Source organism: Pristis pectinata, chromosome 33 (genome assembly GCF_009764475.1).
Source record: "Pristis pectinata isolate sPriPec2 chromosome 33, sPriPec2.1.pri, whole genome shotgun sequence".
NCBI lineage: Eukaryota > Metazoa > Chordata > Chondrichthyes > Rhinopristiformes > Pristidae > Pristis > Pristis pectinata.
The window spans coordinates 9,461,588-9,520,391 of record NC_067437.1 but is presented as its reverse complement, the minus strand read 5'-3'; the positions used below and the strand labels follow the sequence as shown (position 1 = coordinate 9,520,391).

The 58,804-nt window shown below is 46.5% G+C and overlaps 1 protein-coding gene across 1 annotated transcript; it reads left to right on the top strand.

The window, feature by feature from the left end:
• The first annotated feature begins 14,195 nt into the window (after positions 1-14,195).
• LOC127585502 (synembryn-A-like) lies at positions 14,196-53,177 on the top strand. The gene is given in 13 exon segments (XM_052043004.1): positions 14,196-14,411; positions 19,528-19,575; positions 29,737-30,444; positions 33,477-33,571; positions 37,559-37,709; positions 39,795-39,890; positions 42,253-42,397; positions 44,604-44,630; positions 44,633-44,730; positions 44,732-44,748; positions 49,337-49,456; positions 51,342-51,379; positions 51,382-53,177. Coding segments are annotated over 13 exon segments (1,761 nt in total). The 5' UTR covers positions 14,196-14,327; the 3' UTR covers positions 51,516-53,177.
• The last annotated feature ends 5,627 nt before the right edge of the window (positions 53,178-58,804 follow it).

Sequence of the window (58,804 nt, the reverse complement as noted above, 5' to 3'; positions counted from 1 at the left end):
CAGTTTTACAAGTGAGGGCGTGAGCTGAAGCTGGTGGGTGGAAGAGATGCTCTGATGCTGTCCAAAGAGGTTCTCACTCTGTGCAAACTGTTGGCCATTTTTACCCATGTTAAAAACATGACCATACTACCTGCTCAGAAGGTAAAAGGTACTTTCTATAAATAGAAAGTTGCTGAAAATCAAAAAAAAACTGCAGATCTGAAATAAAAACAAAACTCAGCACAGCAGGTAGCATCAAATGGGTTTTTAGGGCAATCTGTGTGTCTCAATGTTACAATGACCAATTCTAGTCTTTTAATCTCAGGCTTGTTTATTTAATCAAACTTAATTTCCAGAGTTACCCTGGTGGGATTGAACCCACTGTCACCAGATCAGTGATGGAGTCATAGAGTCATACAGCACAGAAACAAACCCTTTGGCCCATCGCATCCATGCTGACCATTAAGTACCTTATCCGTACTAATCTCATTGACCAGCACTTGGTCCATAGCTTTCTATGTCTTGGCAATTCCTGTGCTTGTCTAGCTACTTAAATGTTGTTTTTCTGCTCTACCATCACCTCAGGCAGTGCATTCCGGATTCCAACCACCCTCTGGGTGAAGAGGTTCTCAATATCCAGTCAGTACATGGTAGTGTAGGGGCAGGCAGGCAAGCATTAGTGTAGTGGTTAGCGTAACTATTACAGCACCAGCAACCTGGGTTCAATTCCACCCGCTGTCAGTAAGGAGTTTGTACGTTCTCCCTGTGACTGCGTGGGTTTCCTCCGGGTGCTCCAGTTTCCTCCCACATTCCAAAGGCGTACGAGTTAGGAAGTTGTGGGCATGCTACGTTGGTGCCAGAAGTGTGGCGACACTCGCGAGCTGCCCCCAGAACACTCTACGCAAAAGATGCATTTCATTGTGTGTTTCGATGTACACATGACTAATAAAGAAATCTTATCATCATCATCATCATCATCATCAATGCAATTATACCTACAATGGCTTCAGAGTATCCCAAAGAATTGGCAACCTGTGGATTAAACCTTTTCAGTGAAGTTTTTGTTTGATTTCAATTCTAGTTTGAGTTCCACCCCTGGGAAGGTGAAGAGACATCTCAATGACCAGGAGGACATGACACACCATGGCTTCACTATCACACTGCAGGACCTGGAAGAAATCCTCTCAGCCTTCCAGTCTCCTGAAGGAGGGTGAGTGAATAATCATCGGAGGGAAGCATTTCCTTCCTTCCAATTTTAGGAACACATCCAGTCTAGAATGATATTGAGTCTCATCCCTCTCCTTGCTTCACCCTCCCTACTTTCTCCAGCCTTTCAAAGCACTGAGATCTCTGCATTCCTTCAATGCCGACCTTGTGCACATCCGGGATTTTACCCATTCCTCTGTTGACAGCCCTGCCTTTAGCTGATGAGGCCTCAGGGTTAGGAATTGTATCCCCTCCCTTTGCTCCTTTAAGTCAGTCCTTATCAGCTACCTTTATGATCAAGCATCTGGTAATCTGGCCAAGTATCACTTTATGAAGTTGGTATCAATTATGGGGAAGTTCCACATTATAGGCGCTATATAACTGCAGGTAATTAGTTTACTATTGTCTCGTGTATCAAGATACAGTGAAAAACTTTGTTTTATGTACCATCCATTCATAGATCACCTCAAAACATAAGTATATCGAAGCAGTACAAGGGAAAAGCAATAACAGAGTGCAGAATATAGTGCTAGAGTTACAGAGAAAGTGCAGTGCAGGTAGACAATAAGGTGCAAGAGCCATGATGTGGTAGATTGTGAGGCCAAGAGTCCATCTTTATTTTATAAGACGTCTGTTCAAGAGATATAACAGCAGGATAGAAGGTGTTCTTGAGCTTGGTGGTACATGCTTTTGTATCTTCTGCTCGATGGGAGAGGAGAGAAGAGAGAATGTCTGGGGCGGGAGGGGTCTTTGATTATGTTGGCTGCTTTCCCGAGGCAGTGAGAAATGTAGACAAAGAGTCCATGGAGGGGAGGCTGGTTTCCATGATGTGCTGAGCTGTGTCCACAACTCTCTGCAGTTTCTTGCCGTCACAGGCAGAGCAGTTGCCATACCAAGCCGCGATGCATCCAGGTAGGATGCTTTCTGTGGTGCGTCTTGCCCGAGTCTGAGCAAACTATTCCCTTGGGATTATCACAGCATGTCAAATCCTTATGCAATGCCCCCCGGCCACCAATGGAAGATGTGGCAGAGCTATAGGAGGCAGGAACCCTGGCCAGTCTTTCCCCTACCCCAAACAGGGTATTAAAGTTAATGACGCAACTCTCACAAGGATGACAAACTGAACTGTCTGCCACAGTATCATGTTACACTTTAAGGGAGAGGGAGGAGGAAGTTTTAACTCTGTAGCCCAGTGGGAAACAAACAGGATTTTGTCAGCTTCTACCAGTTCACTCCCCATGTGGACTTCCAATGAGACCATAAACTGAAGCCTTGATTTCTCCTGATGTTGAGGACCCTATGGAGATCGTAGCGTTAGTGTAGAAAACTTTGACCTGGCATTCTGGCTAATCCTTATCCCAAAACCACTGAAACAGATTATCAGGCATTATAACCTTGTTGTTTGTGGGATCTTGCTGTGTGCAAACTAACGCCACATTTCCTGTATGACAACAGTTCGAAGTCAAATGTGAAACACTTTGGAATGTCCTGGCAGTCACAATATAAATGCAAGTCTTTCTTTATATTCCTTCTCATTTTCAGTGAAGTGGCTGAACTCTTCATGAGGAGACATGATGTACCCACAGAACCAAAGGAAGTACTGACCCTCCCCAGCAGAGTCCATCCCTGCATGAGATGGTTCTACATCTACTACCTGGCAAAGAGGTAAATAGAAATCTTCTTTGAGGAAAGGCTTATGTGGATGACTTTTAACAGTCAAAATGGAAGCACTCTCTTGCTGACTACCCTGTCCATTCTCTTTCAGAATTCTTAAGGGAATGGGGTGTCCTAAGTAGAAGATAGTATAGTGAGATGCATTGAAGATGCCTGGAGGAAGGAAACTGTGGTTCAGAGAAAGAAGATAAAAAATTTCAAACAAGCATCAAACACACTGTCAGTAAAATCCAAGGAAGATTAGATTGAGTTGGAGAGAAAGGTTGGAGATTGCAGGTGACATCTGGTGTGTGTCAAATGGAGTATAAGTCAGGAAGTTCAAGAGCCGACACAAACACTAGCAGAGGTCTGGATGGCTTGCCCCTAGCGGATATTCTCCCGGTAGCCAGCCACTTCAATTCTACATCCCACTCCCATACTGACATGTCTATCCACGGCCTCCTCTACTGCCATGTTGAGGCCAGATGCAGGCTATAGGAACAATACCTCATATTCCGCCTTGGTAGTTTCCAACCTGATGGCTTCAACATCGATTTCTCTAACTTCTGGTGACCCCTCCCCTCTTCTCCCCCCCTTTTTTTTCTCCTTCCCTGATTCCTGTGGCCCCCTCACCTCCTTCTCTTTCCCCTTCGCCCACCCTCATAACCTGCCCATCTATTCCCCACCTCCTTCCATTGTCCACTGCCATCTCCCACCAGATTCCTTCTTCTTCAGCCCTTTGCCTCTTCTACCTGCCACCTCTCAGCTTCTTTATCTTTGCCCCCCCCCCCCACCAACCTACCTTCCTCCTCTCACCTGGACTCACCTATCACCTGCCAGCCTGTGCTCCTCCCCCTCCCCCCACCTTCTTAATCTGGCTTCTGCCTTCTTCCTTTCCAAGCCTGATGAAGGATCTTGGCCCGAAACGTCGACTGTTTATTTCCCTCCATGGATGCTGCCTGACCTGCTGAGTTCCTCCAGCACTTTGTGTGTGTTGCTCCAGATTCCAGCATCCACAGAATTTCGTGTCCCCCTAGCTGATATTGACCCCCTAATGAAAGATCATGGACCTGAAACATTAACTCCTCTCTCCCCACAGATGCTGCCTGACATGCTGAGCATCACCAGTTATATCTGCTTTATTTCAGATTTCAAGCATCTGCAGTACTTTGCTAGTTGACAGATATTTTGTTGGATAATTAGTGGTCAAGGAGAGGACATTAAGACACACCTCAGCCATGATTGAAGTATATTGTGGGGCAGGCTAGAGGTCCTGAATGACCTATTCCTTTTCCTTTGTTCCTGCTAACCTGAGGCATTCTTATCCTGTGTTGCAGTATTTCCTCCAACAATTCCTACTTGCCAGCGGCAGCGCTAATGGATCACTCCTGTGGGATAATCCGTCAGATAGTTGAAGACCTCCAATTAGAAGCCTTCCAGACACTGCAATAATCAGGTCTGTGTAGCATCTCACTTTTGAAAGATCTGCTGTCCTTTTGGAAATTGAAAGAGCAGAAAAAAACCAGCTGACAGAGATGGCTAGACACCAGCTAGACATTAGAGTCATTGAGCAATAGAGCACAGATACAGGCCCTTCAGCCCAACCAGTCCATGCAGACCATGGTGCCCACCAATCTAGTCCCAATTTCCTGCATTCGGCCCATATCCCTTGAAGTCCCATCCCTGCACGTATCTATCCAAGTGCTTCTTAAATGATACTATTGTACCTGCCTCACCCACTTACTCTGGCAGCTCTGTTCCATATACTCACCACCCTCTGCGTGAAAAAGTTGCCCCCTCAGATCCCTTTTAAACCTTTCCCCTTCCCCTCTTCACCCTAACCTATGCCGCCTAGTTTTGGAGTCCTCTACCCTGGGGAAAAGTCTGTTCCCATCCACCTTATCTATGCCCCTCTATATCAACCTCTATAAGATCACCTATGCTCCATTGTTCCGATCTGGGTGGCAAAGTTAGCTAGACACTGGCTTAGATATGTTTTCCAACCTGGATGGCACTGTTGGTTCATGCAGGCAAGGTCCTACAGATTGGGATCAGTCAACACTCTTTCCCAGGGCACCAGTGCTCAATACAAGAGGGCATGGCTTTAAAGTAATGGGTGGGAAGTTCAAGGGAGATATCAAAGGAAGGTTTTTTACCCAGAGAGTGGTTGGGGCATGGAATGCACTGCCTGGGGCGATGGTGGAGGCAGGTACATTGGTCAAATTCAAGAGATTACTAGATAAACATATGGAGGAATTTAAAATAGAGGGATATGTGGGAGGAAGGGGTGAGATAATCTTAGGCGAGGTTTAAAGGTCGGCACAACATTGTGGGCCGAAGGGCCTGTATTGTGCTGTGCTGTTCTATGTTCTATGATTCTATGAACGCTCAGTAAGTAACACCCTCTCTTCGCAGTCAGTACAGAATGGGTTTGAGCCCTGCTCCAGGGATTCAAGACTGGATTCCAGATTAATTGTTCCAATGCGGTACTGAGAGAGTGCTAGACTATGTGAGAAGCTATTTGGATGAGGTATTAACCCAAGGGCCACTGGTGAATGTTTAACATGCCACAGCCACTGTTGCGGAACAGTTAGATCTCCCTACCCTGTGTCCAAGCACGAGATAACAGAACAATAAAAGGAAGCCTCAACTTGCTTCAGGGAGGGTAATTTACCCAAGAACCCTCCTAAAAGTGCCTGTTGAAAAGCTCACTTGGGGTTGTATCTGTAATTCTCCAGGAGAGATGAGAATGTGGACTCTGCTGGATAACCTCAGCATGCTGGGGGAAGTGCAGATCATTGGGGTTTAATCGTTCAGCTATGAAATCAGGAAGCACTCCTTCACGTGAAGGGCATGGAAATCAATACCTTTCCCACAAAGCCTGTGGACATTGGGGGGTTAATTTCAAGGGTCAATGGGTAAGGGTATCAATCGAATAATGTTGTGTTGGGATTGAATGGGGAGAATGAATAGTTTTCCTGATACCCTCCTTATGGATTTTGATCATCTCTGGATTTTTCCAAAGACACAGAAGAGCCTGTGGGATAAAGGCCAACCAGACGTAACTCGGTGACAGACACCTTCTTGCCCAGGTTATATCCCTTGTGTTTCCCCGTCTCTTCTATAACACATGAAAGCACTTCAATGCAAGGCGGGCCTCGTGTTAAATGCGGAAATGGAATAACGTGGACTGGATTGGGATGGCACCTGGTTATCCTCTGAGTGTGCCTTGAGGGAGGAAAACCTTTCAATGAATGCTTGGAATTCTTTATCCTACTTATACCAAAGAGATGATTCAAACTATCGCTTCAAAGCACATCATCCTTCTGCCCTTCCATTTTATTTAAGGGGCAGGATCAGCTTGTATTACTTGTGCACACCCATCACTCCCAACCTCTCCCAATGAGACTGGACATGTTCTTCTAAAGCCCTCCACCACTGATCACCACAGGGTCAATGGTAAAGTGGTCTCACCATACTTGTTTTCTGCAAATACTGCAGGGTGACTCAATCACTGGCTACTGCACTGTAAGGTGCAGGATAGGATTGTGCTCCTTCATTATGCCTTCGGTGTCTTATACCCTTCCAACATTCACTGTCTCAGCCTACAGAGGGAATGAAGGGTACTGGGGGTATCTCCAAGTGCTGGCATTTGTCCATTGTGACCCTTCCTCTCCCGTCCACCCCTCATGTCTCAGTATCTCAATGGATAGAGTGAACCTGAGAGGGAGAGACTGGGAGGGTGGATCGTGCCTTCTTGTAATGGAAGTGTTGAAGGGCAGTGCCGTTAGTTCAAGGACCCTCCCAGGTCCTTCATTTACAGAGGTGTAGAACTGTTTCCAATGGCAGCAGGTCAGCGACCAGAGGGCACGGATTGTAGGTGCTTGATAAAGGAACCAGAAGGGAGATGGGGAGACACAGGAGAATGCAGATGCCGGGATCTGGAACGACACAAATGAGACGAGGGCAATGAGGAGATGTTTTCATGCAGTGATCTGGAACTAACTGTTTGAAAGGGCAGTGGAAGTAGATTCAAGAGGAAATTTCAACAGGGAATTGGATAAATAATTCCAGTGAGTAGAGGGCTTGTTCAAAGAGCTGACATGGGCTCTTTCTTTTCTTCTGGTAGAATTTTATGTGGCATGTTAAGAGTGCTCCAGGGGTGAGGGAATGGTACAGGTGTGTTGCAAGCAGAGTTTTGGTCACTGGTACTGGTACGCATACAGACCCATGCCTTCGCATATGTTCACCTCTGGAGTATTCCTCCATTCAATAGCTGTTGCTGGAAACACCAAGAACTCCAAACATGTGGAAGTTTTTCCATTCTAATAGGAACCTAGGGGTTTATCCGATGAATGTGAGCTGGAGGGCTGGCGTGGAAAGAGGTGGGCAGGAGACATTGCATCCGATGGACATTGAATTGCTCATTCTCCATACGACCACCTCCACACACCCCCCCACCTCACTCCCCCACCTTTGTTACTCTGTCTTATTCCAAACACTGTTTGAGTGCAGTGAATTTGAAAACCATTCTTTATAATTGGATGTAAAATTTTACCATACTCAATTACAGAAACAATCTTGCCGACTCCACATTAATTCCACAATGGGTAGGTCAACAAACAGTTGCCAACATTGCATTATAATAAGGGACAAGATTTGGGTGGAGTCTGTTGGGGCGTGACCACAACAACAGAAGATCATGGCAGTAGGTCAGGCTCAATAGACCATCCTGGCCCCTGTAACCATGGAGACTGTATGACGTTATGTTCAATCAGTGAAGGAGGAAAAAGAAAATTTAATACAGGATCTGCCAGTTATCCTGAAATCTGACCACTTAAATTGCAACATCTGTGGCCACTCAGAAAAAATACATAAAGCTAAGTGATTTTTTTTATAAGCAAACTAGTCACATTTTAATCTCATAGAGGAAACATTTTCCTTTGCCTTAAGTCAGGAAAGACATTTCCTCAACCAGCCACGGTTTTTTGTATCATCAGCTTCATCTGACAGTCTGTCGATTTCACGTACATGTGCCTGTTTCTAACAAGGGAAGGGATGGTAGCTCAAAGAATCATACAATGGATTATGACAATGACTGCTCTTTAAAGCATGCCTTTGAAGTTGCAGTCAATGGCAGTGAGTGTTGGCCTGGACCCAGACGAGACTCTGGTGCCAAGGTCTTGGATGGTCCCTGGTCCCTAGGCAGACATTTGGTAGCAGCCTCCACGGTGCTCCTCCAGGTTATTAGGACAAATTGGTAATGACATCACCGGTCACTCACTTCGGGAGTTGTGATAATGGCCCCTGTTGGTTTTGTAGGAAAATTGGGATTCCATATTGAGATCACAAGGCTCGACAACTTTCCTTTTAGATGTAGAAAGTCCCGTTAAATGCCTAACTCTTGGCAACCCAGATCTACAATCATGGACTGTTCTTTAAGATTTTGTTCTCTTTCTTAAGCTGTCCCTTGGGATCAAAGATGGCTTGTTCCCACTTCAGTTCCAAGGGATCAGAGGTGACTGATGAGGCCAATGTGGGAGCTGTAGGCTCTTGAGTTGCCTGACGGAATGGGAGGGTGGGTGGTTTCTGAGGTAACGCACTCCTTCTGCCATTTACACTGGGCTTCTCCACACTCCCGACTCATAGACTTGAGGTTCTCAACCCCATCCTGAAACCCAGGAGTCAGTGGGGAAGCTGCAATTTTTCAAGAAGGTTTTGAGGACACCCTTGAACCTGTTCCTCTGTCCACCTTGCAGTCTCCTCCCACATCTGAGTTTGGAATAGAGTGTCTGCTTCAGGACTTTGGTGTTGGGTGAGCGAATGACGTGGTCTACCCAATAGAGCTGACTGAGTGTAATGTTGGCCTGGAAGAGGACTGACATTGGTTTGCTTATCCTTCCAGTGGGTATGGTAGATTGTGTGGAGACAATGTTGGTAGTACCTCTCCAATGCCTTGAGTTGTCTGATGTAGGTAGTCGAAGTCTCAGAGGCATATCGAGGGACAGGGATCATTATATTCAGTAGACCAAGAGTTTTTTGCCTTGATTTTCAAACACATTTTTCCTCAGTTGGCCAAAGGCACTGAAGGTGATGGTAAATTTCATCATTGGTATCTGTTCTGGGTGAGTGGTGGTCATATGGGAAGTGATCCACATTTTCCAGGGTTTCACCATTGTTGGAAGGTGGTGTTGTACAACAGGAGCAGGTTGGTAGAGAACCTTTGTCTTGCAGACTTTGAGTGTAAGGCCTATCAACTCGTATGAATGAACGTACAGCAGCGCAAACCAGTTCCTTTAGATGGTGACCCTTCAGATACCACGGTGGTGCCCATGATACTGCCACCTGGTGGCAGCTGTGATCATATCTTTTACTAACATGTCCAGTCTCATACTATAGACAACATTATTTATTTATTTATTGTGTATGGTTTTCTGTACCACAGGAAGTTGTGCGAATGTAATGAGATTTTGACAACAGCTGAATAAAACTAATGTAAAACCAAGCAACGTTTCATTTTGTAGAAGGTTTGTACAGAAATGTACAGGGAGAGTGCATACAGAAGTTTGCAGAAAACTGTGTATGGGAGTCTGTGTGTGTGTGTGTGTGTGTGTGTGTGTGTGTGTGTGTGTGTGTGTGTGTGTGTGTGTGTGTGTGTGAGAGAGAGAGAGAGAGAGAGAGTGTGGGTGTGTGGGAGAATATGCAAGTGAAGGAGTGTGTGTCTGTATGGCAGTGTGTTAACTGTGGCAATATGTTATTATCTGCAAGGAGGTGGTATTGGTTTGAATAGCTCCCTGGCCAGCAGAGACGTAATGGGCCAAATGGTCTCGTTCTGTGCCATGAGTTCTGCTGTCTAGAAATTGGATCATTTTTTGGCTCACTTTTTGTTGCACTAACGTTAGATCAGGTCCTAGAGATTAAATCAGCTCCCTTGAAATCTCAAAATCGTTCAAGGACACATGTTTAGACCCAGGAAGAACCACAAGGTGGGATCTGCAGAGTCCTCAAACGGGCCAGGGGCAGCTGGTGACAAGTCTGCATAGCATGTAGAGAAGGGCAACGAAGGCACAGTCCACCTGGCAGCTTGACAGATGCATCACACTTCCTTGTGGGAGGGGGAGGCTCCGGAGGAGAGAAGAGAGCTGGCAGATTTTGTGGGGGGGTGGGGGAGGGTCCTGGTTTGTGAAGTACACGCCGGAGGGATGTCTCATGTGTTGGGGTTGGGGCAAGAGGAGGGGGCGTCAGTGGTGTGGAGAATCAGTAGAAGACCCTGGCACGAGGTGGAAGGATGTCTCCTCCAGGTGAAAGATATTTCATGAGTCGTAGAGATAAACAGACGGAAACAGGCCCTTCAGCCCACAGAGTCTGTGCCGACCATCAACCACCCACCTTATACTAATCTTACATTGATCCTACTTTTCATTCTCCCCATTTTCTCAGCAACTCCCCCCAGATTCTACCACTAGGGGCAATTTACAGCAGCCAATTAACCTACCAACCTGCACATCTTTTTGTGGGAAGAAATCAGAGTGCCCAGAGGAAACCCACATGGTCACAGGAAGAACATGCAAACTCTGCACAGACAGCACCAGGGATCAGGATTGAACCCAGGTCTCTGGGGCTGTGAGGCAGCAGCTCTGCTAGCTTCACTACTGTGCCAGTCGAATGTTTTCATAAGGTCTGTCACAGTGGACTGCATGTCCTTCACTGTGCAGAGATAAGTCACACAGATGTGGCAGTTGCTGGCATTGATGTAAACACATGGCTCATCAAGAGAAGTCAGTTCAATGTGCTCAAATAAAACTTTGTCCACAGATGGACATTGTGTGATGCTTCTCCCTAGAAGTTACAGAGAATCATATGATCCTGAAATAGTTAGACTTGCACCATAGCTGCATGTTATTATGGCACTGACTATATGTGACTTTGAAAGTGAAGTTGATCACTATTTATTCATTCTGCTCTTTTCATGTCTGTCTCTGAGAGAGAGATGCTCAGAGAAGCAAAGGAATATCAGGGAGTTACCTGCTGAGATGAGACATCTGCTCTTCACGCTTTCCTTTATGTTGGGTATTGATAACATTGAGAATAAGTGGTATTCCGTGAAAAGTGAATGCTTGTGCAGAAGAATGTGACCTTACGATAATCTGATCCAGTTGTGTGCTGTGGAACAGAGTGTTTTTACCCCATCAGTTGTGCCCCTATTTTGAAACTTGAAATGGTCAATGAATTAAATAGTTTCAAACAAACCTCAGCTGGAATCCAAGGGGTGATTTCTCATTGTCGAACGATTGTGGATTTCATGAGCTTGAAGCATTAGCCTCCAGATGCAACTCCTGACCATTGAATACCAATGTGTTCTGTGTATTCCCCTCAGCTATGGCAACAGGGCTGATCTGCTACTATCAATGGTAAGTAGCAGTCCAAAGGAGTAAAGATTTTAAACAAGGTTTGAACAGACAGAGTTAATCCAAGGAAATCGTATGTTGTGTGGTGGTCAAAGTTAATTGTAATGAGGGCATTTATAATGGGGATTTAGTAGGCTCCTTATGAAAGCTAGAGCATAAACCAAAACGCTGGAGGAACTCAGCGGGTCAGGCAGCATCCGTGGAGGGAAATGGACAGCCGACGTTTCAGGTCGAGACCCTTCACCTGGACCGAAGGAGTTACAGCGGAGACAGCCAGTATAAAGAGGTGAGGGGGAGGGGTGAGGCAAGAGCTGGCGAGCGATAGGTGGATCCAGGTGAGGAGGCGGAGTCAGATGGGGGATGGACAGAGGTCTAGTGACAGAAGATGATAGGTGGAGGCAACAAAGGGCTGCAGATGATGGAATCCGATAGGGTGGAGCACGGAACCAAATAAGGGAGGTGGGGAGGGCAGGTGGGAGCAGTGGGGGGAGCGGACCCAGTGGGAGGGGTGTGTGGGTGACGGGCAGATGGAGTAGGTTGGGGGAGAGGAAAGAAACAGGGTGATAGGAGGTTGGGTTGGTGGGGGAGTGGGATGTGTGTAGAAAGAACTGGGTATATCAGGAAAAGGGGGAGCAGGTTACCTGAAATTCCAGAATTCAATGTTGTTGCCGTTGGGTTGCAGACTACTCAGGTAGAGCATGAGGTGCTGTTCCTCTAGTTTGCATTTAGCCTCACCCGGGCAGTGGAGGAGGCCGAGGTTCGACAGGTCAGTGTGGGAACGGGGAGGGGAATTAAAGTGGCTAGCAACGGGAGATCCAGATGGTCATGGCAGGCAGAGAAATCTGTCGGAATATGGGGGTGGGGGTGTTTCTTGTAGCCTCCTGTTCTGCTGGGAGACGAGTACGCTTCTGGGATCGCCCCCTGGTAGTCCTCCTCGTCCTCCTGCTCCTCTCACTTCTGCTGTCTGGTTGTGCCTCAGGTCGTGGGTCTACATCCTCTTTTGCTCTGTCACTGGCTACTGGCAGCAGTTTGCCTGCTTGTTGAGTGCCCAACACACCACGATGATGCCTCCAGACCTGCTGGCAAATACTGCGGAGTGTCCCCTAACCGATGCACGTGATGGAACCTCGGTTTCAGAAGACCAGAGGCATTTCCTATCACGGTCCTGTTCCCTATGAGTTCCTTGATGTGTGGCCATCAGCTGCTGTGGCTGGAGTCCGAACTAGTGTGGAAAACCAAGCAAATAAACAATGTCCCTCGTTCCCCAAGAACCATCTCTCCAGGGAGCTGAAAATATCTGACTGTGCAGATTTCCTGAGGGCGAAGGTGTGACATATACTTCCTGGAAATACAGATTCACCATGGGGAAGTTCTTCCCGTGATCTACAGCAACCTGTATATAGAGGGAATGGGAATCTCTCCTATTGATGAGAGGGTCCAGGTTATAAATAGGAGTGCATTAAGGTTAGGGAGCACCCTGGGAAACCCACTTGGTCACAGGGAGAACGTGCAAACTCCACACAGACAGTACCAGAGGTGAGGGTTTAACCTGGGTCGATAGAGCTGTGAGGCAGCTGCTCTACGAGGTTCAAATCCCAGTGTGTGAGATTCCGCCTTGTCCTCGTGGTCGCTGATGGTGCCACTACTGAGGGACCCATGGAGTGGGAATCTCAGCAACTAAACGCTGCAGAAAACTTGCACTGTTAGTTTAAGTGCAACCTGTGGACTCTAAAAGCTGCCGGAGCTGCCGCAGTCAGTTCTGAAGCTGCCCACCTGTGACTTGCTATATCAGCAGGGTGCATACACATGTGTGTAATGGTGGATGGGTGCCTGTGTGTATAGGTTTACCATAGAAACATTTAGCACAGAGGATGCCATTGGGCTCATTGATGGCACAGAAGGAGGAATTCAAATGAGCAATGCCTTCCCCATTGTCCGATTCCTCCTCATTGCCCAGCAAGTTATTTTGTCTAATTCCTATAGACAATAGAGTGCCTATCTGATTCCCTTTTGAAAGTGCTGTTGGCTATGCTTCTTCCAAGCCCACAGGAGTTAAAATTGAGCCTGTGCAAGAATAAACATTCATACATGTGTGTTGGTTTGTGTTTGTGTGTGTCTGTGAGGGTCTGTGAGGGTCTGTGTATGTGTGTTTACATATATGCATGGGTCCAACTGTGCATGTGCATTTGCACATACAGTATGTTGTTTACATGCATGTATCAGTCCAACTGTGCATGTGTGTTTGCACATGTGTTGTTTACATGCATGTATCAGTCCAACTGTACATGTGTGCTTGCACATGTGTATCTAAACATATATACACATGTATAGAGATTAATAATCTAGAGAATTGAATTCAAATCCTACATGGTAGCTGTGGAATTTGTTCAGTTTAAAAATAACCTAGAATTTAAAAGAAATAAACAGGTATTAGTGACCTTGAACTTAGTGGATTGTCATAAAAACCCACCCAGGAAACCCGCCGATCTCAAGCAGCCTGGCTTATTTGCAACAACATGCTGATTTAGCTGCGGTCCAAGATGTCCCAGTGAGCCAGTCAGCAGCTTCAGAACCATTACATCAACACACAGCAGCTCAAGGAGGCTCACTACCATCTTCTTAGGGGCAGTCAGGGATGGATAATAAATTCTGGCCTTGCCAGTGAAGTCTACATCCGGAAAAATGTTGTGTTCATGTGCATGGACAAGAAATGTTAAACTGCAATTATATATAAGACAATAAATCTGAAAATCCTACTTATCTAAAAGACAAGCTTCCACACCAGGCACAGAATGCAGCTCTTTTTTGGAAAAAAAATCCTAGATAATTTTCCACAGCATGGGCATTGAAGGGGTTAAGTAATGCAGTGTCACACAGCAGATGTGTGTGTGTATGTGTGTGAGAGAGAGAGAGAGAAAGAGGCTGTTGTCATGGATGAGATGGTTTCCCTCCTCCCATTGCTCTGATGTCAGAGTAAAGTCACAGTGAGGTGGGGGGTGGATTTTGCAAGAGAAGGATTGAGCAGTCTGACAGTAGGGCACAAGCTCTCGTGTCTGGGCTACAGCCCTGGGGGAGACAACCATGGAACTCGAAGCATTAGTGGACATCCTACAAAGTGGAGAGCAGGACACGGTACAGAACGCCCTGTTAGACTTCAACAAAGAGGTGAGGCACCCGACTCAGAGACGGAGAAAGAATTACATTTGAAAACTGTTTCCTGTCGCTTTAATTCTTTGCTTTGCTTCGCTCATCCCTGTCGAGCTGCACCCAGGTTAGAAGCAGAACGTTAGGTTGAACCAGACTGATTTTCACCCCCCCACCACCCCGGCAATTTTGCAGAGGCAAGCACACAGGCACAGAATAAAACCCACACACAGCGGATGTTTGCAGCAGACGGGACACAATACAACAGCCATCCTGTTTTCAAATGTCAATGAATCATCAAATTGTGATGTAATGTTCCTGAGGAGGGTGACTGCTGAGAGAGATGCAATGCATCTGGCTATTTTTGGACCACTGGTGTTAATGTGGCATAAAATTCAGATAATAGTGGAAGATTCAACTTCCTCCTTTTTCTGTGAAAACCTGTGGTATTTTATAAAATGTCGGTTTTAATCTCTTACAAGCACACCACCACCAAAATATTCATCAGTGACTGCACACTGCATTTTAATATTGTAAAGTCTGATGCTAGCCCAGGGTACTAATTATGACAGATATGACGGAGTCAGAAGATTTTGGGTTTGTCCACTTCCAGAGACTTGATAATCAAAACCTGATGCTCCAGTGCAGTGCTGCGAGGGTGCTGCACTGTGTTTTGGATGAGAGCGGCACAGTAGCGCAGCTAGTAGGGCTGTTGCCTCACAAGTGACCCAGGTTCAATCCTGACCTCTGGCTCTGCCTGTGTAGCATTTGCATGTTCTCCCTGTGACTGTGTGGGTTTCCCCCCATATCCCAAAGACATGTGGGTTGGTGGGATAATTGGCCGCTGTAAATTGCCCTTTGTGTGTTGGCGAGTGGTAGAATCTGAGGGGCGTTAATGGGAATGTGGAGAGAATAAATTTGGGTTAGCGTAGGATTAGTATAAATGGGTACTTGATGGTCAGTGCGGACTTGGTGAGATGAAGGGCCAGACTCTAGTTAAAGGGCAGAATCAGGATTGCAGAAGAAAGGCATGCATTTCTGTAGCACTTTTCACACCACTCTCTGAATGTCCCACAGTACTGTACTCTGCAGCCAATGAAGTATTATTTTAGTACATAGAACGTTACAGCACAGTACAGGCCCTTCAGCCCACAATGTTGTGCCGACATTTTATCCTGCTCTAATATCTATCTCACCCTTCCCTCTCACATAACCCAGAGTTTTGAAGTTCCCTGCTATAAATGCAGGGCTCAATTTCTGCACACCAGGATCCCACAAGTAGCAAGTGAAAATGACCAGATGATCTAAGTTGAAATAAAAGATTATAATGCACTATTTTCAAAAAGAACATGTTCTCTGGCCAATATTTACCCTTCAGTCAACATTATAGCAAGAGATCAAAACAAAGAGTTTTGTAAATACTCAGCAAGTCAGGCAGGATCTGTAGGAAGCAAAACGGGTTCAATGTTTCAGGTCGAATCTTAACTCTGTTTCTCTCTCCACAGATGCTGCCTGACCTGCTGAATGTTTTCAGCATTTTCTGTTTTTATTTCAGATTTCCAGCTTCTGCAGCTTTTTTTCATTTTCTGTTACAAAAAGAGATCACCTGGTCATTTTCACATTGTTACTCGTGGGAGCTTGCTGTGCACAGATTGGTTCCCACAGTGAACACAGTTCAAAACAAAATATACTTCAGTCTCCAGAGTACAGTACTGTGGGACATTGAGAAAGTGATGTGAAATGCATGTCTTTCTTCTGCAATCCTTAAAAGCTTGCTACAAACAGGTGTGTGTTCAGTTGTTTTAAATAATGAAGGAACCTTGCTCATTTCATTAGCCCAGGATGTGTTCACTGAGAGCATTAGGCTTGCTTTTATTGCTGGGAATTGTAATCTATTTATTATTAAGTGGGAGGTGCAAGTGTACCCAGTGGGTTATTGAATGTGATGTCTACCCACAAGATCTACCACCATGAAGTAGTTGATCTAGACAACACAGAAAGCGGCTCTTTGGCCCACTATGTCTATTCTGACCATCTGTACTGATCCAATACCAGTACTTAATCCGTAGCCTTCTGTCACCACATAGCAGCCTACGCAGTGCTAGCCAAAGGATTTGGAGCCTGAACGCACACAGCTCACCGCCCCCCAAATCCCCACACCCCGGTCTAGACAGGGTCGCAAGGCCATTGTTGAAGCTTGTGTCTGGTAAGTGACTCACAAGCTGGTGCCTGTGAATCTGTATAGATTAGGTGCAGTGGGATGTGGGGGTGTAATTCGTCTGTGCCCAACAGCAATACACACGTGTATCGACGGCTGGTCCTGTTCACTTACTGAGTACATTATTCCAATAATGTTTGAGGATGAATATAACCATTAGACAATGTCCTCACTATATAGGTTTGGGTTACGCAAAGGGTTAGGGTTAATACTTGTGTTTACTCATCCATGGGAACGTAGTCAACTCTGGCACTGACACCATTTATAGATTCATAGCACAGAAACAGGCCTTTCAGCCCAACTTGTTCATCTCAACCAAGGTGCCTTCCTGAGCTAGTCCCATCTGCCTGCATTTGGTCCATATCCCTCTACCCTATCTATGAAGCTGCCTAAATGTCTTAAACGTTGTAATTGTACCTGCCTCCACCATTTCCTGTGGCAGCTCGTTTCATCCTCTGTGTGAAAAACTTGTCTCTCGGGCCCCCTTTACATCCTTCCCCTCTCACCTTAAACCTGTGCCCTCTAGTTTTAGACTCCCCTACCCTGGGGAAAAGACAGTGACCATCCACCTTATCTGTGCCCCTCATAATTTTATAAACCTCTATAACGTCACTCCTTAGCACCCTTCGCTCCAAAGAAAACAGTCCCAACCTATCCAGTCATAACTCAAGCTCTTAGTCTTAACAACATCCTTGTGAATCTTTTCTGCATCCTTTCCATGTCAATGATATCCTCACTAATTCATGGCATGTCTATGGTACCACATCTGCGCACAATACTCCAGGGGCAGTCTCACCAGTGTCTAGTATGGTTGTAACATGACATCTTGTACTTAATGCTCCGTCCGACCAAGGCAAGCAGGCCATATGCCTTCTTCACCACCTTGTCTACCTGTGTCAACAGATGGAGCACGCAAAGACAGAAAGCCAGCCACTTAGTTAAATATCAAGGGAAGCTTTTAATGGAAATGACCTTGGGAGCTGTTAAGTCAATTAAGTACTCCTAGACCTGGGGAAACAGACCGCTAAATTCCTGATAGAGTGAGTATATGGTAATTGTTGTTTCAGTAGGAGTTATAGTGGGGAATTTACTAGTTGTTACAGCAGGAAGGGGAAGGGTGTTACAAGGAGATGTGTGTATGGGGGTGTTGGACTGAGGGTATTTAAGTGGGAGGTGTTTAAGTAATTGTGTGGGAGGTATAGTAGGAATGTTACAGGGAGTGCTTAAGTGGGGTCTTACATTGGGAATATTGAAGTGGAGAGTATTTAAGTGGAGGTGTTATATTTGGAATTGTTCCAGGCTGTGTTTAAGTTGGGGTATGACACTGGGGTATACTTCATTGGAGGGCACAGTGGGTGTGTAACAGTTGGGGACAGTGGCTGTGGTATTTAGGCACCCAAACTTCCGTTACATTTGCTTTTATGTTCCAGTATTGCAAAGACTGCATTACTGATTTGCTGCACGGTTCCATTTGTTGCACTGCTCAGCATTGTTGGATGAATGTTGCAGGCTGCATAGGAGAAGATGCACAGCTCCTGGTGAAGCTCCAGTGCAGACTTTTGCAGCTGCGTTTTCCTTATACTGAGGAACATAGAGCAGCAGTGAAAATGCAACAGCTCAGCAATGGTCCCTCCTAACGTCTGATTCTCATCTTCATCAAATCCTGCTATTACTTCTGGCAATAAATGCCGATGTTTCATGGTTGTTTCCAACAAGCGGACAGTGAAAGTTGGGGGTCTCACAGTGCTAGAGATGGGTGCACACAATTCCACAATGCTCTCCTCCTAAAGATAGTGATGTATTAATCATTGACTCACATTTCTCTGGTAACCTTTGTAACCTCAGCCACATAAGCGGCCTTTCCAACCCAAAGAACTACTTTTTGTGCAGGAAACTTGGCGGACAGCTTGCACCCAGCAAGATCCCAGAAACAGAAAGAGGTCACAACCAAATAATCTGAATTTTAATGTTAAACATACACTCAATTGTCAAATACCTCAAGATTACCAAACAAAACTTGACACTGAGCCACATTAGGAGCAAAAGTTTGCTTAAAAGAGGGAACAGGCAAAGAGTCTTATGGAAGGAATGCCAGAACTCAGGGCTGAAGCAGCTGAAGGCACGGCCAGCAATGAAAGAGCAATTTAATTCAGGGATAGTTAACAGGTCAGAATTAGTTGAGCAGAGAGATCTCAAGAAGTTATAGGACTAGAGGAAGTTGCAGAGAAAGGGATGGGGTGTAGGAGCTAGAGGAGGCTGTAGAGATAGGGAGGGGTGTAGAGGCTGGAGGAGGTTAGATAGGGATGACTTGTGGGTGCTGGAGGTGGTTACACAGTGAGTGGTGAGGAGGCCGGAGGAGGTTACAGAGGCAGGGACAGGGAGGGGTGTAGGAGATGGAGGAGGCTACAGATACAGGGAGGGGTGTAGGAAGATGGAGGATATTACAGGGATAGGGAGGGGTGTAGAAAATGGGTTACAGAGATTGAGCAGGTTTGTAAGGGCCAGAGAAGGTTGCAGAGATAGGGACGGGTGCAGGGGCTGGAGGAGGTAACAGGGACAGAGAGGTTTGTAGGTGCAGGAGGAGGCTGCAGACATAGAGAGGGATGCAGGGGCTGGAGGAGGTTACAGAGAAAGGGAGGTTCAAGGCCATGGAGAGGTTCAGAAACAAGGATGGGAGTGTCAAAATTTGAGACATGGATGGAATATGTCTATCTTCCCCGAGTCTTGTAAGTATATGGTATTAGGGAAATATGCTGTTTCCTCTGCTCCCAAAATGGAGAGTGTAAAAAGAAAAAACACAAATGTCAAATTTAATCAATTAGTTTTTAAACATTTTCATTTGACAACTAAAGCTTTGCCAAGTTCCTGGGATCTTACCCCCTGAAGCAAATAACATTGTTTCTCTGTTTTATCCCACAGTATGCTCAATGCTTCTTCTTCAATGCAGAGGCACGGGAGAGACGGAAGGTGAGTGAGGTCACTGGATAACACAGTATCGTTGTAAAATCAGTAACGTGACTCAGGCAGGTTTTGGGTCTGATCCAGCAGTGGGGTCCTCCAACAGTGTGGCACTCCCTCAATGCTGCTCTAGAGTGTCAGTCTGATGTTATGTTGCTGAGAACCTCATTATGTGTAAAGCAGAGGAACTGGCCACTCAACCCACCAGCTCATTCTAGTGTCTATGTTCCACACGGACCTCCTCTCACTCCTCTATACCATCACCCTTATATGTTTATCCAGCTCCCTCTCAAATCCATCCCTGCTGCTCACCTCAGCCACTCCCAAGGTTCACATTCTCCCCACTCTCTGGCTTCTGCCTAATTGCCTGATAGACACCGGCTTCATGTTAGGGCAGACCTTAAAGATCTAGAGCTGGTCTTCAAATGGGCATAAACATGACAGCAGCAACACGACGATCCTTAATAATTTCGTACAGATAAATTGGGCATGGAGAGAGAGAAGCACAAGACTTAGAAGACTTCAAGAAGAGATCATACAAAGCAGAAGTAACGAACGATCTGCTGGAGGAATTCAGCAGGTCGACAGTATCTGTAGGGGGGAAAGGAATTGGCGACGTTACTTGCTTCAGCAAAAAAGATCCCAGGAACTAGGCAAAGCTTTATTTGTCAAATTAAAATGTTTAAGAACTAATTGATTAAATTAGGCAATTCTTTTTTTTTTACTTTTCACACTCTCTATTTTAAGATTAGAAGAAACAGAATATTTCGCTTATGTTATATACCTGCAAGGCTTAGGAAAGATAGACATATTGCTTCCATGTCTCAAATTTTGACATTCCCATCCTTGTTTCTGAACCCTCCATGGCCTCAAACCTCCCTATCTCTCTAACCCCATCTAGTCCCCGGACTCCTCCCTATCTCTGAAACCTCTCACAGCACATACAAATCCTCCCTCTCTCTGTAACCCCACAAATGCTGCTCAACCTTTTGAGTTCCTCTAGCAGATTGTTTGTTGCTCCAGATTCCGGCATCTGCAGTCTCGTGTGTCTCCCTTATACAAGGGCTGTACTCCCTGAAGTTTAAAAGGATGAGTGGTGATTTGGTTCACGGTATTAAGTTTCATGGTATTAAGGGGAACCAAAAATGTAGATGGAGAGAATCTATTTTGACTGCTGGGGAGTCTAGGAATTGGGGGCAGAATCTAAAATTTGCACTGGGCCTCTCTGTAGTTAAGAAACACACTCCTACACACAGATGGGAAGAATTTGGAACTCTCTTCCAGAAATAGAAATCGATGCCAGGTCAGTTGTTAATTTTAAATCTGTAATTTTTCTTAACCAAAGGTGTTAAGAGGTAGAAGTAAAAACAGAAAATGTTGGAAACACTTAGCAGAAAGAGAAGCAGTTCAACATTTTAGGTCAAAGATGGAGAAGGGTTTTCAACCTGAAACGTTGACCCTATTTTTCCCTCTCCACAGATGCTACCCGACCTGTTGAATGTTTCCAGCATTTTCTGTTTTAATTTCAAATTCCTAGGAGTTTTTATTTTGATTTTCATTTTGTGTTGGGGGGGGGGGGGTTGTGTTGATGGAGGAAGGTGACAGGTCAGCCATGTTCTTATTGAAAACAATGCAGCAGGAGGGGCTAATGTTCCTCACACTCCTATATTCATAGAGTTGTACGGCACATAAACTGGCCCTTCAGCCCAACTTGTCCGTACTACCTGTGATGTCTGCCTACACTAATCCCATTTGCCCACATTAGGCCCACATCCCTCTACTTTCCTATTCAAGTACCTGTCCAACCTATCATAACTGTACCCGCCTCTACCACTTCCACTGGCAGCTCGTTCCATACGACCACCACCCTCTGTGTGATAAACTTGCCCTCCAGATATCCTTTAAATTTCTCCCTTCTCACCTTAAACCTGTGCCCTCTGGTTTAGACCCCCAAACTCTAGGGAAAAGACACTGTTTGTGCCCCTCACCGTTTTATAAACCTCTTTAAGGTCATCCCACAGCCTCCTGGTTACAAGGAAAATAAACCCAGCCTACCCAATCACAAGGAGAGATTACTTATAAACCTTCCCTTCCTGGCAAGAACCTGGTGAATCTCTTCTGCACTCTTTCTACTGCAGCTCTACAAAACTCTGGTTAGACCACACTTAGAGTACTGTGTCCAGTTCTGGTTGCCTCATTATAGGAAGGATGTGGAAGTGTTGGAAAGGGTGCAGAGGGGATTTACCAGGATGCTGCCTGGTTTGGAGAGTATGCATTATGAGGAGAGACTAAGGGAGCTAGGACTTTACTCTTTGGAGAGAAGGAGGATGAGAGGAGACATGATAGAGGTGTACAAAATATTAAGAGGAATAGATAGAGTAGACAGCCAGCGTCTCTTTCCCAGAGCACCAATGCTCAATACAAGAGGGCATGGCTTTAAAGTAATGGGTGGGAAGTTCAAGGGAGATATCAGGGCAAGGTTTTTTACCCAGAGAGTGGTTGGTACATGGAATGCGCTGCCTGGGGTAGTGGTGGAGGCGGGTACATTGGTCAAGTTCAAGAGATTGTTAGATAAGCATATGGAGGAATATGTGGGGGGGATGGGGTTAGATAGTCTTAGGAGAGGTTGTAAAGGTCGGCACAACATTATGGGCTGAAGGGCCTGTTTTGTGTTGTACTGTTCTATGATTCTAATGCTACCACATCCTTCCTGCAGAACGGAGATCAGAACTGTGCACAATACTCCAAGAGCGGTCTGACCAATGTTTTGCACATCCCAATTCTTACACTCTTTTGAAAGCAAGCATGCCAAATGTCTTCTTCACTAACCTATCCACCTGTGTTGCCACTTTCAGGGAGCCATGAACTTGCACCCCAAGCTCCCTGTCTACATCAACACTCCTGAGTTCCCTGCCACTTACTGTGTATGTCCTGTTAGTATATGACCTCCCAAAATGCACTCCCTCACACTTGTCTGGATTAAATTCCATCCTGCCACCACCACCCAACTCTCCAACTGATCTATATCCTTTCACAACCTTCTTCACTATCCACTACTCCACCAGTTTTTGTATCATCAGCAAACTTATTAATCAGTCCACTTACATTCTCATCTAAGTTATTTATATATTATGTCACACATATCAATGGTACCAGCACCGATCCCTGCGGTACAATGGCACCAATCTCTAAATATTCCTGTTTATTTTGAGTCAGGCTTTGAAATTCCATTACAGGTCCTCCCCGGGTTATGAACACCTGAGTGTTTGGGACATGGGCGGGATGGATTCTGCAGATTCTGTTTCTGCCGGGTGCCTTGTCTCCCCACCCTCCCTCCTGAGCTGCAACAGTCGGGGACTGGGTTGAGCTGAGCAGAGCTGGGTGCATTGAACAGACTCACTCACCGAGTCAGTGAGGCCGGCTGGCAGCCGCTCTCTTCCCACGCCTGCTCACTCTCCCATCACCGCTGTTTCTGGGATCCTCTCTCACACACTATCCCTGTTCATTTCCAACTTATGAACAGTTCAGGTTGCAAACAGGAGCAGAACCCTGTCGTAACCCAGGGTCTGCCTGTATTTTCATTGCAAGAGAACTGAGTCTGCTCATCCCTGAACAGTGACTGCAGCCAAAGGTCAGTTGTTGATTAAAGATTGATGCCTGAGCCTAGATCCCTGCCTTTGGATTTATTTGAGTCTTTCTGAGGACAGTGCCCTGGTACAGCAGCTAGTGCTGCAGCCTCACAGCTCCAGAATCCTGGGTTCAATCCTGACCTCAGGTGCTGCCCGTGTGGAGTTTGCACATTCTCCCAATAACCACATGGATTCCTAGCGGCTGCTCCAGCTTCCTTCCACATCCCAAAGACGTGCTGGCAGGTTATTGGGCTTCTGTAAATCACCCCAGGTGTAGGTAACTGATGGAACTCTCCGGGAGCAGTTGATGGGCAGGTGAAGAGACTAGTTTGTAGGAGTGCAGGAAAATAAGAGGGAGAATTGGACTGATGGGATTGCTCTGCATAGACCTGATGGGCTGAAAGGCCTTCTTCTGTGTCATAATAGATAATACAGTCCAGTATGTCTCCCACAATTTACAATTGATCTCCAGTACATATATACAAGCAAAAACCAGGAGAAAATGCATCAAAATAACTTTGTTTCCAGAAATTTAATTGTTTGAATACTAGCTCATGATGTATTGGAAATAGAAAAGCTATTTGACTGACAACCTAGGATTGTCCAATTCGGTGGCCAGTCCAGGCTGTGTCAAATGGATGGGCATGTCAGGCAACCAATGAGAGGACAGCAGGAGTTGTGACAGGGGCAGGAGGTCATCTGATAAAACCTCCAGAATATTGTTTAAACTGAATTTGCACACTAATGCAATGGGAGATTATTCGACATAAACTGCACTCTCAAATCGAACATCCTTTACTTATTTGTCAGGATGTTGTGATCATTGGTTGGGAAGTTGACAGAAGAAATGTAAGCAAGGTGATAGACAATGAGTTTCAACCAAGTATCTAAATGGAATAGAGTATAACAGAGAAATCTTGCTAACTATACAGGGCTTTGGTGAGACCACAATTGGAGTCCCCATGTAGTCTTTGTCCCCTTATTTCATGAATGATACATTTGCATTGGAGGCATTTCCTTGAATGAAAGAGTTGCCTCATGAGGAAGGTTTGAGCAATATGATGAGGTTTTGAAGAATGAGAGGAGATCTTGTTGAAACAAGTAAGACACTGAGGGGTTTTGACAGAGGTGGATGCTGAGAGAACGTTTCCCTTTGTGGGGGAGTCTAGTGTTAGGAAGCTCGGAGTAAGGGGGTCATCCATTTAAGAAATTTCTCCTCTCAGAGGGTCATGAATCTGTGGTGTTCTCTGCTCCAGGTAGATGTGGATGCAGAATAATTGAATATTCAACATCAAGACAGATTTTTGGTCTACAGTGGAGTCAAGGATTGTGGGGACCAGGCAGGAAAGTGAAGCTGAGGCCAAGATCAGAGTAGCCGTGATCTTACCGAATAGCAGAGCAAGCTTGAGTGGCTTATTCACATAATGATGGGGCATTGGTAACCCAGCATCCATGTTCTCGAGAACCATCCAACAACCTGCAGGCAGGGAGACTAAAATCATGCAATGGAGGCTACACAATGTCCTTTGACTTTTTTTTGTTTCCTTCCTTTATTAACTCACCAGATTGAAAGACTGGAAGAGGTAAATACATTGCTTGGCTTCTTATCCATCACTGCTTGAGACTAGGTAATCTGCAAAGTGTAGTTCCCTTCTTCAACATAGTGACTAGTTCCCTGCCAGCGACCTAGATCAGTCTAAGCCTGTTGCTTGTCAATTGGCCTGTCATTGGTAGTCAATCGATTTGCATTTTCTTTCTTACCTGGGTACATCATAACATCACTGGCACTTCTCCTGGTTTGGGACACAGTTAAGTTGCATAATAATTTTCACAAATTCTAGTCATCCCAAAGTGCATTCCGGCATATGAAGCACTTTGGAAGTGTAGCCATTGTGGTAGGAACTCCTGCAGCCAATTTGCATTTGTGAAGAGTGTTGAGTTAATGTCAAGATAAATTTTGGGCTAAACTCTCCTGCTCATCTTCAAAACTATGCCATGAGATATTTAATGCTCATTTGAGAGCTCAGGCTTGGCTTCTGTTTAACTCCTCATCAGAACAATGCCAGCTCTGTTGATGTACTTGGGGATGTCAGCCTGGAATTTTGGGTTCACATCTCCGGAGTAGATGTGAGAAGGAGCAGGAGGTCTGCATTCATCCAGAATGGAGCTGAGCTAGTTTTTGGCTTCAACTCCACTTCTTCACCTTGTCCCCAAAATCTTGCAGTTTTCCTGTGATGGGACTTGAACTCTCAATGTTTGGAGTCAGGGCTGTTACCCAGTGAGCCAAAGCAGGTAAGAAGCGGATGATGAAATGTGACTAATCCAATTCTAAATTCAACATATTTTCTATGTTACACTTCAAAACTCCTTCAGTGTTTGGGACTCTCCGAAAGTGATGTGAAAGGAGTTCCTCAATTTGATCGAGGTATGGAATGAAGTAAAGATTTTTGAGAACTAGGATTTAGATCCAATGACCATCAAGTAAACAGCAACATAGGTCCAAGTCGGGACGGTGTGGAGGGGAACCTGCAGGTGGTGGTGATCCTCGGTACCCGTTGCCCTTGTCCTTCTTGATGGCTACAGGTTTGTGTGACACTGTTGGGCAAATAACATTACACATTGTTTCACTATGATAAAAGGAGGATGCTACAAAGAATACTGATCGCCATCTAATGACCACTGCCCTTCAGGCCCATATCTGTAGCTCTAACTCTTCGTGTCACTGATCCTGTTAAACTCCCACAGGATGAGGCCTTTGTAAGGGATTAAGCTCATTGAAGTCAGACTGACATACTTAAGATGAGCCGATGTTTCTCTCCAGTTCTCAGTGTCGACACAGTTTTTTGGCCCTTTGTTCCTGACTGTGTTCAGCTGATGTCAACAGAGGGATCATCACAATGGAGTCTTGGTCCCTGCCAGTCAAGAGGGGATGAAAGGCAGACCACAGTAGAGGGAACCTGAATTTCTAATGCAGCTCAGGATGTCTCTGGGTGCCTTGAAGTGCTTTCTGAAGTCTGGTCTTGCTGTAATATAGAAAAGAGTACAGTTTAATTGGTGCACCACAAGCTCCCAGACACAGCAATGTTGGTTGAGGGATAAACTTTGGACAGAACTGAGAAAAAGTGCCCCAGTTTTCTCTAAAACTGTGACTGTGGGATCTCCTGTGTCCAACTGAGAGAGCCGCAAGTACCTCGATTTAGAGACTTATCAGAAAGGCAGTACTTGCTCCGTACTGCACTGGGAAGGGGGGAGCATTAGCCTGGGGTAAAGGCAAAGGGTTAGAGCAGCAATCTCCAAAACAATTCAATTGCACCTCCCACAAACACCAAGTCACCGCCCAGCCATCATTCTTTTGTTTAAGTACAATAAACAAAGCATCGAGAAGGAAAGCCAGGCAGTACTCGCCACGTCAACCTTGATTTATGCACCTCTAAACAGAGAGCATCAGGCTAGGAAGACTTGCATTTGCATTGCACTTTACAAATCCCCTTCAGGAGCCCTTTACAGCTGAGGAAGTACTTCTGATATCTTGTTGCTATTGCAAAGATGGGCGGGACCAGATTATGTTCCCAGACTGCAGGCTGCGGTTGAGCAAGGTCACAAGGCATCAGTTGCTTGTGGCCATATGAAAGCCCTGCCTGTTGTAGTCAGGGACCTGTGTCAGAACTCTAAGCTTAGGTCCCACGGGGTAGTGGGAGCAATAGTCTGATTTTCCCAGTTCGCTGAATTCACAGTGCTTTTTGTTTTATTTATTCAACTTTGGGGATCTGGGCCTCACTGGGCAGGGCAAACGTTTATTGCCCTTCTCTAAATACCCTCGAACTGAGAGGTTTTACCAGACTTCAAGGATGAATCCGGCTTCATTTATAGCTCAGACAAGAGAAAGGATGGTAGATTTCCTTCCTTGAAGAGTATTAGTGAATTCGATGAGTTTTTTATATCAATCCAGTAGGCCTGTGCTCTTCATTACATAGAACACAGAACAGTACAGCACAGGGTCAAGCCCTTTGGCCCACTATGTCTATGCCGAACATGATGCCAAATTAAACTAATTCCTACTGCCTGCAGATGATCCATATCCCTCCATGCCCTGCATATTCATGTGCCTGTCTAAAAGCTTCTTAAACACTCTATAGTGTCTGCTTCCACTGCCACCCCTGGCAGCCCGTTCCAGGCACCTACCACTCTCTGCAAAAAAGATTTCCCCCTCTCACCATAAAGCTATTCCCTCTGGTATTTGACATTTCCACATTGGGAAAAAGACTGACTGTCTAGGCTGCCTATGCTTCTCATCATTTTATAAAATTCTATCAGGTCTCCCCTCAATAATGGGTTTAGGTTTTGTTTTTTGTTGTGTTCTGTGAGCTGAACATAAATCCCGCAGCTGCAGTGTGGGATTTGAACTCAGGTCCACTGGATTGCTGAGTGTGGTAACTTAACCACTGCAACATCACTGTGGTTAAGGTTAAATTGTTATTTCATTCCTTGTTGCTTTTCAACTCTGCTCCCCATACATGGGAGAGTGTAATCTCTTTGTTCTGCACTGTCTTCACCCAAGCTCCATCCTCTCTGTTTTCCATCTGTTCTGTCTGCTTCCATTCCATTACTGTGGGTAGTTCAGGATCACCAAGCATCAGGAGTACTATGCCAGCTCGGATTATGATTCTGATTCCGACCAATCCCAGGATCCGGAAGTGAAGCTGAGAGAGGTAAGAGCCAGCTCCTGGCAACCCCAAGCTTCCAGAGGGCTTTTTACTTTTGTTCAGGTGGCTCATTCCCTGTTGGAAGTTACTCCAGTCCCGTACACAAAACAAACTGCCAGAAGAACTCAGCGGACCTGGCAGCATCTGTGGAGGCAGAGGGATGGTGCTTGATGCAGGGTCTCACCCCAAGATGTCAACCATCCCACTGCCTCCACTGATGCTGTCAGACCCACTGAGTTCCTCCAGCAGTTTGTTTTTTGCTCCAGGTTCCAGCATCTGCGGTCTCTCGCGTCTCCACTCCAGTCCTACGATCCGCTTGGAGTCTGTACCTCCGTGGCATGGCCACTCAGTGAGCATGCTTCAACAGATCTGGAGCCATAATAGGAGAGTGGAGTTTGGGTGCCAATAAGCCGGGATCTCACTGGATCCCAGAACACGCTCAAGGGGTTGAATGGCCTCTTACAACTTGAGTATTGCTGATTAGTACTCTCCAATGTGCAGGAGTAGGTGCAGTACAGGTGCTTTGTGACCCAGGCAAAGGATCAATGGGGGGAGGTAGCATTGCAATGCACCCTCCTCACCCTACCATACAGTATTCAAGTTTTGTTGCTACATAATGGAGCCCATGCAGTGTTTGACAGTAACTGCATTGTGATTGTGTGCGTGTGCATGTTTGTACAAGCCTATGTTGTGTGTGCATATATGTTTGGGTGTAGGAAATGTTGGTATGTGTGCATATATGTGAATATATATGTGCATGTATGTAGATCTGGGCATATGTATATGTGGTGTATATGTATGCATCTGGAGTGTGTCTGTATGTAGGGTATATTTGTGTGTGTGTGTGTGTGTGTGTGTGTGTGTGTGTGTGTATGAACTGTGGATGCTCTTTTTTTTAATGGAAATGAAGTATATTTGTTTAAAATGGCTGAATGGCCTCCAACTGTTGGACTATAACCATTGCCAACTTCGGTCCGTATCCTTCTATGCCTTCTGGGGGCACTACAGATGCTGGAATCCGGAACCACAATCTATCAGAGGAACTCAGCGGGTCGAGCTGCATCTGTGGTGGTGGGGAAGGAATTTCATTGACAATTCCTTCCCCCCCCCACCCCCACCCCACCAGATGCTGCTCGACCCACTGAGTTCCTCCAGGATTTTGTGTGTTGTTCCCGGATTTCAGCATCTGCAGTCTCTAATGCCTCCACAGGCAGAGATGAATACAGACCCAATGGGATCAGCGTAGATGGGCAAACGGGCCGGCATGGACTAGGTGGGCTGAAGGGCCTATTTCTACAGGGACACAAGAGGAAAGTCAAAGTCAATGTTGAGTTTATTGTCATACGCACAAGTATGTGTGTGCAGAGGTGCAATGAAAGCAGCAGTGTCACAGGCACGGTAGTGTAGCAGTTAGTGTAACGCTATTACAGCGCCAGCGACCTGGGTTCAATTCCAGACGCTGTCTGTGAAGAGTTTGTACGTTCTCCCCGTGTCTGCATGGGTTTCCTCTGGCTTCCTCCCATATTCCAAAGACGTACAGGTTAGGAAGTTGTGGACATGCTATGTTGGCACCGGAAGCGTGGCGACACTTGCGGGCTGCCCCCAGAACACTCTATGCAAAAAGATGCATTTCACTGTGTGTTTCGATGTACATGTGACTAATAAAGATATCTTATCTTATCCTCCCCCTTTATTATAAGATAATAAAGATCTTACATAGCATCAGATAAGCAGCATTCACAGGAAAAACATACACAATATTTTACAAGAAAGAACACAATTAGAATTAAAAATGAAGAAGCTCCAGCACTTTCTGACCTTCTCTCCTTGCCTTGCAGAGGATCGGCGAGCTGATGGTCAAGTTCCTGGAGCGGGACCTGCAGCCGTCCTGCCGCCTGGCCACCCTGGAGGCCGTGCGCATCCTGTCCCGGGACAAGCACGCCCTGGCACCCTTTGCCAGCCGGGACACCATGGGCACCCTGGCACGGCTGGCAGGCATCGAGTGTGGTGAGGAGGAAGAGGCGGAGAGGAGGCCGCCAGACGCCGAGGTGGCCTGCGAGGCCCTCAAGTGCCTGTGCAACACGGTGTACAACAGCGCGGCGGCGCGGCAGGCGGCGGCCGAGCTACGGCTGCTCGGCGGCCTGGCGGGCCGCCTCAAGCATGGCGGCCAGCTGAGGCCGAGGCCGGGGCTGGGCGGAGGAGGAGGAAGAGGAGGGCGCGACGCCCGCTTCTACGAGCTGCGGCTGATGTTCCTCCTGACGGCGCTGAGCGTCGAGGCCCGCGTCCAGCTGGCCCGCGAACTGCGCGGCCTGGCCCTGCTCACTGACGCGCTGGAGGCCGCGCTGGGCCTCCGCTGGCTGGACGTGGAGATGGAGGAGGAGGAGGAAGGGGCAGGGGAGGAGGAAGAGGAGGAGGAGGTGGCGGCGGCGGCGGGGCCAGGGCCGGGTGGCAGGATCCTGAGGCGCCTGGAGACTGACCGAGCCATGGAGGTCCTGAAGATCCTCTTCAACGTTACCTTCAACACCAACAGGAGGCAGGTGGACGAGGCAAGGAGCCACAGCCTCACCTCAGGGACAGGACAGGGTGGGGAGGAGGGAACTTCAGTTCATTGTTGTCCTGGGCACTGGGTATAAGTGCCATAAAAATTGGCTTTAAATACAACACACTTCCATGTCCCAGAACCAACACCTCAAGGTTCAACAACACCTCCTTCCCCCAACTCCCATCAGCTTCTTGCCCCGAAACATTGACGGTTCTTCTTCCACCCCACCCCCCCAACACACACAAAGGTGCTGCCGGACCTAAAGACACCATGATGCTGGAAGAACTCAGCAAGCCAGGCAGCATCCGTGGAGAGAAGTGGGCGGTCAATGTTTCTGGTCAGGACCTTTCTTCAGGACTGAAGAGAGGAAAGCTACCAACACAATAGTCCCGCAACCTAGGACTGCCCGCTTCTATCTCCTCCCCAGAATCCACAAGAAGGACTGTCCCGGCAGACCTATTGTCTCTGCGTGCTCTTACCCCATGGAGCTCGTATCCTCCTACCTGGGCACTATCCTGTTCTCCCTGATCCAATCCCTTCTCACCCTCGTTCGTGACACATCACACACTCTCCAACTCTTCCATAATTTTACGTTCTCCAGCATGCACAACCTCATCTTCACCATGGCAGTCCAGTCCCTATGTACCTCCATTCCCCATCATGACGGCTCTCTCACTGCTGCTGGATCTGCTGAGTTCCTCCAGCAGACTGTCATGGAAAGACCCTAATTCTGATCTGAATGAGAGAACTGAGGGCATTGTGGCCAGGTTTGCAGATGATACGGAAGAGGGGTGGAGGGACGAGTCGTGTGGTGGAGGAAGGGAGTCTCCAGAAGGACTTGGGCGGGTTGGGAGAGTGGACAAAGAAGTGGCAGGTGGAATACAGCATAGGGAAGTGTGGGGTTATGCACTTTGGTAGGAAGAATATAAGAGTGGACTGTTTTCTAAATGGGGAGAGAATTCAGAAATTGGAGGTGCAAAGGGACTTGGAAGTCGTAGCTCAGGTTAGGGTTAACTTGCAGGTTGAGTCGGTAATAAAGAAAGCAAGTGCAATGTTGGCATTTATTTCGAGAGGACAAGAACATAAAAGCAAGATTGTACTGCTGTGGCTTTATAAGGCGGTCAGACCACAGTTGGAGAATTGTGAGCAATTTTGGGTCCCATATCTAAGGAAAGATGTGCTGGTCCTGGAGAGGGTCCAGAGGACGTTCCAAGTCAAAGTTGAGTTTATTGTCATGTGCACAAGTACTTGTGTGCACAGGTGCAATGAAAAACTTACTTCTAGCAGCATCACAGGCACATAGCATCAGATAAGCAGCATTCACAAGCAAAACATAAAATATACACAATTTTTACAAGAAAGAACACAATTAGAACAAAAAAAGTCCATTGTAGTTCAAAGTGTCATACTGTTGCTATACTGAGGTAGTGATTAGGGTTGTGCAGGTTGATTCAAGAACCGAATGGTTGAAGAGAAGTAGCTGTTGCTGAACCTGGTGGTGTGGGGCTTCAGGTTTCTGTACCTCCTGCCCAGTGGTAGCTGCGAGACGATGGCATGGCCCGGATGGTGGGGATCTTTGATGATGGATGTTACCTCCTTGAGGCAGCACCTCATGTGGATACTACCAATGGTGGGGAGGGATGTGCCTGTGATGTATTGGGCTGAGTTCACCTATCTCTGCAGCTTGTTACATTCCTGCACATTCGAATTGCTGTACCAGACCATGATGCTACGTCCTGAAAACCCCTAATTCTGCCCTGGACTATATTTCACTCAACTTGCACTAATGTTGTTATGTTTTATTTGTGTTTATTGTGTTGTGTAAGTTATGTATAATTTCTGTTAATTTAAGTTTATTTAATTTAAGTTTGTAATGTACTGTGCTGCTGCTGCAAAAAGCTAATTTCCGTGGTATTTATACCCTGGATATGTATGCCCATTACAATAAACTTGAACTTGACATCACAACAAAATAGGAGCAGGAGAAGACCTCTCAAGTATGCCCCGCCATTTGTTATGACTATGTTCTGCTGCAGGCCTCACCTCCTCTTCTGCTCCAGTTCCCAACAGCCCTCATTTCCGCCAATCTTTAAAGAATCGATCTACCTCCACTTTAAATAATTCAAATAATCCATCCTCCACAACTCACTGGGGTAGAGAGTTCCAGAGAGTCTGCAAGAAGTCGTTCCTACTTGCCTCAGTTTTAAGTGAACAACCTCTTGTAATCATGCACCCTCGCTCTATCGGAGACATCTCGACTATGTCCCTCAGTTCGAAATGACCAACCCCCTTATCTTGAAACTCTGAATGCAGTCATTCACCCATTGGACCCTGAGTTCTGAGATTCCTTCCCTAAACATCTCTCCCTTTTCCTTTGAGATGCTCCTTAAAACCTTTATTGACCAAGTTCTTGATCTTGGGTTTTGTTTCACAAAATTTTGCTGAGTGTTCCAGGACAGTTTGTGAGGCGATAGAGTCATAGTGTAATACAGCATGGAAACAGGCCCTTCAGCCCTATTCGTCCATGCTGACCAAGGTGCCCATCTAAGTTAGTCCCATTTGCCTGCATTTGGCCCATACTCCTTCTAAACCTTTCCTATCGATGTAACCGTCCAAATGTCTTTTAAGCGTTGTAATTGTACCTGCCTCAACCACTCTCTCTGGAAGCTCATTCCATATACTCACCACCCTCTGCGTGAAGAAGTTGCCCCTCAGGTCCCTTTTAAAACTCTCCCCTCTCACCTTAAACCCATGCACTCTTTGATTCCCTTTCTTTGGGAAAAAGATTGTGTGCATTCACTCTTGAATCTATGCCTTTCGTGATTTTTTTATACCTCTATAAGATCACTTCTCAGTCTCCTCGTTCCAAGAAATAAAGTCCTAGCCTGCCCAATCTCTCCCTGAAACTCAGGCTGAGTGTGCCCAGTAGCAGCTTGGAGACCCTAAGCTCCGTAGCAGTGTATTGTTTACTCACTGAAGGATATTGCTGACCTTCGAGCTACCTGCATTCTAACAGAGCCACTTTTGTGTCTGCAGGAGGACGCAGCTCTCTACCGCCATCTAGCAGCTATCCTACGCCACTGTCTGTTGACTCACACTGAGAGCAAGGAGAGGACGCTGGAATTCCATGGGTAAGCTCCAGCTTTATCAGCACCGTCTCCGCCTTGAAGCTGCCACTTCTTGACGTTTGCCCCACCACAATCGAGAAAGGGGCGACTAGTGGCGCAGCTGGTAGAGCCGTTGCCATGCAGCTCTGCTGACCCGGGTTCAATCCCGACCTCCGGTGCTGCCTGTGTGGAGTTTGCACGTTCTCCCTGCGACGGGGTGGGTTTCCTCCTGGCGCTCTGGTTTCCTCCCATGCCCCAAAGACATGCAGGTTGGTGGGTTAATTGGCCGCTGTAAATTGTCCCTGGTGTGTGGTGAGTTGTGGAATCTTGGGGGTGGTGATGAGAAAGTGGGAGAATAAAAGGGTAAGTGTTTGCTTAATGGTCAACACGGAGTGGACAAAGGCCCTGTTTCTGTGCTGTATGATCCGAAATTAGATTTTGCCTCCCCATGCACTGCATCGCCCATGAAGTACATTGGGTATTGAAGCTCATTAACATAATATCAGAATCTCAGCCGATTAGAACATAGAACATTACAGTACAGGCCCTTCGGCCCACGATGTTGTGCCGACATTTTATCCTGCTCTGATATCTATCTAACCCTTCCCTCCTACATAACCCTCCATTTTTCTATCATTGATGTGGCTACCTAAGAGTGGTTCTACTAGCTGCGCCACTAAGATTTTTTAAAGATTTCTTTATTAGTCACATGTACATCTAAACACGCGGTGAAATGCATCTTTTGCATAGAGTATTCTGGGGGCAGCCCGCAAGTGTCGCCACACTTCCAGCGCCAACATAGCGTGCCCACAACTTCCTAACCTGTACGTCTTTGGAATGTGGGAGGAACCCAGAGCACCCGGGGGAAACCCACGCAGACACGGGGAGAACGTACAAACTCCTTACAGACAGTGGCTGGAATTGAACCCGGGTCACTGGCGCTGTAATAGCGTTACGCTAACCACTACACCACCGTGCCTGCCCTAGTTGCTCCTTTCTTGATTATGCACAGCAAAATCCAACAAATAAGGATAAACAACTGCTGAAAGAGCTCAGCAGGTCAAGCAGCATCTGTGGAGGCAACGGGATGGTTGATGCTTCAGGTCAAGACCCTGCATCAGGTGGTAGTCCCATAAGTCGCAGGGAGGAGGTACAGGAGCCTGAAGACCTACACTCAACAATTCAGGAACATCTTCTTCCCCTCCGCCATCAGATTTCTGAATGGTCCATGAGCCTGTGAACACTACTTTTCTTTGCACTATTTACTTATTTTGTGATTTATGGTTTTTTATGTCTTTGCACTGTACTGCTGCCACAAAACAACAAACTTCACATCATATAAGACAGTGATAATGAACCTGAACCTGATTCTGATTCTGAAGTAAACTATGTAAGGTATGGACTGGGGTATGGGGATTTAGGGGAAATCTGTCTGAGTCAGGTTTCAAGTATTTCAGATCTCCTGGTGTAGGCTGGTAAGGGATGACTGAATGTTTCAGCATGGCATCTCAAATGTGTGGGTGAAAATAGCTCTCGATAACTCACTGGGTATACTTACACCTCCCACTTAACAATAAACTGATTACAATTCACAGCAATAAAAGCAAGCCAAATGCCCCCATTGAAAGTATCTTGGGCTAACAGAATGAGCAAGATTCCCTCATTATACGAAACAACTGAAATCAGAGTCTGGTTTGTAGCGAACTTTAAGGATTGCAGAAGAAAGGCCTGCATTTCTGTAGCATCTTTCACATCACTTTCTGAGTGCCCACAATACTGTGCAGCCTATTTTAAACTGCTTTCACTGCTGTATTGTGGGAAGTGCCAGAAGATCCCATAAGCAGTGGTATGAAAGTGACCAGATGATATCTTTTCCTAATTGAAAACCAAAGCTTGGAAATCTGAAATAAAAAAAACAGAAGGTGCTGGAAACATTCAACGGGTCAGTCAGCATCTGTGGAGAGAGAAACAGAGCTAACGTTTCAAGTTGATGACTTTCCATCATTGTTGGGAGTTGTTAAACGGGCAAGAAATTAGCGAAGGTTTGGTACAGCTTACTGGCCTGTTCCCAGCTCATCTCCAAGAGCAGACGATTGTGGAAGCTGCTACAGCTGCCACTTACGTTTATTCTGGGAAGGGGAAATGGTGATCAGATTACTTAAGAGAACACATTTCCACCATCCCCTTTCACAATCACAGAACTCTGCCGAATGCTCTACGGTTAAAGAAGTTTTTTTTTATTTGGAGTTTGGCCTCTGCTACAGGAAGCATGGCAGCCAATATATTCACAACAAGGTCCTATGGGCAATATTGTGCTAAAAGATCAGATAATGCATCGGATTACAAAGGACATAAGGCACAAAGACAGACCATTCGGCCTGAGCATTCCATGCTCCACTGGGTCCATCTAACTATATCAGTGGAGACCTTTGTTCCTTTCTCTCTTCTCTGCTAGTCCAACCTCCCATTAAATACCTCTGCACCAATTACCCCAACCACACCCTACAGCAACGAGTTCTCCACTCCCACTGGTCTTTAAGAAAAGAGGTCACTTCAGAATTCCCAATTGGATTTCTTGGTGATGATCTTATATTGATGGCTTCCAGTTCTCTTCCTCACAAGTAAAAGCGCTCTCTAAAAAAACCCTTGTCATTTTAGACCTCTGTTAAGTGACCCCTTAGCCTCCTCTTCTCAAAATAAAAGAGACCCAGTCTATTCATTATAACCCACACAAAGTTATTTATCTCTTTCTCAGGTCCAATCAATGATCTGTCATCTGAAACGTTAACTGTTTCTCTTTCCACACATGCTGCCTGACCTGCTTAGCTTTTCTAACGTTTTCCATATCCTGTTTTTTCCCTTATCCTACATAAATAAGTCTAGCCTGTCAGACAAGTCCCATCACCCTACCATTAACAACTTATTACACAGACCTGGAAGCTTAATGTGTTGGTATCTCTCCCCATTAAACCATTTCAACTCATCCTATCACAGACATTCCCTTTGTTCTACACATCTCTCCCCCATCTATCCTTTTACTGAAAACTAACTTGCATCTCCACCATCGAGGACATCTTCAAGATGCAATGCCTCAAGAAGGCACCATCCATCACCAAGGACCTTCACCATCCAGGACATGTCCTCTTCTCATTACTACAATCAGGGAGGAAATACAGGAGCCTGAAGACACACACTCAACAATTCAGAGATAGCTTCTTCCCCTCCACCATCAGATTTCTGAATGGTCCATGAACCTATGAACACTTACCTCGTTATTCCACTTTTTTGAACTATTTATTTATTTTTTGTAATTTTATGGTAAACTTATGTCTTTGCACTGTACTACTGCCACAAAACAACAAAGTTCATGTCATCTAAGTCAGTGATAATAAATATGATTCTGACTTAGCTCCTGATTCTGGTTCCCAACTCTGAGGAAGGGTCATGAACCTGAAACATTGACTGTTTCTCTTTCCATAGATGCTGCCTGACCCACAAGCATTTTCTGTTTTCGTTTCAGATTTCCAGCATCTGCAGTTTTTAAAATTATTTTGATTCTTTATTCTTGTGCTTAGTGATGTGATCTGATGGATAACTATTGGCCTCAAGACAGGAGGACGTGAAGTCAAGGGATGTGGGCTTCAAAGGCTGAGCCAGCATTTAATTACCCACCCCTAGTTGCCCTTGAGAAGGTGGTAGTGAGCTGCTGCCTTGAACCACTGCAGTCCTTGAGGTGTGGGTATATCCACAATGCTGTTAGGGAGGGAATTCCAGGATTTTGACCCAGCAATGGTGAAGGACCGGCGATATATTTCGAAGTCAAGATGGTGTGTGGCTTGGAGGGTAACTTGTCGGCGGTGGTGTTTCCATGTTTTTGCCGCCCTTTCTCTTCTTCCCAAAGGGACTTGGTTTAAAACGAGGCTAAGGGGTTAAGCGTACTGACAGTGAGTGCAGTGTGTGTAACTGGGACTTGAACTTTCACTAAGCAACCTCTACCTCCTCTCCCCTCAGTCACACAGTCAACCTCCTGGTCAACCTGCCCCTGGCGTGTCTGGATGTGCTGCTCACCCCGAAGGTTGAGCCTGGTTCCGTCGAGTACATGGGATTGAATATGGACGCAGTGGCGATCCTGCTGGACTTCATGGACAAGAGACTGGACCGGGTATGGGAAAGTCAAAGGTGACAGAAGAGAGCAATCCAAGAGTAGAATTAGCAAACTCAGGGCAAGTAGGAAATAAGGATCAAGGAATGTGCTGGGCTTAACGAGCTTTTGGATTTTCCTCCGTATTTCCTTCCATTTCCAACAAGTACCGGTTACTTTTGCCTTTGCCTACACCAGTCCCTCCCTTTTATAATTCTGACTAAACGTAGTCAGACTACAGTTTAATACTTTACGATTAGCAATGCAACACTCTAAACCCAAAACTTTATTCATTTATGGGATTAGGGTATTGCTGGTAATCCCTAATTATGCACGAAAGGTTGAACCATTGCAGTCCATGTGGTGAAGGCATTCCCCCAAGGGAGATCCCAGTGACAGCAAAGGAACAGTGATATATTTCCAAGTCCAGACGACATGCAACCTGGAGGAGACTGTTCTCTCTAGATGAGGAAGTCCAGACCATAGGGTGGCTTAACCTTAACCTTAGAGCCATGCAGGTGTTGCTATCAGGTGTTGACACGAAGAATGGAATAACTTCATTGTTCTAGGCAACAGAGCTTGCAGAGTTGACAGGGAGTCTTCTTCTTAGGTGGTCCTTCAGGATCAAGGATGACTAGCTTCCACTTGGGTTCTGAGGAGACTGATGAGATCTGCAGACTGCCGCACAGATGTGGTAGGAGGTGCCTGAGGGAAGGGTAGATAGTCGCTGGGCTTCTGTGTGCTCCCGATGCACAGATTCTAAGTTCTCAGTGTTCCTTCCCCTTGTAGAGCCATCATGGGCCAAGAGATTTCCTGGGGTCAGTGGGGATGATGCATTTGCAAAGAGGCTTTGAAATCCTTGAATTGGTTCCTATCTCCACCTGGTGATCTCTTCCTATGACAGAGCTCGGAATAGAGTGACTGATTTAGGAGTGTGTGTCGCACATGTTGACAACATGGCCTGTCCAATGGATCTGACAATCAGGGTGCTGACCAGGCTGACTTGGGACAGGACACTGATGCTGGTTTGCTTATCCTTCCAGTGGATGTTGCTGGTAACCCTCCAGGGCCTTGAGGTGCCTGGTCTAGGTAGTCCAGGTCTCATAAACATGTAGGAGGTCAGAGATCACTGCTACTCAATAGACCATGAGCTTCGTGCTGGGATTGAGGTCTAGATCTTCAAACACCCCTATTCCTCAGTTGGCCAAAGGATGTGTTCGTGCACTGAAGGCGATGGTGAATTTCATCGTTGATGCCTGCCTTTGCTGAGGGGTGGCTCCCAAGATATGGGAAGTAGTCCATGTTTTGCAGGGTTGTTTTTGTTGGAGAGCAGTGTTGTACAACATGTAGGGTGGTGGAGGAACTTTGACTTGCAGATGCTGTTGTAAGCTTCAGTGAACCAGTTGACAATGGCTTGAAGCTTGGCGTCCAATCCTGAGCAGATGTGAGGATCTTCTCTCTCGTGCAGATCAAGGTTAGGGTGAGCTTGGTCCTGGGGTGAAGGAAGTCCTGTAGATGTTCCACTCCATTGGGAAGTTTGTTGGAGGCAAGGTGAAGCATTGCAGTGATAAAGACTGAGAAATGTGTTCGTGCAGTGATACAGTCTCACTGGAAACCAGAGTGCACTGGATTGTCTCTATCATGGACCCATTGGTTAGGATCATGGCTCACACACCATCGCAATGACAGGGAATAGAAAGCAGAAGTCAGCATGCCCCCTGCATGGGAAATGACGCAGGAAGTTTTCATAGAATGGTAGAATTGTTAAGGTACAGAAGAAGGCCATTCAGCCCGTTGAATCTATGCTGGTTCCCACTAGAGCAATCCCACTGCTTCTCTTTCCCCTACAGCCGAGTACATTATTCTTCCTCAGGAGGCCATTCAGTTCTATTTTGAAAACCCCAACTGATTCTGTTTCCTCCAACCCTGGATCGGTAAATTCACGACTAATTACTGGAAGAATTGGGAAATGGAGAAAGAGACAAAATGGGGAAAAAAAATTATTCTGAGCCTAGTTATAATTGGGAGTGGAGGTGACCTAGTGGGAGGCAGGTCCCTATTTCTTGGCTTTGCTGCTGTACCCTATCCTCTACCTTCTGTCCTCAGGGCCTGAAGCTGAGGGAAACACTGACTCCCATTCTCAGCCTGCTGACAGAGAGCTCGCGTTTCCACCGGGAGACCCGCAAGTTCCTACGCGCCAGGGTAAGAGCTTCTGCTTGGATTCATAGAATGTTGGTCGTTGCTGACAAGACCGGCATTTTAGAACTGCCATTCCCAATTGCCCTTGAACTGAGCAGTTTTCCAGAGCATTTCCGAGGGCAATCACGGGTCAACCAATTGCAGTGTCACATAAACTCCAGATTGGGTATGGACAACCAGTTTCCTTCCCCAAACCATATCAATGAACTCAAATGATCATCAATGATATATTGCCACCAAGAAGTAGGATGGGTGCTGATGGTCACCATGGCCGGTGGACTGAAGGGCCTGTTTCCGTGCTGTATGTCTCTATAACTCTAATGGATAAAGTTAGGTTTTATTCCCTCAAATTTACAAGATTGAGGCAGATGATCAAATGTTATTAGAAGTTTGATAGGATTGTTTCCTCTTATTGGATGGATGTGGGCCAGAGTCCACAACAAGAGCTACATGGTTTAGAGGGATATGGGTCAAACAGAGGCAAATGGGACTAGTTTAAATGGGCATCTTGGTTGGTATGGACAAGTTGGGCCGAAGGGCCTAATTTCCATGCTGTATGACTCTGTGGTTCTATGACTTTAAAACTGGAACCAGGCCACTGAGGGGTGATGTCATGACGTACTTTAACACAGGGAGCAGAAGTCAAACTCTCTCCTGTAAAAAGCGGTGGAATATTTTATGAAAACACGATGATGCTGGAGGAATTCAGCAGGCCAGGCAGCATCCATGGAGAAAAGCAGGCAGTCAACATTTCAGGTCAGGAAGGGTCCTGACCCGAAATGTTGACTGGTCCTGAAGAAGGGTCCTGACCCAAAACATTGACCAGGATGCTGCCTGGCCTGCTGAGTTCCTCCAGCATCATTGTGTTATTCATCTAGATTCCAGCATCTGCAGTCCTTTGTTTCTCTGTGGAGTTTTTTATATTGTTTATAGAACAGTACATCACAGGAACAGGCCCTTCAGCCCACACTGGTTATGCCAACCATGATACCTATCAAAACTAATCCTATCTGCCTGCACATGGTCCATATCTCTCCATTCCCTGTCTGTTCAAGTGCCTGTCTAAACGCTTCTTAAACATTGTTATTGTATCTGCTTCCACCACTTCCCTTGGCAGTGTGTTCCAGGCACCCACCCCTCTCTGTGTAAAAATCTTGGCTCGTATGTCTCCTTCAAACTTTCCCCCTCTTAACTTAAAGCCATGTCCTCTGGTATTCGACATTTCCACTCTAGTAAAAAGACTCTGAATATCACCCTAGCTTTGCCCTTCATAATTTTATATACTTCTGTTGTCCTTTTCATTATTTTTGCCTCTTTACCTAAGCAACAACATAATTTACAGCAGCCACTTATCCTACCAGCTCTTATCTGGTTTCCTCCCACATCCCAAAGACATGCTCTTTGGTGGGTTAATTGCTTACACTTAATTGTAAGTGGTTGGCAGATTGATGGGTGTTAATGGGTACGTGAGAGAGAATAAGACAGTGAAATAATTGGGGGAATGGGATTGATGTGATCGCTCTGAGAGCTGGCATAGACTGGATGGACTAAGTGGTCTCATCTATGTCATAAGGGGGAAATTCCGGGCCCGGACAGCCAGAGGCAGGGTTGCCAGTAGTGGAGCGATTACAGTTAAGGAGCCCAGAGATTTCGGAGGATGTGGTGCTGGAGGAGGTTGCAGAGGTGGTGAGGGGGTGAGACCATGGAGAGACTTGAATCAGAATCCAGTTTATTATCACTGACACATGTCGTGAAATTTGTTGTTTTGCAGCAGCAGTACAGTGCAAGACATAAAGACATAAAAATTACTACTTCACAAAATAAATAACTAGTGCAAAAGAGGGGTAGTGTTCATGGGTTCATGGACCGTTCAGAAATCTGATTGCGGAGGGAAATAACTGTTCCTGAAACATTGAGTGTGGGTCTTCAGGCTCCTATACCTCCTCCCCGATGGTAGTAAGGTAAAGAGGGCATGTCCCGGGTGGTGAGGGTCCTTAGTGATGGATGCCACCTTCTTGAGGCACCGCCTCTTGAAGATGTCCTCGATGGTGGGGAGGGTTGTGCCCGTGATGGAGCTGGCTGAGTCTACAACCCTCTGCAGCCTCTTTCGATCCTGCACATTGGAGCCTCCATACCAGGCAGTGATGCAACCAGTCAGAATGCTCTTGAGTGATGAGAGTTTTAACACTTAATTTTTGTCATGGGGCCAGGCGGGAGATTTGGTCGAGTTTCGACAAGAAGGTGAAGGGACAGTTTGGTCTGAGTGATCGGGCATCAGAGTGTTCGGTGGACGAAGTTGGATGCCAGCAGAGGCTGATGCTTGACATTGTTTCCCTCTGCTCCCTGCACCCCACCCACCTAACAGGTCCTACCGCCCTTGCGGGACGTGAGGAATCGCCCCGAGGTGGGAGAAACCCTGCGTAACAAATTAGTGCGCCTCATGACGCACATCAACACCGACGTGAAACACTGTGCCGCTGAGTTCCTCTTCGTCTTGTGCAAGGAGAACGGTGAGTAACCATGGCGACAGTGGCAGAGGGAATTGGTGAGGGAAGAGGGGGCTGGCAGAGAACACTCTGATTTGCCAATGGCCTTAAATGTTACAAACATCAAGAATATCAAACTTTGGTTAGGCCACACTCGGAATATTGTGTGCAGTTCTGGTTGCCCAATTACAGGAAGGATGTGGAGGCTTTGGAGAGGGCACAGAAGAGGTTTTACCAGGATGCTGCTGGATTAGAGGGTACGAGCTCTAAAGAGAGGTTGGACAAACTTGGGTTGTTTTCTCTGGAGCATCAGAGGCTGAGGGGAAACCTGATAGAAGTTCATAAAATTATGAGAGGTATCGATAGGGTAGACAGTCAGAATCTTTTACCTAGGGTAGAAATGTCAAATACTAGAGGACATGTATTTAAGGTGAGAGGGAGAAAGTTTAAAGGAGATATGCGGGGCAAGTTTCTTTACACAGACAGTTGTGGGTGCCTGGAACAGGCTGCCAGGAGTATTGGTGGAAGCAGGTATGATAGTTGCATTTAAGAGGCTGTTAGATCGACACATGAATATGCAGGGAATGGAGGGAGATAGATCATGTACAGGCAGAAGAGATTTAGTTTAATTCAGCAACGTGTTTGGCACAGACCATGGGTCAAAGGGTTTGTTCCTGTGTTGTGCTGTTCTATGTTACAGTAACAGACCATTCGATCCATCAAAGCCATGCCAGTCTACAGGTTGCTCAATGACTATGAAGCAGAAGGTGCTGTGTTCAAATCCCACAAGAGAGCTGAGCTCAGAATTCTAGGCTGGTGTTCCAGTGCAGTACTGAGAGAGTTTGCATAGTCAGAGGAACTGTTCAGACAAGGTGTTAAACTGAGGTTCCTTCTAGCAAAGAAGTGGATGTAAAGGAAGATATGAAACTATTAATAGCAGTAAAGATTTGTCCTAAGACCAGTTTTTACCCGTCGATCAACATAACTAGATCAGATATGTGGTCATGCTCACTTTGTTGTTTGTGGGAGTTTGCTCAGCTCAAATTGGTCTCTGTGTTCCCTATATTCCAACAACACCACTTTAGTAATGCCTAATTGGTTATTAAGCACTTTACAATGTCCCAGGGTTACAAAACGCACATTAACGTCCACCCTCATCGTCTTATCTGTGAGGTTCCTTCCCCATTCTAACACCAATTAACGGGACATTCTGGGTCTGTGAATTCTCGGCCACTAGGAGGGGTAGATGAGCAGCCATGGCAATCCAGCCACCATCCCCTTCTCTGCCTTGTCTGTGTTGCACTTGACTTGTCTCTGTGCAACAGGTCACTACCAGCCCAGGTGTGGAAGAGAGTGTGGAGTGAACGTTGATGCATTGGGAAGGATCCAGGGATGGGCCGTCTAAGGAGGGTTGAACATAGCTTTGGGACAACAAAGGAGTGGTGGTCTGGGACTTCAGAGATGTGAAGCCAGAGGACATGCCAGTGATATGTTCTGTCTGTCTCTCTCTCTCCCTCCTCTCTCACTCTTTACTTTCCCCTTTCAACCCCTTCTTCCACTGCCCCCCTCTCTCCTCCCATTTTTTCTCTCTCTTTCCTCTCTGCTCAATCTTTCTCTCCCTCCCGTCTCTTCTACTTTTCCTCCCCTCTGCTGCCCCGCTCATCTCTCCATCTCCATGCTCCTGCCTCTCCCCATCCTCTCTGTCTCCGTCTTCCTCGCTCACTTCATTACCTTCTTCACATCTCCCTGCTCCCCTGCCTTGTTCCCCCGTCTCCCTGATCCACCACCATCACCCTGCACCCCATCTATCTCCCTGCCCTCTCTTCGTCTCTTTCATTGTCCCCACTTTCTTGCCATCCTCTCCCTGTCCCTTTACTACCTCCCTGACTCCCTCCTCGTGATCTCTCCATCCCTCTCTCTATCACCCTGTTCCCCCTTCTCCCCACCCCAACCTCTCTGCCTCGACATTGCCTCCTCCTTCTATCTCCCAACCCTCCACTCACTTGCTCCCTGACTCTCTACTCTCTTTCGTCCCCCCCACCCTCTCTCTGTGCCTCCCCTCCCTTCACCCCACCGTTTCTCTCCGTCTCCCCACCCCCCTGTGTCTCCCGTCACTCCTCGCTCTCTCTCTCTCCCCACCCTCCCTCTCTTCCCACCCTTCTCTCTTTGTTCATCCCCCCACCCTCGCTCTTCCTTCCACCACTTCCCACCGTGGTGCTCTCCCCTGCAGTGTCCCGTTTTGTGAAGTACACCGGATACGGAACGCGGCTGGGCTGCTGGCAGCTCGAGGACTTCTGGGAGGTGGAAGAGGAGAAGGGGAGTATTCTGAGGAAGAGGACACAGACACAGAGGAGTATAAAAGAGGCAAAACCCAAGTAAGCAAACTCCAGGCAGTAGGTGTAGGGGATGGAGCTTGTGCTGTGCTTGTCATAGAGTCATAGACCACTACAGCACAGAAACACGCCCTTCAACCCATCCAGTCCATGCCAACCTGCTCTTCTGCCTAGTCCCATCTACCTGCACCCGGACCATATCCCTCCAAACCCCTCCATCCATGTACCTATCCAAACCTCTCTGAAATGTTACAATTGAACCCATATCTACCACTTCCGCTGGCAGCTCATTCCGCACTCGCACCGCACCACCCTCTGAATGAAGAAACTCCCCTCAGATTTCCCTTAAATATTTCACCTTTTACTCTAAACCTATGTCCTCTAGTTCTAGTCTCACCCAACCTTAGGTGGAAAAGCCATGCATTCACCTATCTATACCCATCATAATTTTGTATACCTCTAAAATCTGCCCTCATTCTTCTGTGCTCCAGGGAATAAAGTCCTAACCTATTTAACCTTTCCCTCTAACTCAGGTCCTCAAGTGTCGTCAACATCCTTGTAAATTTTCTCTGCGCTCCTTCAAGCTTACTGATATCTTTCCTGTAGGTAGGTGACCAGAACTGCACACAATACTCTAAGTGTGGCCTCACCAACGTCTTGTACAACTTCAGCATAACATCCCAACTCCTGTACTCAATGCCCCAATTTATAAAGGCCAAAGTGCCAAAAGCTCTGTTTACAACCCTATCTATCTGTGGTGCCACTTTCAAGGAACTAGGATCTGTATTCCCAGGTACCTTGTCTTACAGCATACCTCAGAGCCCTATCATTCACTGTGTAAGTCTTAAGATAAGATATCTTTATTAGTCCGTACATCAAACACACGCAAAATGCATCTTTCCGTAGAGTGTTCTGTGGGTAGCCTGCAAGTGTTGCCACGCTTCCAGTGCCAACATAGCACGCCCACAACTTTCTAACCCGTACGTCTTCGGAAATGTGGGAGGAAACCGGAGCACCCAGAGGAAACCCACACAGACACAGGGAGAACGTACAAACTCCTTACAGACAGTGGCCGGAATTGAACCCTGGTCGCTGGTGCTGTAATAACGTTACGCTAACCGCTACACTACAGTGTCTGCACTACCCTGGTTTTGCCCGTTTTGTCCTCCCAAAGTGCAACACCTCACACTTGTCTGCATTAAATGCCATCTGCCATTTTTCGGCCCATTTTCCTAGCTGGTCAAGATCATGCTGCAAGCTTTGATAGCCTTCCTCGCTGTCCACTGTACCCCAATCTTGGTGTCATCTGCAAATTTGCTGATGCAGTTTACCACATTATCATCTAAATCATAATATAGAAACAGACAGCACCAATCCCTGCAGCACACCACTAGTCACAGGCCTTCAGTCAGAGAGACAACCATCTGCTACCCTCTCGGGCTTCTCCCACTAAGCCAGTGTTGAATCCAATTGGCTACTTCATCCTGAATGCCAAGTGACATAACCTTCTGAAGCAGCCTCCCATGCAGGACTTTGTCAAAGGCCTTGCTCAAGTCCATGTAGACAATGTCCACACGCCTTTCCCTCATCGACCTTCTTAGTAACCTCCTCGAAGAACTATAAGATTGGTTAGACACAACCTACCACGCACAAAGCCATGTTAACTATCCCTAATCAGGCCCTGTCTATCGAAATACTTATATATCCTGTCCCTTAGAACCTTCCAATAATTTACCCATGACTGATATCAGGCTCACCGGTCTATAATTTCCAGGCTTATTCTTAGAGCCTTTTTTAAACAACGGAACAACATTAGCTATCCTCCTGTCCTCCAGCACCTCACCTGTGGCTAAGGACTTTTTAAATATTTCTGCCAAGGCCCCTGAAATTTCTGCACTAGCCTCCCACAAGGTCCAAGGGGACACCTTGTCTGGCCCTGGGGATTTATCCACCTTCAATTGCCTCAAGGCAGCCAGCACCTCCTCTCTTGTAATCCAGATATGGTCCGTGACCTCACTACTCTTTTGCCTCAGTTCTATAGTCTCTGTGTCTGCCTCCACAGTAAATACAGATGCAAAAAAATTTCGTTTAAAATCTTCCCCACTTCTTTTGGCTCCATGCGTAGATGACCATGCTGATCTACAAGGGGACCAATTTTGTCCATTGCTACCCTTTTTCTCTTAATATAGCTATAGAAACCCTTGGGATTCTCTTGCACCCTGTCTGCCGGAGGAACCTCATGTCCTCTTTTTGCCCTCCTGGTCTCTCTCTTAAGTGTTCTCTTGCATTTCTTATACTCCTCAAGTGCCTCGTTTGATCCTAACTGCCTATACCTGATATGCCCCTCCTTTTTCTTTACCAGTTCCTCAATATCCCTCAATAACCAAGGTTCCCTAAACCTATTAGCCTTGCCTTTTATTCTAACACTCTAGTACTCTTAATATTTCACTCTTGAAAGCCTCCCACTTACCAAGCATCTCTTTGCCAGAAAACAGCCTATCCCAATCCACGACTGCCAGATCCCTTCTGACGCCATCAAAATTGGCCTTACTCCAATTTAGAATCACAACCCGAGGACCAGTTTTATCCTTCTCCATAATTATCTTGAAAATAATGGAATTATGATCACTAGGTCCAAAGTGTTCCCCTACACACACATCTGTCACCTGCCCTGTCTCATTCCCTAAGAGGAGATCCAGTATCATGCTCTCTCTAGTTGGGACTCTAGTTGCATATTGATTGAGGAAACTTTCCTGAACGCATCTGACAAACTCTATCCCATCCAGTCACTTTACAGTATGGGACTCCCAGTCAATATGTGGAAAGTTAAAATCACCTACTATCACAACCTTACTTTTCTTGAAACTGTCTGCTATCTCTCTATAAATTTGTTCCTCTAAATCCCGCTGGCTATGGGGAGATCTATGATATAGTCCCATTAACATGGTCATCCCTTTCTTATTCCTCAGTTCCACCCATATTGCCTCAGTAGATGAGCCCTTCAGTATGTCCTCTCTGAGCACTGCTGTGATATTTTCCCTGATGAGTAATGCCACCCCCCCCCTTTAATACCTCCGTCTCTATCATGTCTAAAACATCAGAACCCCGGAACACTGAGCTGCCAGTCCTGCCCCTCCTGTAGCCAAGTCTCAGTAATGGCTACAATATCATAATCCCGTGTACGGATCCATGCTCTTAAGTTCATCTTCCTTACCTACAATACCTCTTGCATTGAAATAGATGCATCTCAGAACATTAGTCCCACCGTGCTCATCAACCTGTTGATTCCTGTCTCTGCTTGTCGGCTTAACGTCGACTTTCCCCACAGTCTCTCCACTTGCCGCCCTGCCACTCTGGTTCCCACCTCCCTGCAACTCTAGTTTAAAGCCCCCCAGAGCAGCACTAGCAAATCTTCCCGCAAGGATATTGCTCCCCTCCAGTTCAGGTGCAAACCGTCTCGTTTGTACAGATCCCACCTGTCCTGGAAGAGAGCCCAATGATTCGAAACTCTGAAGCCCTCCCTGCTGCACCATCTCTTAGCCACGTGTTAACTGCACTACCTTCCTACTTCTTTCCTCACTTGCACGTGGCACAAGTAGCAATCCTGAGATCACCACCCTGGAGGTCCTGTCTTTTAACTTAGCACCTAACTGCCCTGAACTTACTTTGCAAGGCCTTGTCATCTTCCTGCCTATGTCATTATAACCGATGTTGACCACGGCTTCTGGCTGCTAACCCTCCCTCTTAAGAATGCTGTGGACTCAATCCGAGACGTCTCTGACCCTGGCACCTGGGAGGCAACATACCATCTGGGAGTCTCATTCTCATCCGCAGAATCTCCTGTCTGTTCCCCTAACCAATGAATCCCCTGTCACCACTGCACTCCGATTTCCCCTCCTGAGCCACAGAGCCAGACTCAGTGCCAGACACCTGACCCTTGTGGCTTTCTTCTGGTAGGTCGTTCCCCCGTGCCCCCCTCCCAACAGTATTTGAAACGATATACTTGTTATTGAGGGGAACGGCCACAGGGGTGCCCTGCATTGACTACCTATCCCCTTTCCCTCTCCTGACAGTCACCCAGCAACCCGTATCCTGCAACCTAGGTGTGACTGCCTTCCTGTAACTCCTGTCTATCATCTCTTCAGATTCCCGAATGATCATCCAGCTCCAACTCCAGTTCCCTAACATGGTCAGTAAGGAGCTGGAGCCGGATACATTTCTCGCAGGTGTAGTCATCAGAGACACTGGAGGTCTCCCTGATTTCCCACATCCTACAAGAGGAGCACACCACTGCCCTGACTGCCATTTCACTGCTCTACTGTGGAATAAGAGGAAAAAAAAGACCTTACCTGAATCTCACCTTAGCCTCAACTCACGGTAGCCTCCTGAACCAAAGCCAAGTCAATAACAGCAAAATAAACCAAAAACCTTACCTGTTCTTACCTATGCCTTCTCCCTGAAGCCTCTTTCCCTGGAGAGCTGCTCTAACTCTCCAAACTTAGGCCACTTACTCTGCCTCTTCACACCGAAGCCTCTTGAGCCAAAACCTCAGTCCCCCAATCTAACTGTTCACTCAAACAGTGACTGCTCCAAAACGTCTTTTTTAATGGATCATTCTCCCTCCTCCCAGTATCAACCCAGTGACGGGCCGGGTTGAGGAAAAGCTTCCGGATCCCATGGAGGGAATGACGGAGGAACAGAAGGAATACGAGGCCATGAAACTCGTCAGTATGTTCGACAAACTATCCAGGTATGTCCAAGAGCAGTGTGTGCAGGGAAACTGCGATCGGGATACACCCCCACACTCATTCCCTCCACTCCATCCCATTTGTAACTGCTCCCAAACAAATGCCAAACCCACCCTCCCTGCAGTTTCTTGTGGTCACAGGCAGAGCAGTTGCCGTACCAAGCCGTGATGCGTCCGGTTAGGATGCTTCCTATGGTACATCTATAAAAATTAGTGAAAGTCAATGGGCACACGCCGAATGTCTTCAGCCTTGTATTTCAAAGTCAGGATGCTGTTCAACTTGAAACGAGCTGCTGGAGGAACTCAGCGGGTCAGGAAACATCTGTGGAGGGAAAGAGTCCAGACGGAGGGTCTGAACCTGAAACGTTGGCTGTCCATTTCCCTCCACAGATGCTGCCTGACCCGCTGAGTTCTTCCAGCAGCTCGTTTTTTCGGTCTATATTCTAGGATCTGCAGTCTCTTTTGTCTCTGCTGTTCAACTTGCAGGGGAGCCTGCATGTACCTGGTCCAGCTGAGCTTCAAGTCATGGTGATCCTTGTGTTGTTGAAGGTTGGGGGCTTTAATATGCCTGGCACAGTGGAGCAACTAGTAGACCCTGCTGCCTCACTGCTCCAGTGTCTCAGGTTCAGTTCTGGCCTCCGTTTCTCTTGAATCTCTCTCAAAGTAAAATGGAGAAAGAATCATCGAGTTATACAGCACGGAAACGGGCTCTTTGACCCAATTCGTCCATGTCAACAAAGGTGCCTACCAAGGTAGACCCATTTGCCTGCGTGTGGCCCATATCCCTCGAAACCTTTCCCATTCCTGTACCTGTCTAAATGTCTTTTAAGTGCTGCAATTGTACTCGCCTGTACCACTTCCCGGCAGCTCGTTCCATATACCGCCACGCTCCGTGTGGAAAAACCTGCCCTCAGGTCCCCTTTTAAATCTTCCTCCTCCCACCCTAAACCTGTGCCCTCTAGTTTCAGACTCCCCTACCCTGGGAAAAAGACAGTGACCATCCACCTTATCTCTACCCTTCATGATTTTATAAACCTCCATAAACCCATGTGCAGTTTGGGCTCCTTATTTAAGAAAGGATGTGCTGATGTTGGAAAGGGTTCAGAGAAGGTTCACTAGAATGATTCCAGGAATCAGAGGGTTAACATATGAGGAACGTTTGATGGCTCTTGGGCTGTACTCCTTGGCGTTCAGAAGAATGAGGGGGGACCTCATAGAAACATTTCGAAAAGTTGTTTCCCATGGTAGGGGAGTCTAGTACAAGAGGGCACGATTTCAGGATTGAAGGGCGCCCCATTCAGAACAGAAATGTGGAGAAATTTCTTCAGCCAGAGAGTGGTGAATCTGTGGAATTTGTTGCCACGGACGGCTGTGGGGGCAAAGTCATTGGGTGTATTTAAGGCAGAGATTGGTAGCCAGGGCATCAAAGGTTACGGTGAGAAGGCAGGGGAGTGGAGCTAAATGGGGAGAATGGATCAGCTTATGATAGAATGGCGGAGCAGACTCAATGGGCTGTCTTATGGTCTTATAAGGTCTCGCCTCAGCCTCCTTCGCTCCAGGGAGAAACAGTCCCAGCCTATCCAGCTTCTCACTCAAGCCCCCCAGTCCCAGCAAACATCCTTTTCTGCGCCCTTTCCAGCTTAGTGACGTCCTTCCTAATAGTACGGTGAGCAGAACTGAACACTTGTGAGCTGTCGATCTGGAACTCTCTCTACAAGAACAACTGTTGAGTTTAGGAATCAACTGTAAGTAGCAAAAATAAGGTTGCGACACTTTTGCTGGGCAAGGAGATGAAGGACGATAGATCAGCCATGATCAAGTATAGGCTGGAGGGACTGAATGGCCTTCTCCCATTCCTAATGCACTCTCTATTTCCATTTCCTGACAGGGAACAGATAATCCAGCCAATGGTGGTAGGCTGTGATGGAAGCTCACACCATTGGATGAGACAGTACAGCAAATGGCAGAACAGATCTCCTTGCATTCGGATTCGGGACTTGGACTGATACAACAAGAAGTTAATGTAAATAGTCACTGGAAACGGAAATTGGTGACCTCGTAAAGATGGGCCCTTGTTAGAGTTTGGGACCACGTGATATTCTGTGAAGAAAAATCCCTTGAAGGGTAAAACACAAAACCATTAGTTGTGAAAGAAGCTGAATGGGCTCAGTAGGATCCCTTTAGAAACTTACACTTGTGGAACACTTTCTGCATCCCTTTCAGCAATATCCCTGAGCACTTTATAGCCAGCAAAGATTGTTCTGAAGTGTAAGTCACTGTTGTAATACGGGGGCTTCCTGGGTTACGAATGACCTGACTTACGGGAATCCAACCTTTACGCAAATTCTCCCGTACATTTTTAAAGCATTTTTCAAGGCGGTATTAACAATAATGCAATGTTTCATGGTATTCATTAATGACTGGATACAGCACACTTTCCATTAGTTTAATTATAGGTAACGTTAAGGTGAATATTTGATCAAATGAAAGGATATGTATGTATGTAAAAACAAGTATATGTAGAGCAATACGATAAAGGTAGCTTTAGAAAACAGACGTTTCTGACTTGGGAAGAAATTGGCTTACAGACAGTTCTCAGGAACAGAATCCTTATGTAACCCAGGGATTGCCTGTATAGGAAATGTGGTGCCTAATGTGTGCTTAGCAAGCTCCCACGTACAGCAATATGAAAACAACCAATCGATTCCTGAGGAATAAATGTTAGCCAAGGAAAGCTCCCCTTCAGAATCTTGACCACAAAATTGATTGCATTCATCTATGAGGGAATGTGGACCTCCTTTTAACATTCCATTTGAAGGTCAGCACCTCCAACAGTGCAGCACTCCCTCAGTCATAAACTTAAACTCCAAACTTTCTGACACAGACTAACCCAGGCCTGACACTTCAGTGGGATGTGAATGTTATCCCAAGAAGTTAAGAGATCTCAGTCTCTTTCTCTTCTCACTCTGCAGGCTGCCTTGCAAAGTTAATCAAAACAACAGCTCCATAATCCTGGTGTTGAAACTCAGCGGAGCCCCATCCTGCTACCTGAGGTTACCAATCTTCAGCTGCACAGTGTAGAGTCTCTAGCCGTTGAGCCTTCACGTCGTACCCTGTTGTTTCCGGTCACTGTTTGTCACGTTGTCCCTACCTCTTCCTGCAGATATTTCGCAGAGGGATTGCCTGTTGCCTGGAAACTGTGACATCCTGGCTTTCACACATGGGGACAGAACTGGGCATTTAGATCTCCACATCACAATGTTTCAGGATTCTGATGTACAGCTTTGTAACTGGTTAATTCCCATAGATATAGCAGTCTGAAGTGTTATTCTGAGAGCCATTGTGCTCCTACAATACTCTTGTGTTCTCAAGGTAGTAGATTGCCCAAATTTCTTTCCTACACTGGATGCGGTTTGCCATCTTCCATTTGTGCACGGGATGCTTAGCTGCACCAAATATCTCCAAGTGCAGATGGTGACCACCCCACAACTCCCATGAGGAAAGAAGTCCAGGAGCTTGGCTATCAGCTTGGTATAAGAACTAGCTTTGTAATCACTAGGCAAGGATTGCCAGCAGCATTGGAGCTAATTCCCACATGGACCAGCAAGAATTAAGAATGGGACTTTATTATCTTTTGAACTTTATACAGTAGATGTACAGCTCATCCTGTTTGGTCAAACGTATTTACTTTGTTACCGTGGAACTTAATAAACAGTTGAACTTTGCAGATCTCTGCGTGCTCAGTTATTGCACACTCATTTGTGAGCAGATTTGTTGTATAGTGAACCTTTCTCATCTGAGTGGGGTTTGAACCCACAACCTTCTTGGGCATCAGTAGGATGTGCTGCCAAAACCACTTTAGCCAGAGATTCCCTCACCCTGCCAACAGTTTGTGGGATACCCTACTACTCACAGCCTCCCTTCACTTTATTTGTCTACCTGCACTGCACTTTCTCTGTAGCTGAAACACTATATTATGCATTTTTTTTTCCTTTTGTACTACCTCAATGTACATGTATGGAATGATCTGTCTGGATGGCAAAAGCTTCAAACTGTACCTCAGTACATGTGACAATAATAAACCAATTACCCTGTTACCCACTCCCCATGGAATTACTTCAGTTTTATGGCAACAGCTTTTTAAGTGACCAACTGTTAACTTTTGTTAGAACATAGTACAGTACAGGAGCAAGCCCTTTGGCCCTCGATGTCTGTGCTGGCCAAGATGCTAAATTAAACTAAACCCATCTGCCTGCACGTGATCCATATCGCTCTTTTCCCTGCCTGTTCATGTGTCTGTCGAAATGCCTCTTAAACATTGCTGCTGTATCTGCTTCCACCATCTCCCTGGAAACCTGTTCTTTATTCCTGCAAAGTTAATAAAATCTGTTGTCAGTGAAGAGCTGTTTTGATCAACAGTATTTACATCTCCATCAACCTTGCACTGCTGAGTAGTGGCTCCTCCTGCCCAATAGCATCTTACACTGCCAAATAATGTTTTATCCTGCCCAACAGTGTCTTACATTGCTCAGTAGTGCCTTATGCCTCCCCTTAATGTTTGACGGGGTCCAATTGTGTCCTAAGTTGTCCAAGTGTGTCTTGCATTACCCAGTAACGCATTACTTGATTGGTATTGGTATATTACTGTCACTTGTACCGAGGTACAGTGAAAAACTTGTCTTGCATACAGTTTGTACAGATCAATTCATTACACAGTGCAGATACATTGAGTTAGTACAGAGTGCATTGAGGTAGTACAGGTAAAAAAAATAACAGAATTCATCGTAGGTAGACAATAAGGTGCAAGGTCACAACAAGGTAGATTATGAGGTCAAAAGTCCATCTCAACGTATAAGGGAACCATTCAATAGTCTTATCAATAGTGTTCTGCACAGGCCAGAGGGTCCCTGCAGTCTCATGCACTTTTAACTAGCGTTCTACAATGTCCAATAGTGTTCTACACTGTCCCCTGGTGTAATAAGTTACTCATTCATGTGCTGGTGATTAAAATTATCCCACAGCTTCAGCAACCTGGGTTCGATCCTGACCTCTGGTGCTGTCTGGGTGGAGTTTGCATGTTCTCCCTGTGACTGCATGGGTTTCCTCTGGGTGCTCCGGTTTCCTCCCACACCTCAAATATGTGTGGGTGAGTAGGTTGACTGGCCACTGTAAATTGTCCCTAGCGTGTAGGTGAGTGGTAGAATCTGGTGGAAGTCGATGGGAATGTGGGGAGAACAAAATGGGATTCATGTATATCGGTGCTTGATGGTCAGCGCAGACTCTGTGGACCGAGGGCGTGTTTCCGAGCTGCACGACTCTGACTCTATGAGGTCCAGATTGTTGCATGTTCAATCCTGCTTTAGTGCTAAGATAGTTGGATTCCACCGGAGGTGATAGAGACGGAAGGTCAGCCAAGATTCCTGCTCCTGATCTTGATCCTTATCCAAGGTTCCTGTGTATGATTTCATTCACGAGATTGGGAGTTGGATAGGATCAGATGTCTTTCTGAAGAGCGTCAATTAAAACTTATTGGTACTTACATCTACAAATGCTATTCACAGAGTCAGTGCATTAGGGAGTAGGACAGTGAAAACCCTAAAATCCTGGCTGTGAGCCATACAGCGCGGAAACAGGCCCTTCGGCCCAACTCGTCCATGCCGACCAACATCCCCATCTATGCTAGTCCCATTTGCCCGGATCTGCCCCATATCCCTCTAAACCTTTCCTATCCATACACCTCTCCAAGTACCTTTTAAATATTGTTAGTGTACCTGCCTCAACCACTTCCTCTGGCAGCTCATTCCATATACTGACCACTCTCTGGATGAAAAAGTTGCCCCTCAGGTTCCTATTAAATCTTTCACCGTTCACCTTAAACCTATGCCCTCTAGTTATTGATTCCCCAGATCATGGAATCTTCTTGTGCCAGATTGAATCTTGCACATTTACATTCATAAGCAATAGGGAACTGGTGTCGAAGGTTCTTTCTTCCAAACCTTTCAGCATTCCAGGAAGAGTGATCCCATATGGAATGAGAGAGACCAGGGTAAAGGAAACAGTCTTGGGCACTGAACCATTCTTGTACTTGGTGCTTACACCAGTGCAGTTCCTCTGTAAACAGGTCATAACATTGGCCAAGATCAAGTCTGGAACAGTGGGACCTGCGTGTTCCAATGGGGCCAGGTTCTCCTCAACTTATCTTTACATTTACAGGTTGTCCCCAGGTAAAGAACAGGTTCTGTTTTTACAGATGTCCATAAGTTATTTTGTCCATGTCAGAAAATACACAAAATCACTTGCTACGGTAGCCATATCCCCACAGAATTGCAATGAATGATATTGATAAGGTTCGATTAACATGAACATTTATTATTGTCTTCCCCTGCCTAGTTACAACCATACAGAATCAGGATGTCCCACGCTCAATGGCTGGTTTTGGTGGGCTTGAACTATCAGTGGATGTTACGTTGTTTAATAGAGTATTGTTGTGCAAGTATCAATAGAAGTGATTGCTTGTCAGTTTCCAAAGCAACTTTCTTAAGTGGCCTCCTGTGGTGAAACTGCCTGCCTGTTTTCTTAAGAAACAATGGTGTCTGATAACTGTGGGGAGGTTATATGTGAATGGTTTTTTACCCCAAGACTGGTTGTCATTTGAATTTAATAATATTTATGGGAGCTTATTTATATGTATGGGGTGTCCATAAGCCAGGTGTCTGTAACCTGGGGAGGGCCTGTATCCTTACAACATATAAGGAGGTCATTTAACCAATCAAGCAATCCCATTCCCCACCAATTTTCCCTTTAACCTATTCTCCCCACATTCCCATTCCATCTACACACTGGAGGCAATTTACAGTGGCCAATTAACCTACCAACTCACATGCCCTTGGGATGTGGGGTAAAACCAGAGTACCCAGAGGAAACCCACACAGCCATAAGGAAAATACGCAAACACCACACAGACAGCACTGTGCTTCCCAGCTGAGCTGCCAAAACTTTACTGAGATAGGCATTAGGCTTTAAAGGCACACTCCCCAGGGCAACCAGAGAGCAGCAACACACACTATGGTTGCAATGGAAGAGATTGAGGCTGCCGGAGAGTGCGAGAGGAACATGGAAGCACTAGTCAACAAGATATGTGACACAAGGAAGGTCTTGAGCACCGGGGACCAGGAGACCCACCGTTAGAAGACACAAGAGATTCTGCAGATTGCACTATTGGACATTGTAGGATGCCATCTGAGACTGCAGAGGTCTTCTGGCCTGTGCAGAACACTATTGATGACTATCGAACGGTTCCCTTATACGTTGAGATGGACTCTTGACCTCACAAGGTTCATTACAACTATTCTCAGTGTCCTGAAGCTTATGTCGACTTATCTAACAGGGACGTGAAATTTATTTTGATGTTGCTTTATTGAGTGTAGATTCTCACAGCTGAGGGAGCCATCTTCTAATGGTGGAGCAACACACACAAAATGCTGGAGGAACTCAGCAGGTCAGGCAGCATCGATGGAGGGAAATGAACAGTCGACGTTTCGGGCCGAGACCCTTCATCGGGACTGGAAAGGAAGAGGGAAGAAGCCAGAATAAAAGGGTAGAGAGAGGGGGAGGATGCGGGTTGGAGGAGCAACGCCTCATATTCTGTCTTGGTCGTCTCCAACCCGACAGCATCAACATCAATCTCTCTAACTTCTAGTAACCACTCCCCTCTGTTTTCCTTCTCCCCCCCCTTTTGTTTTCCCTTATCCCTGTGGCCCCTTCACCCCATCTCCCTCCCCCTCCACCACCCTCACGACCTGCCCACCTCCTTCCCTTTATTCCATGGTCTAGTGTCCTCTCCTATCAGATTCCTTCTTCTTCAGCTCTTTGCCTCTTCCACCTATCACCTCCCAGATTCTCACATCATTCACTTTTATCCCCCCGCCCCCAACCTACCTACCATCCCCCCTCACCAGGACTCATCTCCTGCCCCCTCCCCCACCCCTTTGTTCTGGCTTCTGCCGTCTTCCTTTCCCATCCTGATGAAGGATCTTGGCCCGAAAGGTCGACTGTTCATTGATGCTGCCTGACCTGCTGAGTTCCTCTAGTGTTTTGTGTGTGTTGCTCCACTATTAGAAGATGCTGGTGGAAGGTGGCTCCCTCAGCTGTGAGAATCTACACTCAATAAAGCAACACCAAAATAAATTTCACATCCCTGTTAGATAAATCGACGTAAGTTTTAGATCACTGAGAATAGTTGTAATGAACCTCTTCATATTTAGGTCAAAGGTTCATCCATTGAAGTGTTGAAATTAACACTGATGGATTTGCAAATAAATTGAGGAATTTATGAGCCACTTTTGCTCCCTCCCTGATTATTGGCATACTGAGTTGGTGGTTACGTCTGAAGTGTGAGGAGGGTCATCTGTGGACTATGACTTTACAGGAGATGTAGCTCTCCATCCCATGGGCAAAATCCCTGACTTCTCTACTCAGCTGGGAGGTAAATCTGTGAATAATACACCAAAAGTGCTGGAGGAACTCAGCAGGTCAGGAAGCATCTATGGAGGGAAACAAACAGTTGACGTTTCAGGCTGAGACCCTTCATCAGGACTGGAAAGGAAGAGGGCAGAAGCCAGAATAAGAGGGTGGGGGGGAGGGGGAGAATAAGACAAGATAAGATTTCTTTATTAGTCACATGTACATCAAAACACAGTGAAATGGATTTTTGTTTGCGTAGAGTGTTCTGGGGGGCAGCCCGCAAGTGTCGCCACGCTTCCGGCGCCAACATAGGCATGCCCACAACTTCATAACCTGTACGTCTTTGGAATGTGGGAGGAAACCGGAGCACCCGGAGGAAACCCACGCAGACACGGGGAGAACATACAAGCTCCTTGCAGACAGTGGCCGGAATTGAACCCAGGTCGCTGGCGCTGTAATAGCGTTATGCTAACCGCTACACCACCGTGCACACACAGGCGGGTGATAGGTGAGTCCAGGTGAGAGGGGGAAGGTAGTGGGTGGGGGGGGAGAAGATGTACTAAGCTGAGAGGTGACAGGTAGAAGAGGCAAAGGGCTGAAGAAGAAGGAATCCGCTAGGAGAGGGCAGTGGACCATGGAATAAAGGATGGGGGAGGAGAGGAGAGGAGATGGGCAGGTCATCAAGGCGGGGGAAGGGAGCCACAGGAATAAGGGAAGACAAAGGAGTGGGGGGGGGGGGCAGAAAAGGAAGAGGTGGGGTTACCGGAAGTTAGAGAAATCGATGTTGAGGCCATCAGGTTGGAGACTCCCAAGACAGAATATGAGGTGTTGTTCCTCCAGCCTGCATCTAGCCTCAGCGTGGCAGTAGAGGAGGCCATGGATAGACAT